At 47.5% G+C, this 72,089-nt stretch overlaps 1 protein-coding gene across 2 annotated transcripts; it reads left to right on the top strand.

Moving 5' to 3' along the window:
- The first annotated feature begins 27,575 nt into the window (after positions 1-27,575).
- On the top strand, positions 27,576-64,413 carry MCMDC2 (minichromosome maintenance domain containing 2). 2 transcript variants are annotated; one of them, XM_078881819.1, is made up of 14 exons: positions 27,576-27,699; positions 32,348-32,478; positions 33,301-33,360; positions 34,212-34,407; positions 35,679-35,801; positions 36,535-36,642; positions 43,929-44,057; positions 44,788-45,025; positions 46,263-46,468; positions 48,359-48,534; positions 49,124-49,309; positions 51,422-51,564; positions 62,041-62,150; positions 64,234-64,413. In XM_078881819.1, the coding sequence occupies exons 1-14, from the start codon at positions 27,585-27,587 to the stop codon at positions 64,398-64,400; spliced, it is 2,088 nt and encodes a 695-aa protein (XP_078737945.1). In that variant the 5' UTR covers positions 27,576-27,584; the 3' UTR covers positions 64,401-64,413. The 2 variants fall into 2 exon arrangements, with proteins under 2 accessions (XP_078737945.1, XP_078737946.1); XM_078881820.1 differs by lacking the exon at positions 36,535-36,642.
- Positions 64,414-72,089: the final 7,676 nt, after the last annotated feature.

The following is a 72,089-nucleotide window of genomic DNA, read 5'->3' as shown; positions in this document are numbered from 1 at the left end:
GATGTAGTCTCTTTGTTTACCAAAGTTCCTGTGCCTGATTCCAGTGCAATCATTGAAGACTTGGTCCAACAAGAACTGAATGCTGATGTACCGGCCCTAGTGAAACACTGCCTCACCAACACTTACTTCACCTGGAATCGAACTTTCTACAAACAAGTTTAGGTATCCCAATGGGTTCTCCCTTATCTCCAGTTTTAGGCAATGTTTTCATGGAAAATGTTGAGACAGATGCCATCCAGGCATCCACTCTATGTCCGTCCTGGTGGAAGAAGTACAGAAATGACACGTTCGTCATCTGGCCGACCAGCTCTTAACCAATTCCTCATCCACATCAATTCCATACACCCAGCCATCAAATTCACCATGGAGGTGGAAAAGGATGGAAAGCTACCATTATTGTATGTTTTAATCGAAAGGAGACCAGATGGCTCAATGGGACACAGGAAAGCCACCCATACAGATGCATATCTAAAACCTGACTCCCACCACCATCCTTCCCAGAAGAATTCCCTCATCAAAACTCTACACATAGAGCTCGATGTTTTTATGACCATCATCACCTAGCCAGTTAACTGAAACACGTACACCAAGCTCTCAAGATGAATGGATATTTAGACTACACAATCCGTAAAGCTATCACCCAACCGTTAAGAAAGAACCATCTGAGGACCCAATCAAAACCATCACCTTGCCATACATAGCATGGGTCACCAAAAAGATCTCCAAAATGATGAGCAAACCCAAGATCTAGTTTCGATATAACACAGTACGTAAAATTCGTGATCTGATCCCATCTGTGTAGGATGTGATCCCTGACATGCAATACCCCGGCGTCTACAAACTAAGCTGTGTTTGCGGCAGTAGTTACATTGGAGAAACTAAGCGACATGTCTCAAACCGTGTTCGTGAACATAAGGCAGATCTGAAACACGGTAGGACCAATACGTCGGCCGTAGCTGATCATTGTTTTAATGTGGTGGGCTCACATGAAATATATTTCTTTAAGACGAAAGTACTTTGCAAACCCACTGGCTATCAACAAAGATTCGTTCATGAAGCCATCCACATATATAGACACAGACACAACTTCAATCGAGAAGATGGGAATAAACTGAGCAATCATTGGAAGGACGTTATCAACCAGTTTAAGTCATAACTGGCTGTGATGTTCCCATCCTACCACCTTCCGATGTTAGTTGTTATTTTCGGCTCTCTGATTTTACATGAACAGGTTAAATTTCCCACACTAACACAGCCACATCGCTCGCCGAGCTAGACGTTGCTGCTCTGCGATCTTCTATTAACATGCTAATCTTTCACATTAACATAGCCACCTCCCCACCTCCTTTGTCGTGGAGACGGCTCTCTGATCTTATATTAACATGCTAATTTCTCACTTCGTTTATGACCCTTGGGCTACACTCATTTTAAACCTTTTAAACAGTCTGCCTCAGTAGCTTTCCCCCTCCTTTTTTCCTCCTGATGACGATTGCTTGTGTTGTGATCGAAACGTCGTACTTTTTTTTGTTATTTTCTTTGAACCTATCTACATGACTTTACCGAAAGACCCAAAGAAAATGAATTCCTGCAGTCACGAAAGCTTTAAGTCAAGAGCCCTGTACACTTTAAATGTGTTCCTTGTTTTAATAGAAAAATGATGTGGGACATTTTAAGCACTGACTAAAAATAGAACAAAAACTCTAGTGTAAAAAAAAAGAATAAAAGCACAAAATCTTAACCAGCATTTATAAAAGGATTTTAAATGCACCTATCATTTTCATGATCTGACCTTGAGTGGATTTATAGAGCACGATGGGAATGAGAAGCAGCAACAGCAGCAGTCAGGATGCTGGGGGCCGTTTACCACGAGTTGCAGTGCGTTTTCTACACTTTTTCTGAATTGAGTCGAAAATGGCGTCGTAACGACGTACGTCCTGGTGGACATTTTGCGTCGGGTTCCTCAAATAAAAGTCAGCAGCACAAGTGCGGAATGACGTATATATCTCGCGGCGACATTATCCCTGAAAGGTTCCAACAAAAACTTACTCCCAAGTACACTTCCCCAACATTATGGTTTTTCTCCAGGAGCTAGTTTCTTAGCAGGAAACATCCTAAAGCGATGACGCATCTCGGATCGGGACGCATCTTGATGCATCTCCTGGGTGCATCTCTAAAGATCAGAAACGAAACTTAGGCTTTCGCGAACCAATATTATCCATCATAGAGGTATTTTTGGGTTAGATAGTGTAAATATATTCTCCAACACACAACAAATTGCCATGTTTATTTCCATGGTAAATCTTACTCATTGGCTGTGTCGGGTGGTAGCGGGTTTAACGATACATTAATATTTACGCGATCTATCCCAAAAAAACCTTTATTATGGAGGGCACTGTGTGATCTCAGCAATGTAAATATATTGAGATACTGCATATTGGAATCCCACTTGCAGTTCAGGCATTTACTAACCTAGCATACCAAACACACGGTATATAAAAACAATCCTGAGCACGTGGAAATTCAATTTATACCAATATGTCCAATATGATATTGCATACTGGATATCTGTGAAAAAGAGATTCAGAGGTCATCGGATTTCCTCCAAGCTAAATAACGATTATAATTCTAATATATATGCTGCTACAGGAGAGATCTCACGCTCTATCACTGCGATGCTGCGGCGATTTAATGACATGGACACAATTTACATGTTCACCGTATCCTCAGTTTGTGTTGCACGATCGCAATCCGCACTGCAGTGCTGCACTCCTACAGGATAATAAATCATCCACGGCTCTGCGTGACAGCAGTGAGGCCAAGCGAGTGTGACAGGGAAATGGAGAGCAAACATTTTATTCATATTCCCGTGCATAATGTAATTTTTTATAATGCCGTTGTGCAACGAATTCGGTTTCAAAAATGAGAGAACGTAACTGTTGGACCATTTTGCCAGTATCACTATTGGTGAATGATAACAACAACTAAAAGGCCTTTAACCCTTTCTAGCGTAACTACAGGTTGTTAGAAATCAATTGCAGGGCGTCTGCGCGCAACCACACACTTTGTGGTAAAAAAGGCAAATGCGCTTTGATAATTATCAATAACTAGGGGTTGTTCGGGGGTGCCTGTGGCGCCCCTCACAACCATTTATGGCCTTCGGCCAGGAAAGTCACGAAAAAATATTTCACACGAACGACGCATTCACGCAAGCACCCGATGCTCCGCTTTTAAGTTTAAAAAAATGAAACATCTTTGAATTGTATTATGTTTTGAATTAGATAATTGTATTTCTTCATTAATAGCTTATATAATTTTACATCTAGAAGACTTAATTGAAAACGACATTTCGTGTGAATTTTCTCTCGTCATTAAGTAGATGGCCTTGCTGGGGGTTCGGTTCGATGCGGACTTTCACCTGTTTGGGATTGCGGGATCGAGATAAGGCGACATAGAGCTGCTGGCCGTGTGAGAAGACCGCCGTCTGCAGATCAATTCCAACGTACTCGAATGTCTGTCGCTAAGCCTCCGTCGTTCATGCAGGGGGCGCGTAGGTTTGCAGCACCCCCTGCATGTAAACGACGGAAAGTACAGAGTTCATCACAGATAGATAAAGTTGTGCGCTTATATTATCAATAATATTTATAATGTATGCACAGCCTTGAACTGATTGAATAGCCTGCACCAGAGGTAGGCTCTCTTGCGTCTTACTGTAAGACGAACAGTAACGAGGACAATGCAAACATCGAAGCAAAACATTGCTCAAGTTAAGCAGTTATGTCTATGGGACCCTTTTTGCCAGTAAATACAGTTGTTTAGATGTTCAAACACCAAATATACACCAATTGCAAGGTATCATGTCTACAGAACCGTACATGTGTAAAAAAACCCCACTAAAATATGCTTTGGTAATAAATGCTACTATCATCTTTGAAGCTGATTGGCTTGCACCATAGACAGCCTTCTACGTATGCCAGAAAGGATAAAACGTGCTTGGGCGTTTCAATTTCCCTTGTACTGCGCGCCTTTTGGGCGGCCTTTCAAGGATGACAGTGCATATACAGAAGACTCTCGATTATATCCGTGCGGTTTATCCGATTTGCAGATTAACTGCACACCTGAGATTTTGATGTAAATTAATAACTCGTGGATTTTCCCTGAAATCCAATTTAGTAATCTCGAAACAGTAAAACATTATTATTCTTGGAAGAGGTATTACAAATTACGTGCCTGAATTAAACAAATATGTGCTTCGGTTAAGCCGAGATCTGGTTAATTCGAATCCAAGTACAATAGTTACATATCTTTACAACAGAGAGTGGAGTTTGATGTTAATTGGCATGGCTCTGCTATCATCCACTTCGTGGGCCGAATATTTTGTGCGGGAGCAGGAAAGTGTTATCACTGAGCACACGCATCATCGATCGATCGTTAGTATTCGTTCAAAATCGAAAGAATTGCAATCAAAATCATCAGTTGTGCTTCGTTTTGAGTCATTTATCCAATAATTTATTTAGTGAGTTTTAATTGGCGAAACTGTGCAACGGCAGAGAAACTTAAAAATAAGTTATACCTATATGATTGTTTTTGGCATAGAAATCTGCCGGAAATGTATATTTTTGGATCATTCTCAATTTTTAATTATCCATTACCGTCCTCCCTGTCATTTGCTTGGATAATCGAGAGTCTGCTGTATTATCAAAGCCTATTTGTTGAGTTGTGCAAACAAATAGTGGTGTCTATTCGATGCTTGAATATCTCAACATCTGTATATCCGCCAGAAAGTATAAAGCATTTTCATCATTCAAAGAAAGCATCACATTTTTTTTAAAAATTCCGATTTCACGATTTAGATGCTGCAATGTATAACACTCGCTGTGAACGATTTCACAATTAGAATGCATCTCACTAGATCTATAGCTCTCGTCCACTTATCTTCTGTCCATAATAGAGGTTTTTTTTGGGTCAGATCACGTAAACATAAATGTGTCGTTAAACCTGCCACCACCCGACAGTAAGGAAGGTTTGTCAATTCGTTACTAGTTCAGCACACCAATCGAACCCCAAAAAACCTCTATTATGGATAATATTGGTCGCAAAAGCCTACGTGTTAAACGTATCTTCTGCAATCTCACTTGGGAATGTATGACATGAAAAGGAGGCTCCCAAACGTGATTCCTGCTCAGCGGCCCCACCATGGGCCAAACCCAGGGCCACATGGGATTTGTTTTAGGTAGCAGCAGAACCTATTCTCTCTCTTATAACCGAGGCGAGGTTGTTACAGGTTTACAAAGCAAAGTACTGGTTAGATACGAGGTCTATGAGTTTCTACCGTACCTTGCGAGTTTGGTGTCCAGAAGGCACGCGGATTGAACATGCACGCGCGCATTTCGTTTAGCGAGTGACAGTTGGCTAGAGGAGCTGAATTATAGCGAGCGCACACACGTATTGAGTAACGCGTCGAAACTTGACGGGCAAGTTTTAAAGACCCCTGGCCACAAAAAATACGGTGAGTCAATAGTCAATACGTGCCCACGACCAATAACGTCAGTTTATGCACTTGCCTACAAAGCAAACACACTCCACAAACAGGATCAAGGGTTGTTGCAGATGCAAGGTTCTGGGGGTGTAGGGGAAATTGCCTCCCAATCTCACCATTGAATTAGCATTGACATTTATTCTGCTTTTTTGCTGACTGATAGTGGCTACAATTTTTTTTAAAATAAAAGATATTACGATTGTATTTAACAATTGTAGTGGGTATAAACGGAGGGAGACTTCTCTGGAGGCAACACGTTTAATAAAGTTACAGCTTAACACAAAGGGGTTACGGCCCCTTCCACCCGATATCCTAGGGAGGTATGTCCTCCACACTAGCGTGCCCTACACACTGGGAGAGCTGTCCACTAAGGGTCCTCCGGCTAGGGGGACCTGAACCAGCCAAGGTCCTCGAGTCCTATGACTTACACATCATACACTGACTCACTCACACATCATACACTGACACTCATCATCCGCTTACTCACTCACACATCATACACTCACTCACACAACCACTGACCCATTCACTCATCATAACAAATTCACTCATCATACACTCACATCATACACTGACTGACTTACACATCATACACTCACTCACACTACTACTGACTCACTCACACATCATACACTGGGAGTGTCATGCTGCCAGCTATGGCTGCAAGTTTGGTCGTTCGTGTTATGTATATCGTTTATTGTAAAATTTTAATCACAGTTCCTATGATCACTGTTACATTGTTTTTTTAGCTTTAGTTTGGTGATTTCGAAAACGTTTTGGTTTAGCCAAATTTGTTTGTTGTAGTACAGAGTTAGACTGATAACTTTAATCTAAATTGTCTTATGGTTGTTATTGTTTGACTTGCATCCCACTGGGATTTTTGCACACAGCATTGCTATACGGTGCTTTTTCTGGAAGACTTTGCTGTTTATTCCTGGATTTTTTTGTTGCGTGTCGTCACTTTCAGATGTTTCTTGTTCATGTTTTTGTTTGCTGCGGTTGCACCCGAGTCAAGAGCCGCATGGCTCACAGTGCAACACCTAATAAATGAACTGAACTCAGCATGTCTGCGTGGAGTTTGTATGTTCCCTCTCCCCGTGTTCTGCGCGGGTTTCCTCCGAGTTCTTCAGTTTCCTCCCATGACTAAAACATCCAACCACATACAATGTTCCTGCTATTGGCTAAACATCCCAGTTCTGGAAGCTTATCTGGCAAATTAGTGAACTGGGATTACACAGCAGTAGCAACAAAACACCCTCTCCTAAACAACAGTCTTCAGACTCAGCGAGACTTTCCTGAGTAAACAAGTGATGACCTTGGGGTAAAAATAGGACTAAAGACAAAAGCTGTCATGGTGAATAAATAAGTTGTTAGCTTTTTGTAGCAACATCGCACCTCATTGTGTGAAAAATTCCCTGCAGCGCCGTTTGGGGATAAGTTTAACGGAACTTTCGTTTTGTTCCCGACATCATTGGGAAAGATCGCATGCGTTTCGCACAGTATACTAGACCACCTCGACAGGGACTCTCCAGGGCCTGAGCAGCTTTGGCAACGTCGCCAAAGGCACCTGGGGACAATGGAGCCAGGCCCTGTCCCCTTTGACCCATGCATGTCCGGACGCACGAAGGCCCCGCAACCGCTCGTTGGCCAGTTACCGTGACCCAGAGTTTTCCCTCGCGGCTTCCCGCGCTTCAGTCAACATCTGAATATTAAATCGCATGTGGTCTGTTATTTAGACTTCGAAGCGGCTGGTTTGATGCACAGCTGCACCTCCACGGGGGGGTTAACGTCGCTGCCATACATCAAGTAAAACGGCGAATAGCCGGTTGCTGCATGAGGTGCCATCCTGTATGCGGCCAGGACCCTGGGGATCAAGCTGCGATTCGCTCACCTGATGGCAAAGCATGGACGTGAGCATTATATGCAGGCGCTCAACCATACCGTCCGTCTTCAGGTGATATGGTGAGGTATTAATTTTCTGCATGCCCAGCATATTGTACACGTCCCGCTGCAAGGTGGATGAAACATTTTTATCCTGGTCGGTCAGCAGCCATTCGGGAGCACCCTTGTCCAGGACATAGCCCTTGAGAAAGGCCTCAGCGATGGTTGCCGCTGATTGGTTGAGGAGCGGCCAGGCCATTGGCCAGCGTGTAAAATACTGCACCCCAGCCAGCAGGTACATGTTACCCCGCGGAGTGACAGAAAAGGGCCCTAGGATGTCCAGCGTTACAAGCTCATTCATGCGGGACACTTGAATGGGCTGCAAGAGTGGGCACGACGGCCTAGCTGGCGGCTTTCGCCGTGTGCATTGGGTGCAGCCCTGCAGCAAGTCAGCCACATCCCTCACCATGCCCGACCAGAAGAAGTCTAGCTGGAGCATAGCAAGGGTTTTATGCACCCCTAAGTGTAAGAGGCACTTGTGGGCAGTCCAAACAGCCTTGCCCCACAGGGCAGTGGGCACAACAATTTTGTATCGGTGCAAGCTGCCGTCCCACATCATTAAGAGGCCGTCGTGCAGGATGAAAGACGTGAAGCCTTCGCGACTCTTAACCCCCTCGAACTGTCCGGTGCGACGGCGTAACTTAAGAAAGGAAACATCCTCCATTTGGAGGCATCCCCAATCATCGAAGTTCAGGCCAAGCACCGAGCACCACATCCCATGCGACCGTCCCGTCAGGTTCCCCTGAGGGACTCACCCCTGAGGGAACCACCTCGGCTGCTGCAGCAAGGGGCGGGGGCAAGCTATCAACCGGCTGCCTGCAGTGCCCCAAGCCAAGCAAACATGCACATTTTCCGCCTGTTGGCAGAGGCGACAAGGCATCGGCATTAGAATGTTCAGTGCCCTTACGGTAAGTAACCGTAAATGCATAGTCCTGGAGGACCTCCAAGAGATCACCGGATGGCTGGTCAACTCGTAACGCCTATTGCAGTGCCGTGTGGTTCGAGCGTATGGGGAAATGCCTGCCATACAGATAAGGCCGTTACTGTTGGTTAAAGAAGACGATGGACAACAGCTCACGGCGAGTAACGAAGTAGCGTTGCTCCGCCGGAGACAACACCCTGCTGCCATATGCAATCACGCATTCGACCCCGTTGATGACCTGTGATAACACCCCGATAATGCCATTGTTGCTGGCATCCATGTCGAGAATGAATGGCATGGAAAAGTTGGGGTAACATAGTAGAGGGGCATTCATCAAGGCGTCGCTCAGCGAGTTAAATGCAGCCTCCTCCTTTCCCCAATGGAACTTCATCCCTTTGGCCGTCAGCGCATGAAAGGGCTTGGCAATGGATGCAAAACCCTCCACAAAGCGTCAATAGTAAGACGCGAATCCGATAAAACGCCGCACTTCCCCCACTGATGTGGGGGTTGGCCACATGGTAACACAATTTGTCTTCTCCAGGTCAGTGGCAATACCCGACTGGCTGACAATGTGCCTAAGGTAACGCACCAATTCCCGTAGGAGGTGGCATTTTTGTGGTTTGAATTTAAGGTTTGCTGCTTGCATTTTAACAAAAACGGCCCTCAAGCGTTTCAAGTGTTCCTCGAAGAAAATAACGTCATCTAAATATATCAGGCATGAGTCCCACTGGAGCCCAGCAAGAACCAGTTTCATCAACCGCTGGAATGTCGATGGGGCCGAGTGGAGACCCATGGGCAGCCGGTTAAATTAAAAAAGGCCCTGCGGTGTACGGAAAGCGGTCTTTGGTATTGATGCCTCGTCGAGGGGCAACTGCCAAAAACCGGACAAAAGGTCCAGTGTCGAAAAGTAACGTGCCCCTGCTAAAACATCCAGAGACTTGTCCATACGAGGAAGTGCATATACGTCGGCCACCAAAATTGATTGAGCTTACGGAAGTCGACACAAAACCTTAAGCTGCCATCATGCTTTTTAACGAGAACAATTGGAACCCCCCAAGGGCTGGTGGATGGGGAAATGATGTCCATAGCTAACATGTCATTGACGGCCAACCTGATACGCTCTTTTTCAGCTGGGCTCAAGCGGAATGGGTTCTGCTGGATGGGAGCGGCATCACCCGTGTCAATATGATGGTTCAGCAATTGAGTACATCCAATGTCAAATTTTGTTTTACTAAAAACATCAGAAAATTCCCATAATAGCGCACGCAATTTAGCCCTCTGGAAATCAGACAGGTTGCCAGCTACCGAGCAAAGTGAGTTCAACCATCGTTCATCGAGGTCTGAGTGACCGAAGTGCTGGCATTGCGTGAACCAGCACGGTTCCTTGCGGTATGATGGTCATTCACAACCCGGCATTCAAGATTTGGATGAAGGGATCCCTGTCACCAGATACCAGAGTCTGCATGTAGTGACTCGTAGCATCACTACTGTGTGAGCCTGTACACACATGACGTCACTACGTGGGGTATATTGGAATGACGTCATGGCCGGGTCGGGGAGCCGGGAGGCTGTCGTCAGTGCCACGGGGGTTGTGTCAGTCCATGGCACTCTGTCTGAACCCGGCCGGACATGTGACCGGATAAAGGTGGAGGCCGGGGTCCCCAGGGGGACCTTGGGGGTCACGTGGCCAGGGGCTGAGCCTTCTCGAGGATTCGAGAAGGTGGGCGTGGCCTGGGCATGGCCCGGGCATGCCGAAGCAGATATGAGCGGGCTCCGCACCTGGTGCGGGGCTGCTCGGGTCCGGGATGAAGATGCCTCGTGAAGACGCCTCGTGAAGAAGAAGAGTCAAGCCTCAAGTCAGCGTGGCCAACCAGTAGCCCTCCTGGCTTGGCCACGCTAGTCGTATCAGAGCATCAGTGTTAGCGAGGATATGTCGGTGGTCACCAACCTATGCTAATAGTTACCCATTGTGTTAATAATAAATAGTGTTGCCTCCCAAGGTTCCAGTGTGCGCCTGAATTGAACCCACTACATTTGGTGTCAGAAGTTGCGGAAATTAATTGCTCGGTGTTATCCTAGTATAGTACAATGTGCGCACGAAGACAATGACTCACCTGGATGCCTTCATATGATGGGGACGGTGGGAAAATCATCTTCCAGACAGCCCCGGGGACTGCAGTCCCAGTGGAGGAGAGAGGTGGCGCTGCAGACGGGGTGGCGGGACGAACATCACGCCGTTGCTTCGCCGCTGTCGAGAGAGAGAGTGCCGGAGCTGCAGGGAGAGGACGCCGCCGCTGGTGTCCGCACGCTTTTTGTGTGCGGGGCCACCATTTTGGCGGCCGGTCAGGACGTGGTTCCCGCCAAAACACCATTCCGAAATGATGGTTGCAGATGCCCCTGTGTCGGCCAGCATTAAAAAAGCGACGCCCTCGATGGATCCAATAATGACAGAGGATCCTGCAGCTGCGGCAACAACTTTATGGGCCAACTCCGGCCACTTACCCGGTCGAAGCGCCCAGTCGGCCTTAGAACATTCTGCCCCCCCCCCACACCCTCACTCTCGCCGCTCTATCGCGGTCTCACCGTCTCACTCTCGCCGCTCTCTCGCGGTCTCACCGCCTCACTCTCGCCGCTCTCTCGCAGTCTCACCGTCTCACTCTCGCCGCTCTCTCGCGGTCTCACCACCTCACTCTCGCCGCTCTCTCGCAGTCTCACCGTCTCACTCTCGCCGCTCTCTTTCGGTCTCTCCATCTCACTCTCGTCGCTCTCTCGCGGTCTCTCTGCCTCACTCTCGCCGCTCTCTCGCGGTCTCTCTGCCTCACTCCAGCCGCTCTCTCGCGGTCTCACCGCCTCACTCTCGCCGCTCTCTTGCAGTCTCACCGTCTCACTCTCGCCGCTCTCTCGCGGTCTCACCACCTCACTCTCGCCGCTCTCTCGCAGTCTCACCGTCTCACTCTCGCCGCTCTCTTTCGGTCTCTCCATCTCACTCTCGTCGCTCTCTCGCGGTCTCTCTGCCTCACTCCAGCCGCTCTCTCGCGGTCTCACCGTCTCACTCTCGCCGCTCTTTCGCGGTCTCACCGTCTCACTCTCGCCGCTCTCTCGCGGTCTCTCTGCCTCACTCTCGCCGCTCTCTCGCAGTCTCACCATCTCACTCTCGCCGCTCTCTCGCGGTCTCACCGCCTCACTCTCGCCGCTCTCTCGCGGTCTCTCTGCCTCACTCTCGCCGCTCTCTCGCGGTCTCTCTGCCTCACTCCAGCCGCTCTCTTGGCTTCTCCGTCTCACTCCAGCTGCTCTCTCTCGCGGCTTCTCCGCCTCACTCTAGCCACTACACAATACTTCTTCCTTCACTCCACTGCTACTCTATACTTCTTCTGTTACTCCACTACTGCTCTATACTTCTTCTGTTACTCCACTGCTACTCTATACTTCTGTTATTCCACTGCTACTCTAGACTTCTTCTGTTGCTCCACTGCTACTCTAAACTTCTTCTGTTACTCCTTGTCTTCAGCTCCGACCCTCTGCATCCGCTCCCAGGCCTGACTCCACTCCAACTCCCCACAACTCCAAAACTCCCTTCTATTTATTCCCGCCCTTATGAATTCCCAATTAATTAGTTGGCTTCCCCCCGACGCCCCTCGCCCCCAGCCCCCGCTGCCACCTGTCTCCTTTCCCAGACTTGAAGGCGCCATTCCACACACAACAACAACCAGCCAATCACAGCCCCGCATCCCTAATTACCCAGCGGCCCGTCTTCGACTCACCCTTTGGCCCCTGGTAACAGCCGCGTGTCCCGATATACCCCCACTGTACCCCACACGAACGTGTGTGCAATTTCCCCCCTTGGCACGTGTTAAACCACTACACATATATTAACATATTTTACAACACCAATTTTTTTTATTGCATCATATTTCATGGACTTCATTTTTATCACAATATATGCAACAAGCTCAACGAAATGGCTTATCCTGTGGAAATTTAAAGCAGCCAAAATACTCTAAACGAGTGATGTTGATTCTAAATATAGAGTGAACAATCGGAGGACGGGGAAAAATCCACACAACCACGGGGAGAAAAAGACAAACTAACTCCAAATATACAGCAGACCTCAGGGTCGGGATCAAACTCACAACCTCCTCTATACCGGGCAAGGTAGTTAACATGACGCCACCGTGGCAACCCATTAAGCTTATGGGTGGCCAAGGAGGTGTTTAGCTACCAGTCATAGGTAGAATTCCATAGATGGTCATCGTCATTCATTTGCATTGACGATGCAATATATAATTGTATACAGTATTCATTTATCTGGCCCTAAGCCACATTGGCCAAGGTCCAACCTCGCCGATGGCAATTTATAATCGCGGAGTGTTAATCATTAGCTGGACTCGCGGCTTGCGTTCAACTCGTAATCACCAGGCTTAGTGTAGGCGTTGCATCCTCCTTTTCAGGTTGGATCTGCACATCAGTTCTTTGTAGTTAACTGACTAAGCGTGCATTCTGCATGGTGATTATAATCCAGGGCCCACAATCTCTATACGGCTTTTCTCACTATATGAATTAAAAACATATTTACCAAACCCACGTGAGGAAGAATAGCAAACAATACACTATAAACTATCCACATTGACAACGCAGTTGTAGAACAAGTCGGGCCGGCACGACCTCATCCTAAATTCACCAAAACACTGCAATATCAGTGTCGCCTTTTAAATCTGGTAAACTCGCGATTGCTATGACCCCATTGTGTTCACGCCTACTCCGCCATTTGTACCCAAGGCTCCTTGGCAATTTCGCCCCCCCCCCCCCATCGCAAACCACCACTCTACGGGGCACCTGCGAGCTGTGGATGGCCACTTCCAGCAGTCTTGCTCGCTTGTCGCTTGCGTGCTCTCTCTCTCTGCTGACTGTCGCCGGCTCTAAGAGGGCGCCAACAGAGACCGCCTGTGGTCTCTCTCCTCTTTCTTTCTCTCTCGATGTATTGGCCAGCTTCTTCAGTTGTTTGTTAACGAGCGCTTCTCATATTGCCCCTCCCTGAACTCGTCCACCCATTTAATTGATTCTCCTGGGATCCTACCTTTCCTCCTCATTGATTGGAGGTTAGTTTGGATCCTAAAATGTTCAGTATAATGGGGGAACCTCATGGCTCTTTACTGAACTTGGTCTTCAACCAGTGTTGTTTTTCTTGGAAACCTACTCTCCCGATTAGAAGGCATCCTAACCTGATTTATGTTGAACTTCTTTCGCACCGTACATAGCCAACCGTGCTAATTGGAGGTGCGGGGTAAGGACAACAAACGAAACCAAACACGTGTAGTGCTGTAAATGGGCTGTGTACACTTATCTGCAGGGGCAGACACGGTCCAGCAGGTGCAGTCGCCCATATTCCCAGCCCCAAAGCAGGAGGGGACTGCGGGGTGTCCGTCCTGGGATCCACCAAACCCCCCCCCTTGAACTTTCTGGAAGGTAGGCAGGGCCAGGGGCTGAGACACCGGGGCGATGTATAAAAGCCGGACCTCTGGAAGGGTCCGGGGCCAGTCCAAGACAGAAGCTAGAAGACCAGCTAGCTAGTACCTGGGACCCTTAGCCCCGCTGCCCTTGTAAGGGCCGGGACTGTGGGCCAGTGGTGAGACCCTGGGAACCCCCGGCCCGATGTCCTTGTAAGGGCCGGTTCCGAGTGGGTCAGTGGTCGGGACCCGTACCTTGGTTGGGTTGGGTCAGTGCAGGCTCCCCGAGGGCACTCGTAGCCGGAGGACCCAGGGCCTGTAGCCCCGTGATAGGGGACACTAGCCCGGAGGCAGTGACTCCCCAGGCGGTAGTCATAAAGGGTCGTTGCCCTTGAGAAAAACTGTGGCTGTACTGTAGCGTTTATTGGAATAAAGTGTTGCCTCCGAAGATTTGTCTCCTTCCTTCCATAAAACCCTCTACACACGTATTTTACTAGTTTAGCCCAAGTGAGCTATATCGATATTTTTCAGAAGCGACCTGGCCACACATGATAGCTCAACTTAGTGGCGTATCATGTGGAAATTGATTGCAGCCAAAATACTCTGAAAGCACGTTGATTATAAATGTGGAGGGAAACCCCGGAGAAAAATCCACGCAACCAAGGGGAGAGACATGAAAACTCCAAATATACAGCAAGCATCGGGGTCGGGATCGAACCCATGACCTCCTGCATACCAGGTGAGGTAGTTAATATCTCCCTACTGGTGTTCACCAATCCTAGCTGCTGCCTCCACAGTGCTGGACTACATGCATCATCTATCGTAGCCACCAACTGAAGCACTTCACTCTAATACTGTGCGCTGCATTACAATAAAATCGGACAGCCAACAAAATCATCGATAAGCCACATATGGAAGGAAATAGGTGTCTCTGCCCATGTATGGTCTTGCGAAACCTGTATTATATTGATTATGTTCAAAGTCCATCCGACTTCCATTTTTAAATGTCTGTTTTTAATCTTGATTTGAAGCTTTCGGGACTGCAGGAATCCATACTCTTTGGTTCTTTCGGTAATGTCTCATCTGTTTTTATCTGAACCTACCTACATCCTGTGATATCATCATGTAAACTGCCTACAATTTTATTCTATGAGATCTCTTTTACCAGTGGCAAAATATAATGGTAGGTTTTTACCCTTTTAACTGGTACAAAACTGACACCTTTATTCAAGGCATCATGTTTGCAATGACCACAACACAATTAGTCAATAAAGCAAACAAAAAGAAGCAACTCTGATAAGGATAATAATATGCACTGTCCTTGAAGTTGATTGGCCCACACCCGAGACGGCTTTCTTTAGAGCCTAGTCCCCATTGGTGTAGGGCCAGATGACACCAGAAGGCGTACAACTCAAAAACAGTGCAATATCAGAGTATTGAGAGTTCGGGGTGAACATTTACACTATGAGATCTCTTTTACCAGTGGCAAAATATAATGGTAGGTTTTTACCCTAGGGTAAAAACCTACCATTACAATTTTATTGCTTGGCTAATATTTGCATGATTCGTCATTCTGTCGCAGTCCCGCAGTTGCACAATGTTGCCCAAGGTTAGGGAAATATCCGTGTGTGGGGTGGATGTGTTGGCGACAATACCACCACCACCACCACTGTTGTCGTCAACATCATACCAACAAGATTAAACTTGATTAGGTGACGCTGCGGTGGCACAATCACGGGCGGGGGGGGGGGATGGGGGGCGCTACCTTCTGAGTCGAGCTGGCCGACCTGGCAGCCTCACACTTTACTGGACACAGAGCTTTATAGCTCATCGGATTCCTCCAGTGAGCCACTCACGTTGCTAGTGAGCGTCCCAGTCCCAACCATGGGAGTGATGTATTTTTACCACTGGGGGTACTATTGGCAGGTCATGTTATGCTCACCTGAGTATGTATGTTCAATCTTGATTTGAAGTTTTCGGGGCTGCAGGAATCCATACTCTTTGGTTCTTTCGGTAAAGTCACGTGAGACAGATAATATACCTTGTCTCACAGACAGTTGTAGATGTTGTCCTCCAGGTCGGCAATCCTCCATGTTGGGATCCATTATCACCATCAGCGCATCAGAAACATATTCAGCAGTGAACGTGCATATTTTAACAGGCCGCGTGACAGGCCACTTTATATATTTTTTCCCGATCAGATTTTCTTGACTGGCCACTTTACATTTTAATAGGCCACTGTTTTTTAGTGGCCACTTTTTTCTTAATTGGCTACTTTGTTTTCACTGGCCACGTAATTTTGATGGGTCACATTTTTTCTTGGCCACATTTTTTTGGCCACTTAATTTTGACTGGCCACGTTATCTGGCTGTAGCTTGATGAAGGTGGGCCCTCAGACTATCGTCAAAGCAGAGTAAAGGCCCTTTTTACAGGTGCTAAATGTTGGACTGGGGGCAGCTGTGGCCCAGGCCGGCACAGTTTTGGCCCATGCAACTGTTGCACGTTGCGAGGAGACCGACATAGCTGCAGCGGAGGTCATTGGCACGGTGGAAGGGGGAGGCGAGTCGGACGAGACATGAATTCACAAATTGTGCTCCAAAAATTCAAATTTGACCCAAGAACAACGGGAAGAGTTGTGTGCCCTATTGCGGGTGTTTGCGGATGTTTTTAGTCAGGAAAAATTTGACATTGGCTGCACTTCATTACTACAGCACTGCATTGACACAGGAGACGCAGCCTCGATAAGACAGTATTCGCATAGGATGAGCCCCAAGAAGGACAATGTCCGGCAGGCAATTGACGAGATGTTGGCCGTGGACATTATCTCTCCCTCTACCAGTCCGTGGGGGGCTCCCATTATATTGGTTAAAAAACGGGATGGGAGCCTGCACTTTTGCATAGATGTTCGGAAATTGAATACAATTTCCATGGAAGACGCATACAGTAAGGGAAAAAAAGTATTTGATCCCCTGCTGATTTTGTACGTTTGCCCACTGACAAAGAAATTATTAGTCTATAATTTTAATGGTAGGTTTATTTGAACAGTGAGAGACAGAATAACAACAACACAATCCAGAAAAACGCATGTAAAAAATGTTATAAATTGATTTGCATTTTAATGAGGGAAATAAGTATTTGACCCCCTCTCAATCAGAAATATTTCTGGCTCCCAGGTGTCTTTTATACAGGTAACGAGCTGAGATTAGGAGCACACTCTTAAAGGGAGTGCTCCTAATCTCAGCTTGTTACCTGTATAAAAGACACCTGTTCACAGAAGCAATCGATCAATCAGATTCCAAACTTTCCACCATGGCCAAGACCAAAGAGCTCTCCAAGGATGTCAGGGACAAGATTGTAGATCTACACAAGGCTGGAATTGGCTACAAGACCATCGCCAAGGAGCTTGATGAGAAGGTGACAACAGTTGGTGCGATTATTCGCAAATGGAAGACACACAAAAGAACTGTCAATCTCCCTCGGCCTGGGGCTCCATGCAAGATCTCACCTCGTGGAGTTGCAATGATCATGAGAACGGTGAGGAATCAGCCCAGAACTACACGGGAGGATCTTGTCAATGATCTTAAGGCAGCTGGGACCATAGTCACCAAGAAAACAGTTGGTAACACACTACGCCGTGAAGGACTGAAATCCTGCAGCGCCCGCAAGGTCCCCCTGCTCAAGAAAGCACATATACATGCCCGTCTGAAGTTTGCCAATGAACATCTGAATGATTCAGAGGATAACTGGGTGAAAGTGTTGTGGTCAGATGAGCCCAAAATGGAGCTCTTTGGCATCAACTCAACTCGCCGTGTTTGGAGGAGGAGGAATGCTGCCTATGACCCCAAGAACACCATCCCCACCGTCAAACATGGAGGTGGAAACATTATGCTTTGAGGGTGGTTTTCTGCTAAGGGGACAGGACAACTTCACCGCATCAAAGGGACGATGGACGGGGCCATGTACCGTCAAATCTTGGGTGAGAACCTCCTTCCCTCAGCCAAGGCATTGAAAATGGGTCGTAGATGGGTATTCCAGCATGACAATGACCCAAAACACACGGCCAAGGCAACAAAGGAGTGGCTCAAGAAGAAGCACATTAAGGTCCTGGAGTGGCCTAGCCAGTATCCAGACTTTCATCCCATAGAAAATCTGTGGAGGGAGCTGAAGGTTTGAGTTGCCAAACGTCAGCCTCGAAACCTTAATGACTTGGAGAAGGTCTGCAAAGAGGAGTGGGACAAAATCCCTGAGATGTGTGCAAACCTGGTGGCCAACTACAAGAAACGTCTGACCTCTGTGATTGCCAAAAAGGGTTTGCCACCAAGTACTAAGTCATATTGTGCAGAAGGGTCAAATATTTATTTCCCTCATTAAAATGCAAATCAATTTATAACATTTTTAACATGCGTTTTTCTGGATTTTGTTGTTGTTATTTTGTCTCTCACTGTTCAAATAAACCTACCATTAAAATTATAGACTGATAATTTTTTTGTCAGTGGGTAAACCTACAAAATCAGCAGGGGATCAAATACTTTTTTCCCCTCACTGTATCCACTCCCTGGATGCACTGTCTGGTGTCCAGTTCTTCTCGACCCTCGATTTCTTAGGGTTCTGGCAGCTGCCCCTGGACGAGGAATCAAAACCTAAAACTGCGTTCTGGACGTCCCAAGGGTTTTTTTCCCCAATTTAACTGTCTTCCTATGGGGCTGTGTTCAGCTCCAGTCACGTTTCAACAGGTGATGGAATTGGTCTTTGCAGGTCTGAAATGAGATTCGTGACTCATTTATCTGGACGATGGTATTATGTTCAGACTCACCTTCAAAGAGCACTTGCTGAGATTATGGTCAGCGTTTGTCAGAGTGCGGGCAGCCAATCTTAAATTCAAACCGCAAAAGTGCCTCCTCTTGCAAACATTTGTGCTGTATTTGGGCCATGTTGTTTGTGCATCCGGGATAGCCACAGACCTTGACAAAATGGCGTGTGTGCGCAAATGGCCAACCCTAAAGTCAGTGGGTGAGGTGTGCAGCTTTGTCGGGTTCGCGTCGTACTATTACCGGTTTGTCCCGAGGGTTGCCACGATCGCCAAGCCACTCCATGCGCTGACCACTAAAGGCCGGTGAGGGGAGGAGGCTGCATTTGTCGCATTGCTGGACGTCCTCGCTAATGCACCTCCTCTCAGCTACCCAGATTTCTCTCTACAGTTCATCCTGGACACGGATGCCAGCGACATAGGTATAGGAGCTGTGCTGTCCCAGGTCGTGCATGGCGTGGAAAGAGTTATTGCGAATGGTAGCCACATGTTATCCCCCGCGGAACAGCGCTACTGTGTGACACGCAGAGAACTGTTGGCCATGGTTCATTTTATCCAACTGTATAGGCCATATCTTTATGGGAGTGACTTTGTTGCCCCCACAGACCACGTGGCCCTCCAATACTCCTTGAATGTTGACCAGCCATCCGGCCAGCTTTCTCACTGGCTGGAAATACTGCAGGAGGATTCCTTTACAGTAACCTACAGGAAGGGTTTGAGGCACTGCACCGCAGATGCGCTGTCCCGCCTGCCACCGAGCGAGCTGTGTGCGTGTTCAAAGGGTGCTGGCAGGTGTAAGCCATCTGTGGCTGGATCACCACAGGTGGTGGCGGGGTCAGGCGACACAGCACCAGTCAGGTGGCTGCACATAGGGGCGGTACGTTGGGCCTCACACATGCTGAGTGGGGACGGCTGCAGACAGAGGAAGTCTTATGATTAAATTTGTGGCACCGCGTTGGGACTAGAGGCAGCAAGACTGTCCCAGCGGGCGTGTCCCTTATAGTTCTTAATGAAGGTCTTTTAATGAGGTCGGATGAGGAGCTGCAGCGCTATTGTATGGTGGTGCCCACTGCCCTACGGGGAAAAGTCATATGGGTGGTGCACGAAAAACGAATGCACCTCCGAGTCCGCAAAACGTTGTTAACATTGAAGCGGGATTTCTATTGGCTAAGTATGACGGATGATGTGTACCACTTTAATTCTAGATTTGAAGCTTTCGTGACTGCAAGGATTCATACTCTTAGGTTTTTTCGGTAAAGTCACGTAGGTAAAAATTTAAATAAATAAAATTTTGAAATAATAGAAATCAAATAATAAATCACGACGTTTCGGAGGCAACACAAGTCTCTGTCATCAGGTGGGACCGTCACAGCTAAATTTACTGTATCAAGTGAGGAAAAATCCAAGAGACAAGCTCTTAAATACAAGTTAAGGGGAAGGGGCTTATCTGAATGTGGTAGCCAGGGAATGGCACGGTGGGGGGGGGGCTAAAAGAGAACAATGGTGCACATCGACCCAGGGTTGTGGTGGGTGTTAGCTGATAACAAGCATAAAAGAAAGCAGTACTGTTAAACGCTGGGGATGTCAACACTCGGTAAAGTAGAATAGTATCTGTCAAATAAGATGGTACAAATATGTGTAGTTAAATCTTGTTAACATGGTTAATAACATCTTTGCAATGATTACTCAGTTTGTACCCATCATCACGGTTGAAGTTATGTCTGTGTTTGTATATCTGGATGGCTTCGTGTACAAACCTTTGATGTGTACCACCTCGTCAAAGGTTGTACTGACTGTGCACACCGCAAATCACCGTCGAGGAAGTCTTAGCCTGCGTTACAATCCATCACGGTGTCTCGTGTTAACGAGCTAGTCGCGCTTGACATTCTGGGGCCGTTTCAGGTCACCCAGAGGGGAAATAAATGTATCTTGGTCGGAGTGGAATATTTTTCCCAGTGGCTAATGGCATGGCCTCTACCGGACCAGTCAGCCGCATCCATTTCATATGCATTTTTGCATGGTTATGTGATGGATAAAGGGAGCTCCTGGACAACTTCTCACAGATCAGGGGCGAAATTTTTCATCTAATTTATTACGGGAGGTGTACAACTCCCGGGGCACAAAGAAAATTAGGACATCGCCCTATCATCCTCAGAAAGACGGGATGGTAGAACGCCTGCACAGGACCCTAACATCAATGCTGTGCCAGGTGGTCAACGACACGCAGTCAGACTGGGATTTACGCATCTCCGGAGTCCTGGTCGCATACAGGATAGCTCCACATGCCTCGACGGGATTCTCCCCATTTTATTTTATGTACGGGAGAGAGAACGAACACCCTGTGGAAGCTCAATTGGGTATGGCCTCAAGCAAAAGGAAGGCCAGCATGCCCACACCCATGCAGGTTACGTTTAAGCGTGGGAAGCGCCAAAAGGGAATTCAGCCAGAAGGCAGGCCGCAAATGAGAAGCTCGTGGGACAGCGAGAGTTCGGGTTTCCACTGAAAGTTTAGCAAGTTATGAGTGTCAGCCGAGTCTCCGCCACTTTTTGTTTTGAGTGTTGCATGTATAGTGACATAGCGCTGACTGTTGTACAGCATCTGCAACTGCAGGTGGACACTTAGCGCACGCGCTGTTGGGCAAATACACGGGTGTGCCGGCAGGGCGGAGGAACTGGGGCAAAGGTCATGGTAGACCTCGTGGGGAAGCCACTGGAACCCTCTGGTGGGTTCAAGAAGGGAGGCGTGGCTAGGACCGAGCCAAGCCGCACTGAGTGGAATATAAGCAGTGGAGAACGAGAGCTCCGGGCTGCCGGTTCTGGGAGTGGACTCGTCTCGTCGTTGCTGTTGTCGTCGCTGCCTTCACCCAATCATCGCGTGGTTGGACAGTAGTCTCGGTCGACGTCGTCGGTGCAACACGGACAGGGTCTCGATTTAAAGCTTTCGTGACTGGAGGGATTCATCTTCTTGGTTCTTTCGGTAAAGTCACGTAGAATGGAAATAATAAAATAATAAAAATCATAAATTATTCTCACGACGTTTTGGCCACAACGCAAGCAGCCGTCCCCAGGTGAAGAACAGGTCTGTCAGAAAGACAGCGTCTGAATGAACACCACCAGGCTTGGCAGCGTATATTTAAGCTGGGTTGGAGGGGGAAGAGCGCCTTGACAAAGGAATTTGCATATCAAGAGGAATTTAGAATATTTATGGGAAATGCAGGTATGTGATTAGTACTACTTATGCCCGTGCATTATGCAGGATTATCAGCATCAAAGGGAGGGGATATTGGAAATGCAGGTATGTGATTAGTACTACTTATGCCCGTGCATTACGCAGGATTAGCAGCATCAAAGGGAGGGGATATGGGAAATGCAGGTATGTGATTAGTACTACTTATGCCCGTGCATTATGCAAGATTAGCAGCATCAAAGGGAGGGGATAGGGGTAGCATTAATAAAGGGAAGGAGTGTTAATAGTATGTAGCTGCAGTAACTAAAACCACCACGTAAACAACTAAAGTAAAAACTACATAGTATCATCAGTATACTAAATATACTCTACAATAAGCTGAGTTACTAACAGTAAGTAATACATTACAATTCTACGTCGTAAAAAAATATTATATGCTTCCATCTAAACTTTATTCTCTAACATCACACGAGTCTACACCGTACTATATACTGCCATAGACAAACCCAACATTAAATTATATACTGTATTGCTATAAACCTCCCTAAACCTTATACATTGTAATATTACACTATGTATTATTCTACCCACCCTAATGTATATCACACTGCTGTATGTGCACTATACAATTACGATACTATATATTACTTTGTACATTGTATTAAGCATATACATTTTATACTATTTGTTATTATACACTGTACCATTGACCGTCGTGTGAAAGATACTAAGAGGAAGCAACGAAATATGTCAATGGGAGAGTAGTGATTGGAAACTTGCAGCGGAGCAAAGAATCCATTCCCTGCAAAGAATACAATGCCAGTGAGAGGAACGCGGTCTGAAAGTCACCGTAAACGTGAACACAATCAGTTAAGATCCGAAATGGTTTATTACGTCCTTCCAATGATTGCTAAGCCAGAATCCATCTTCTCGGTTGAAATTGTCTCTGTGTTTGTATATGTGGATCGCCTCATGAACGAATCACTTATGGTAGCCAGATGGCTTGCAGAGAACCTCTGTATTGGAGAAGTCAATATCATGTGAGCCCACTGAATTGTAACAGTGATCTGCCACGGCTGATGTGTTTGTCCTACCGTGTTTCAAGTCTGCTTTATGTTCACGGATGCGGTCCGAGACATGTCGTTTGGTTTCTCCAATGTAACTGCTACCACAGAGGCAACTTAGTTTGTAGACGCCAGGGTACTGTATGTCTGGAACCACATATTTTACAGACGGGACCAGATCACGGATTTTATGTACTGTGTTGAATCGGACCTGGATCTTGTGTTTTATCAGGATTTCGGAGATCTTTTTTGTGACCCCAGCAATGTAGGTTAAGGTGATGGTCTTGAAAGGCTCCTCAAAGGATCCTTCTTGACATATTTCGTTGCTTCCTCTTAGTACCTTTCACGCGACGGTCAATGGTATAGTGTATAGCATATTGTATAATAATAAATAGTATTAAAGTGTAATGTTTAATACAATGTATAAGAAAATATATAGTATCGTAATTTTATAGTGAATATATAGCAGTGTGGTATACAGTTGGTTGGGTAGAATAATACATAGTGTAATATTACAATGTATAGTCTATAAGCATATTAGTTGCTGCGGCGCCATATTATTAACATTCCTTCCCTTTATTAATTCTAACCTTACTCCCTCCCTTTGATACTGCTAATCCTGCATATCGCATGGGCATAATGACATTAAACCTCTCGCCAAACCTCCTACGCATTTCACAAGTAGTACTAATCGCATATTTGCATTTCCCATAAATATGCTAAATTCCTCGATATGCAAATTATTTTGTCAAGACGCTCTTCGCCCCTCCATCCCAGCATAAATAGTTGCTCCAAGCCTTGGGCGTGCCATTCAGACTCTACCTTCTCGACAGACCTGTTCTCCACCTGAAGACGGCTGCTTGCGTTGTGGCCGAAACGTGAGAATTATTTTATTGTTTTTTATTTTATTTTATTATTTTCCTTCTTCGTGACTTTACCGAAAGAACCAAGAAGAATATTTATACGAACAGTAATAAAGAAACATGTGCCGAAAGCAAAAGTATACCTCAATGAATTCATTGGTAAGATTATACAATTAACTAAATGTCTTGGAAAAATGGTGTGTGGCAGTGCGCCTGCTTGTCTAGCGAATGCTTATCAATTGGCTAAGGCTTTAATAAATTCGCGGGCAAGATTCTATGATCAAAGAAAGATTTCAACACAATAGTCTCCCTGTGAATGTGTATAATCGTAAAATTGATGTTTCTAAATGTTTAGTTTCATCAATGAATTTATTGGTACAGTTATGCAATTAAAAAGAATGACTAAAATACTTCTAAAGACCATATCCACGTAACTCAATGCGTAGCAATGCTTTTCACGATCAACTAAGATTTCGCGCACCACCTCAGGATGGCCCCGTTCAAAACACAAGGATAAATTTTGGAGTACTCTTATTAGTCCCGACATGTGCGTAATGTGTGTGCGGGTGGATTGTCTCCTTGCTCAACTCTTTGTGTTAAGCAGACGCTGAGGTGGTGCGTTTCTTGTACCGATTATGCCTTGGTTCCCTGCTGGGCGATGAGTTGTGGGTGTTTGAGTGTGGGCGTGTCATACACACGGCTCTCTGTTTCTCTCGCTCAGCGGCCCCTCCACTGCTGGATGAGCTGAGTCGGCACGACACGTGGTCTGGTCCGTTGTAGCTAGTTACGTTGTAATTAGTGTAGTTACCACCATAGGTGGTAACTACACTAAGGGGCAGTTACCCCGTGTGTTGGTGTTAAATAAATGTGTTGCCTCCAAGAGTACGTCTGTGAATCAGTTGAACTCACTACACATGTACACAATGCAATAAACTGACAGGGTTACCTCAGATTTAGGGAAACCCAAAAAACTGAGAGTAAATGTTGACTTACAGCTTTCATGACTGCAGGAATTCGTATTCTTTGGGTCTTTCGGTAAAGTCACGTAGATAGGTTCAAAGAAAATAACAGTAAATAACAAAAAACTATGACGTTTCCATCAAAACTCAATCGATCGTCATCTTTTCAACGGTTTTACTTAACTTGATTCATGTTTGTCGTGGTCAAATCTTGTAATCAAATTTTTGTCTACTTCCTGTTGTCCAATGAATTTCAAATTTTGCACAAGTACTCAGATCCGGTGACAATGCAGGCCTGTATCAAAATCGGCATCAATTTATCAATTAATTGGCTCTTTTAAAGCAATTAACCATTTATGGGCGGCTTATTAATTAAATATGTATTTGGGTAGGTAAAAATGCCGCATCATTGACGTACTTCTCGACAGCGAGTTAAACGACGTTGTGAAAAAAAGTTATTAAACTTCATTCCTCTGTATGTCGTGGTAAAATCTTGTAATCAAAATGTCGTCCAGTTCCCGTTGTCCAATCGACTTATTAAACTTAATTCCTCTGTTTGTATGTCGTGGTCAATTCTTGTAATCAAGATCTCGTTCACTTCCCGTTGTCCAATTGAGTTATTTACTTTCTAGTGCACTTTAAAATAAAACCGTTGTTTTAAAAAAAAAAACTTTCTTTAAGCAATTTATCTTCAACAGTTTTATTTAACTTCACTCCTGTTTGTCGTGGTCAAATATTGTAATCAAAAGTTTGTCTACTTCCTGTTGTCCAATCAATTTCAAATTTTGCAAACGTACTCAGAATTGGCATGAATTTATCAATGAATTGGCTCATTTCAAGCAATTACAATTTTAGTATGGACACCTTATTAATTCTATATTTTTGTGTAGGTCAAAAACGCCGCGGTCCCTAAACTGTCGAATCGTCTCGCACAAAAAGCAGGCGCCGCGTGTCTCAGGCATGCCTGCTCCGTGTGAACGAGTTACGGAAGTAATCAATTTATTCAAGTAGGCGTTGATGTGGGAGCAGGCGCCGGATCATTGACGTACTTCTCGAGGGTGAGTTAAACAAAGTTGTGAATAAAACCGTTGTTTTTAAAACAACTTTTTTTAAGGAGTTTATTTCCTCCCGATGACGATCGCTTGAGTTGTGATCAAAACGTTGAAGTTTTTTGTTATTGTCTTTGAACCTATCTACGTGAATTTACCGAAAGAGCCAAAGAACTGAGAGTAACTTCAGGAAATTGAAGCGGAACCCAAAAATAGAAGGAAAAAAAACAATGAGTGAATCAAAAGATTGAGAGACATGAGGTAGGGATGACAAGATGGGTGAGAATGAGAAATGATTTAAGAGTGGAATTAGTGACTGATTAAAAGAGAAATGAATAAATTATTTAATTTGGGAGAAGTTAAGCAACTGACTAGTGATATGGTGGGGCAGACATAGGAGCACATGAATGAACACAAGTTAGAGATAAGTTGACTTTATAAAGTAAATGGGCTTGAGAGAACATAATAATGCACGTGGGGGTGATCAAGCAAGTTAATACGCAAGTAAGAGAGTGTGAGGGAGCAATGAGAGGTGAGTGAATGAGTGATTGAATAAGTGTGCAAATGACTAACCTCTGAAAATGAGGCAAGAGAGCTTTAGCGTGTAAAGCTGTCGCTTTCTGATGTCATTATCGTCCATGTAAATGTCCTAAAAAGGACATTACCCGGTGGGATTTGGCCACATCCAGCTGGAGGTCGTTGCACAGCTTCAGTACAAGGATGACAACGTAGTAGCAGGACTGGTGCAGATGTAGCGGCCGTCCATAAAACACGGCTGATGCATCTCGTATGGGGCAGAAGAGGAAAACATGGACTTAGGAGAGCAGTCGGGTGCTGATTACTTGGGTCAAGAGGTCAAGTGATAATAGATAAAATATTGCCTAAAATATCAAATATTTTGCGCCACTCTTTATAATAACCTTGTGTCCTGACGTTTGGGCCACTGTATAATAACCCTCTGTCCTGACTTTTTGGCCACCCTGTATATACATGTTTCCCTTGCTTTATACGGTAGTAGATGCATTCTAAAAAAGGGCACACAAAGCGAATCATGCAGCATAGACCGCAGTCACCCAACCCATATTGCACCGCACAAGACACCGCACGAGACAGTCTAGCAGCACATAAAGTACACACAATGTTGACACACGTCCGACCACATAGCCACATGAGTGAATTCAATTCGAATTTTGCATAGAAATAGATTTGCTGAATATACGTGAAGTCGCACAATCCGAATCCACATAAAGCAAGGAAAACCTGGATATACAATTTAGAGGGCAGCTCTTCCTCCAGATGAGATAATCTTCCCCATTGGCTCAGTCCCTTTCTCTAAACTATTATCTCTTTCCTGGTTTCTCCAGCGTGGGCTCTGACCCGACTCTGTTGGCCACTCTCAACACAACCCAAATAAATTTCGATTTAAAGCTTTCGTGACTGCAGGGATTCATATTATTGTTTATTTCGGTAAAGTCACGTAGAAGGGAAATCATAAAATAAAACAATACAATTCTCACGTTTCGATTGATGGTGATTGCTTGTGTTGCAATCGAAACGTCGTGAGAATTGTATTGTTATATTTGTATTGTTTTATTACTTCCCTTCTACGTGACTTTACCGAAAAAAACAAGAATAACAACCCTTATACTCACCAATACGCGGTGACAGTCACATGTGGGCGTTTGTAAAATGCAGGAAGCCTCCCATTGGTGGAGCGCCGAGTGGTGGAAGATGCCGGCTTCCCATTGGTAGATACAGCCAGTGTTTTGAAATACGTCATCGCGCACGCCGCGGTGACGTCACCACGGCTCCCATGGCGGCAGGGGAGGCGGAGCTGCAGTGGTCCCTGCGGGAGGCGGCGCTCGGATTCCTGGACCGCGGCGGCGGCCTCGCGTCCCTCATCGCCGCTTCCCGCCGCGCTCGCCGCGGTGCTGCCGCCTCGCCCCGCACCGCACCGCGAAGCGGCATTCACAGCCATTCACAGCCATCGCGCTGTGAATACCGGCAGAGGGGAGGGGGGCAGTGCTGTGACCACTTGCATTGCTGTTGGCTCCCAGCATTCACCAAAGATCCCCCGTGTAGCCTCCACAGACTGTTGGGGCAAGTGGTGTTAGCGAGCAGCACCTGTGAAGGCCGGCACAACACACGAGGGGGGTTGGTGGGTGACCAGCACCCTATTGGCGATGTTTACACCGCACCAGGTACTTGTTTGAGGCCGAGTCGACCTAGGGGAGGTCCAGGACCGATTCAGATAATCGTCACCGGTGTAGGCCGTGAGCGGGAATCAAACTCGGGTCGCCAGGTTTGCAGGGCAGCGAGCGACTACCGCTCCCCAACATTCACCAACCCCGGACTGACCAGCGTGGTGAAGTATGGTCAAGTCACCCGCTCCACCTCGCACTGTGCAGTGGGTTGACCAAATGTGGCCATGGAGCTTGCGTGATTAACACTCTACCGGAATGGGAATTGTTCATTGGATGTTTGCATGGATCCCTCAGGAGAATTGCTGCAAGAGTGAATGTAGGAAGGCGCGTGTTGAGCAGTGGCAATGTTGCCGAGGCGATTCTAATGGATTCATGGTTTAACCCAGGGGTCGGCAACCAAAATAACAAGAAGAGCCATTTCTTTCCAATTCGGTACAAAATTCAGTATTTCAAGAGCCGCAATGCATCTGAGTACATACTGTACTCATGTACATATTGTCAAGAAGCAGCCCGTAAAGAGCCGCATGCGGCTCCGGAGCCGTAGGTTGCCGACCCCTGGTTTAACCGAAGAAATCCATGTATCAACGGTCTAGTAAATGTAGCACACCGAACATGCCTTACGATGTATATTCATCACGCTATTGATGTTTAGTACCCCAATGGCTGCAATGGATTAACGCCATTTATTAATCTGCAAAACCCTCATTGAGTCTCAAGGCTCAATGGATCCCGCAATGGAAGGTTGCTGCAATAGGTTGTTTGGCCAAATCCCATGAATGAGGGGTTATGTGTAAGCAAAGCAGCCGTACCTGGAGACAGCTCTCCACGCATGCGAGGGCTCAAGAGACCTGGATTCAGCTCATTTGCAAGAGCAACTTGGGTCATTGGTCTGGCAGAAAGGGGGCGATGACTGCTCCTGCTTTGTGTAATGCCAATTGGGCACATTTGTACCCTGAGGTAACACTCAAAGGTCCGACGGTTGCGTTCACAACCCATTTGCTGAGCAGTATTTCATCTGCTATACATAGCACAGTCCAAATGCTGTGGGAATGTCCACAGATCTCTTATAACCAAGCGCTGCTGGGCTTTGAGGCGTTCGCCACCACGCTCGGTGTTATAATCGTGGCTAGGATTAGCTTAGCCCCACAATCTTCGTTCACTAGGGTCCCTCTATGGATGGTGAAATGAGTAGCGCCTGGTGAGGCTGCACCACTTGATGCGCAGTCAAGCTGTTGTCCTTATATTAACTTTATTTTTTTACCAGGTAAGGCCCACTGTGCTATACTTGTATAGCTATTTTTCTTAAGTTACCTGGCCACAAATTAGAGCCCAATGAAGTTGGTTTATGTAGAAATTTATTGCAGCCAATTACTCTGAATGCATGTTGATTCTAAACGTGGAGGGTGTCATGGTCGGGATCGGACTCACTCGGGCGAGGAAGTTAACATTTTGCCACCGTGGCGCACGTCCCAACCATGGGAGTGTAGAATTTCTACCACTGGGGGGGGGCACTTGGCAGGTCATGTTATACTCACCTTAGTACAATGTATCTTTAACTTATTTTGCACCGCACGTAGCCAACCGTGCTAATCGGAGGTGCGGGGTACAAAATACCTTAATCTGTGAAATGTGGCTAAGCATGGATGAAGGAATGTTCCGAGTGAGTCCTCTTATCTGGGTAAGATAAGCATTTAAAATATGGGACCTTTGCCAGTACCAAAATATGAGAATAGGTTTTCCCCTTTTTTCTGGCAAAAAAACAGGTGTTAAGTTGTTAAAACTCCAAACTGAAACCTTTTACAAGGATTTATGTCTGCATTAACCACAATACCTGTGGTCAGAATGCAAACAAAAAACATACTCTTGATAATATATGCATTGTATTTGATACTGATTGGTCCACACCAGAGACAGCTTTCTTTTGAGCCTAGTATCAAAACGATGCTAGACCAGAGGACGCCAAAAGGTCCTCTGGTCTAGCGTCCTCTGGTCTAACACCGTTTTGAGACTAGGCTCAAAAGAAAGCTGGTGTAGACCAATCAGTTTCAAAGACAACGCATATATTATCAGAGTACGTTTTTTGTTTGCATTCTGACTTACAAGTATTGTGGTTAATGCAGACATGATTCCTTCTAAAAGGTTTAAGTTTGGTATTTTAACATCTTAACACCTGTTTTGTTGCCAGAAACAAGGGGAAAACATTCTCGCATTTAAAATATATTCAGCACTTTTTCCAGAACACGACTTTGTACGCAACAAACCCGCAGATAAACCCAAAGATAAACACGGACAATTAGATGTCCGATTAATTTGCAGCGTGACTCCTCTTAGTTGTTACAAAAGTGCGGGCAATTGGCGTTTTCGTTTATATATTTGGGGGTGTGCATGCTATAAACTATAGTGTGGCTCATTGTTCATGCATGGGCCAGTCGTTAATTCACCAATAGGTGGCACTGCTGGAAAGGGGTTCAGTGCGCCACTCTTATAAACGGAATGATTGTGTCCACTGAGTGCACAATACCGTCTCCAAGTCATAAGTTACGTCTCATTTCAGTTTCACTGATCTGGAAAATGTTTATATAATTTAAGGAGTGCCAATCAATAAATATGGAATTGACCAAACACCCCAACACAGGACCCTCCTAAAAGACTCCCAAGAGGCAGTGAGATTTTTGTGTTTTATAGTGCAGCATAATTTAACTCCAGAGGTGGAAGCAGCATACACACGTGTACATGGTGAAAAAGTAAATTTGCAAGGACCAAATAAGATATGATTACAAATTATTCAGCAACCTTATTAAAATTAAATGTTTACAGTTAAACGACTAAAGTTATAACAGGACCCTGCGGGGTGGGCTGGTAGGAACGAATAACCAAAGAATATAAACATAATGTATTATTACACTTGTTTAGCCAGGAAAGCCCCACTGAGTAAAAGGTTTTTGTAGGGTCCTGCCAAGTGTTTGCAGTAGGGGGCGATGTTGCTACACCTAATCGGACGATCCGAAGGGAGATTTTGAGGCCTAGTTCTAGGTTTTAGGCCTAGCTGTAGGCTTTAGGGCGCTGTGAGTTAATTTTTAATTTCAATGTTTTAATTAATGTATAATTTAAATGTTTTAATTATTAATGTAAAAGCTGTAAATGTAAATGTTTCTATTTTAAAACATCAGGGAATGTAACATTGTTAAACATTAACTCCCTTTCACACACGCGGGGGTACGATACGAAGGGAGACTTTGAGGCCTAGTTATAGGCTTTAGGCCTAGCTGTAGGCTTTAGGGCGCTGTGAGTTAATTTTTTATTTAAATGTTTTAATTATTAATGTATAATTTAAATGTTTTAATTATTAATGTAAAAGCTTTAAATGTAAATGTTTCTATTTTAAAACATCAGGGAATGTAACATTGTTAAACATTAACTCCCTTTCACACACGCGGGGGTACGATACGAAGGGAGACTTTGAGGCCTAGTTCTAGGCTTTAGGCCTAGCTGTAGGCTTTAGGGCGCTGTGAGTTTTTTTATTTTATTTCAAAGTTTTAATGAAAAGATATCTCAGGAAATTATAAGGGAATGTTACACGTGTTTAGCCAGGAAAGCGTCATTAATTTAAATGTTTTAATTAAAAGCTATCTGAGGGAATTATAAGGGAATGTTACACTTGTTTAGCCAGGAAAGCCTCAGAGTCTAAAGGTTTTTGTAGGGTCATACCAAGTGTTTTCAGTAGGGGGCGATGTTGCTACACGTAATCGGACATTGGACGGACGGACGAAATAATCTATTGTAGGCTGGTCCAATTCGTTCCTACCAGTATTAGGGACTAAATTAAATGGATAAATATATTTCACGGTGCAAAAAAGTTACATGTACATTTTCTTCAACACTAAACGTATACATTTGTAATACATGACTAGACTTCTAAATACATGACACCCGCTCAAAATAAATGCACATAGTTACAAGTTGTATGCACTTTCTTACGTACAATTTTGTTCAAATTTTAACTAATTGCATGTTTCCAATGGGAAATTCCACGTTTTGAATTCTGTGTCTTAGAAATGGCAAAGATAATACAGCTCAAACGCTGTCTTTCCAGCAACTGAGATATACCTACACTATGTGGGTCCAAAGTTTTTCAAGTATGAAGTACAATCAAGGGCAGGTGAAGACCATTTTAGCACACAAAATCATGTTCTAATATACATTCCAGAAGTGTTTCACTCTTCAATGTTGCACATATGTTATCAACGTTGTAGTCAAGGGATCATCTCTACAGTGATTGTATGAATGTTGAAAGTAGACAGCGTGTGCTCCTTGTCTCTTCTGTATCCTGTCTAAAGTAGCCGCTGCGTGTTCCATTGCATTTGCACAACAGAGACGGTGCAGTCTGCTGCAGTCTTTCGCTTCGTCTTGAAGATTAACCCGTGCCACCTGACAGAGTTTGATGCAAGGCTTGGGAATATGGTGTTGAATCGGCCAATACAAGCAATGTACCTTTTTCGGAAGGTGGGCACCATCATCATCAGCCATTATCAATCCACTGTTGGATGAAGGCCTCCCCAATCCGTCGCCATGTCTCACGTTCCACCGATGCAACATTGCATTTAGCAACTGCACACGAGTATATTTCACCGCTCCATTTCTGTGGCTGCCACAACATCATTGTTCCCGATCACCGGCCATCATTCCATTGAGCGACCTGTCCTGTTTACTCTTGTTACCAGTCAATGTGATGCCTCTAACTTGTGTAGTTCTCTAATCCGTGTGTTCCTCTTTCTGCCTCTCTCAGTGTCATTCCAAGCATGTGTCTCTCCAATGGTTTGGGCACTTTTCAGTGTTAAATATTTCATTTTATTTAATCAATATCCATGTTTCTGATTCATATATATTGCAGGTAATAACAATGATTATAATTCTAGATTTGAAGCTTTCGTGACTGCAAGGATTCATACTCTTAGGTTTTTTTCCGGTAAAGTCACGTAGGTAAATTTTTTTATAAAATTAAAATTAATAAAAGTAATAATAAAAATAACATAATAAATCACGCCGTATTATGTAATTTTTATTATAACTTTTATTAATTTTAATTGTATTATTTTTTTACCTACGTGACTTTACCGAAAAAAACCTAAGAGTATGAATGATTATAATGTTTCTGCTTTGGGAACATTTGTATTGCTTTACGTATGTTTCTTTATGGTATATTGCTTTTGTATGTTGTTTGGGTACCAGTCAAGAGAAATTCACATGGGGGACTGAAAACGACGGAAATGTTTTAGCATACTTCTGTAATGCGTGGTTTTACGTATGTTTTCCATGTGCTCACAGGTCGTCTTTTTAGCCATAAAAGCCCTCTCTTTGATGGAATCCATAGAATGTGAAAGCCAGGTTTGTAATAACATTCATTTTTTGAAGATTTATACAATTGTTATGCCTAAGACTTTTTTTCATAAAGCAATGCTTAGATCTTAATATCTTCCACGTGTTTTAGCACAAAACTCATATCTGTCACGGTTTCTCATGTTTAAAATAACTTTTGCTGCAATGTGAAATGATGCAATGCAATGTCAACATGGGATAAATAAAGAAGGCATGGTAGCATGTGACTTCTTAAAACAAAATATAATTATTTACAGCTCATTGCCCTTATGTATGCAGCTGGGAGCAGTCTTTGTGGAACCTGCACATGTGTTCTCAAGACAGCTTTCTATTTCGTAGGGATTTTATAGAATATTGTGGCCCTCCTTCACACGTGGGACTGCACCGCCAATCATTTCACCGGTCTGGCACCCATTGCATTTTCACAAAAGTTAAGAATGAACTGCGTTTCCCTCATGTGATCTTTTTAAAAGCACTTTTGAATAATTACAACCACTTGAAATACAGTTAATGCAAGGCCCATTGATGTAGAGTTATTTTTGAAATGGCTTGAGCAAACATTCCTGTCCGCCACCTACTTTATGTTATCAAGAGGCGATGAAAGGTGGCTCGGCGGGTTGGGGGTTGATACCGATGCTTTTGTCACCCCACAAAGCCAGCTGTTAAACTCCCCTACTCAGAACCAATGCTTCCACCACCGCAGCTAACACTGGGTTATCGTGTTGTATGGTAGCAGTGAGTGACATTCCTAGTCCAATCGTGTTCCACGCTTTTCTGTCAGGCTGCCGACGTTTGGCAAGCACCGAGTGGAGCCTGGGTTTGTTCAACCCTTTGTCTCGCCTCATTTTTCTTGGTGGAAGATCCTGATTGTGCAGAGGCTCAGCCACGTGCCCCAGCTGCCGGCGTACACTCTCAGCGCCGCCACTTTCCCCCGCGGTCTCCTGCCTCCGCGCTTCTTCTCCGTGGAGGGAGTGGTGGTCTCCGTCACGACCGTCACGCAGTACACTCAGAGTGCACGCTTCCTGTGCTCCGAGAGGATGTGCCCAGCAGCCTCAGGTGATGGCGTCTTGCGCTCGCATTTGCAGTCTCTCATTACTGGTGGTCTATGACCAAACAAGCCAGACTGCCCCGTCTTGCCAGATCTGAGAAGCTAAGCAGGTTTTGAGCCCGAATAGTGCTTGTAGGGCCGATGGCCATGCAGAATACAGGTGTTAAATGCTGATGTGGGGCTACATTGTTGGTAGCAAGGGTAAAATTGCGCTGTAATAACATGCAGCCATTTGCAGCTAATGTTATGATTCATAGTTGATGTTTGGGCTAGAAATTGCTAAATTTGTTTTTGAAAATAATATTTCAACTTACTGGTGAATTGGAACCAATAATAATTGGCCCGTTAAACACTTTTACTGTACACGGCAATTTTATTTATTTGGCTATGTCGGGTGGTGGAAGGTCAAACTACACACGTCTATGCTCCCCACCTTCACCAGCACACACTGGCAAGTATAGTTTCTGTATGGTCAGATGTCCCCCTATGCCCCGCATGGCGTGGTGTGGGGAACTTTATCCATCAGTGGACTGACAGAAGGGCTGTACAAGGTTGGGTGGCTCAGTGGAGATCATGGTTAATCCCAAACAGCCCGAGGCTCGTTCGCACAATGAGATTCAAGCAGGCATCCAAGATGAGGCCCTCCTGAAACAAACCTTTAGAGTTCGATAATAGTTCAAAGCCCTTTTTTCAATCTACTGCTAGATGAAGGCCTAACCATACCAGGTGAGTCATAGGGGGTGTTTAACTACAGTGGTCAGTATAAATAATAACTGATATATTTTAAAATATTGACTCTGACTGCTGTTATCAAAACTTAAATTTCTCAAATTTCCTGCCCAAGAGCAGGTTCATGGTTTAAGCTTTATCCCATCCAATCTCAGCCCGTCTTCACCTTATTACTCCACACTCAATGCTGGGTTCATGAGCCCTGAGCGGAGGATGGTTAAGGTTCCCTCCCTTTGCTTCCTCAAGTGCGTTTTATTATTATTATTCTTGAACCCAAAGAACAAGAGTCATAGAGGGGAACCTCAATTACACCATCGATGTATGCAGTTTAATGTCATTATATGTATGTATGTTGAACCTCTTTCGCACTGTACGCAGCCAAACGTGCTAATCGGATATATAATTACTTGATTCTATAAGATTATAAACTCGTACCTGTTATACTTTAGCTCTTTTTGCTGCTGGCTGCTCAGTACTGTGGTCTTAAGGCCCTCTGCTAAGCTACTGTAATTAAACGGTGTTAAAGTTATCTTGTACCCAATTGTCAAAGGCTATCGTCACATCCGCATCCACTCCCATGGCGCCAACGAAGCCTCAACCATGCGAAGCAACTTCACGTGCTCCCTGTGTGGTGCCAGCATGGACGAAGATGTCAAGTGCAGGACCATAGGAGGTCTGTGCTGTTGCTATCCTTTTATCGAGTTCCATTATTTCGGATTTTTATCACCTTGTGTTACGTCACAAGGTGAAGAAATCCGCTGAGAGCTTTTGCAAATAAGAACTGCCCAGACAGCGGGCAAAAGAGGCAATATGCCCAAAGACTTCACACAAAAGATGACCCCACAACTATCTGCTGTCTCATATGAGTAAAGAGGCCGTGGGCATCCAGAAACCTCTGGGCGGTCCTGCCCACGCAGACCCGTGTGCCCTGCAGAAACATGATTTTTACGACGCTATTTTTGAGCTCCCTTCAAATTATTTTTAGACAACGCACACCTTCTCGCTTACCTTACTTTGAGACACGTCTGTTGTGTGACAATCGCACCGAAATATTTAATTTTCAGAACTGTAATTTCGCCAAATTCAGTGTTGAGAAAAAATGATATGGAAAAAAATGTGTTTAACACGTAGGCTTTCGCGACCAATATCATCCATAATAGAGGTTTTTGGGTTAGATTGCGTAAATTTATAAATGCGTCGTTAAATCCCGCCACCACCCAACACAGACAACTCGTAAGGGTTGTCACGTAAACAGAACATGCCAATTCGTCACTAGTGTACAGCACACTGGTGTGTTGGAGAGCCAAGCCAGAACATTTATAAACTGAGTACGACGTTTCACGGTGATGTGGAGAACGGTTGGCAGCGTCCGAGTGAATCGTGGATCATGATTTGTCAACCGGCAGACAAACAGCTTGTAGAGGTGGTAGATCCCGCAGCCCTGGCGACGCTGCGCGGGGCTCCCCGAGGCGCCCGTGCTGTCCGACACCAAGCGTTCACCGTCTTCCTGCGCGGTGAGGCAGGGGTGCTCTGCAGCCGAGCCAAATCACAATCACGTGCACGCATACACACACGCCACTTCATTTCGCCCTCAGGTATAATGTAACAGAATCCAAGCTGCGCCGCGCCGAGGAAATATTCAGTTCTTGTGGACAATAGAGCCATTGTCCAGGCTTGCACAATTCATGATCGTTCAAGAGCCAAGTTGGCATTCAAGAGCATGGTTAGACAGTGGTTGCATTTATATTAATCAAACCTGCAAGTGCTGAGGAAAAAAACCCCACATTGAAACAGAATAATAGTGCAGGCCTGAAAACCCTACGTTTAAAACAACAGTAACACACACACCCACATTGTGTAAAAAGCTCAGCCTTTTGTGCATTATGCAAAAAAAAGCATCAGCAATGCAAAAAACCTTCAGCAACTATAATGATGTTTTTCACCAGCTGATCAAATAACATCTGATTAGTTGGTTTCACAAAAACATGACCCTGCAGACTTGAGAGGGCTTCTGTAATGGGCACAGGCAGAGAGAGGGAGAAAGGATGGGTGGTATGAAGTTAGTCCAGATCAGCATTATTGCTGATGGTCTTTGCATGACTTATGGTTGCTGAATATGCACAAAGGGTGTGTGCCTTTACACATGTTTGCCTGTTGTTGGAAACTTAGAATAGTGGAAACAAGAATATTTCTTTTGAGACTATACATCTCGACATGCTGAGGGCTTACAAATAACACAAACAACACTGTGCATAACGCACAAGAGTAGATCACTGTGTCATGATATCATCGCCAAAATTAGAAAATAGGCTGTAGCCACGTTTATTTATGTGGTTTCCCTAGTTTTGTCACAATGCCCCAGTGATATCGCCTATGACTCAATCACCCTGAATGCACCCGATCTTATTACATTTTAGAAGCTATGCAAAGTTGAGACTGGTTTTATGGGAGACTGCCTATGAATACTAGGTGTTGGAGGCTTGGGCCACGCCATGTTCAGGATATAGAGGTGTAATGCGAGCAAGGACAGGGTGGGCGCTGCCTCCGCACCACTCACACGGGCTGGTGTATTAGAGAGGCGGAGCCTGGTCGTCGGGGTGAGTGGGGGCGGAGACAGGGGCAGGAGGAGGAGGTGGAGTTGGGTCACGTGAGAGGGGGGGATATAAGAGAGTGATGGAGGAGGAGCTGGGGGAGAAGAGAGTGAACCACAGAGGGGAGCCACGCTGGTGGGAACAGGAGAAGTGGCGCCATTGCCACGTGGTCAGGGCCGAGGGGCCCTGGAGTCTAGCGTGCGCAGGCACGGAGCGTGCGAGGGGCACGGAAGGGAGAAGAGGGCCGGAGCGGGTGTGGGGGACCCGAAGGACGGTGTGGCAAGAGCAGGGTGAGGAGAGAGCACAAGGAGGGGCCGGAGGTGACGGCACGGCGAGGGCCACACGGAGCGTGCGCGGTGCGCACGGAGAAAGACGGAGAGGGTGCTACACGGAGCGTGCGCGGGGCGCGCGGCGAAGGTCGGAGCGAGGACCAGCGGGTGCGAGAGAGAACCCAATAACGGACAACGGAGAGCGACAAGCTGTCACAGTGTCCTTTATTACACTGGTGTCAGAAGTGAACCAAGATGTCTAAGCATCTTAAGAAGAAGAACGTACCTGCACCATCCTCGGACGACGAAGACGAGCGTCCGATTGAGGCGGCGTTCCCGACGATGGAAGGAGGGGGCGAAGTACGGACGGGCGACACGCCGGGGGTGCAAGAAATCATCGGCGTGGCGGGGTCTGTTTCAGCGGGCGCTGAGGAAGGTTGGCGGCACGTGACGGCTCAACTCGAGTTGCTGCGGGCCACGCTGACACAACTGTGCGCCCTGGTGACGACGGCGGTGAGGCCGCATCGCCCGAGCGGAGAGCAGTCTGCCATTGGGGCCCACGCGACGCTTCCCGCCCGGGGCCGAAGCGCGGGAAGCCGCCATCTTGTCACCGCGGGAAGCCGCCATCTTGTCTCCACGGGAGGCCGCCATCTTGGCTATGCGGGAAGATGCTATCGTGTCGCCACCGCGTCAAACACCGTCGGCGGATTATGGCGACTCGGGGACCCGCAGCCATCGGCTGACGACGCTCAAGGAATTTTCAATTGGCGGCGACTGGAGTGCGTTCGCCTGCCGCTTTGAGGCCGCAGTCCGCTCGGCAAAATGGACGGATGCGGAGGCTCTAGAAGTTCTTCCGACGCTTCTGGATGACGAATCGGTCAGGTTTTTCCGTTCCATTAAAGCCGCAAGAAAGAATACGCTGAAGGATGTATTTGAAGAAATGGCGGAAGCGTATGAGCCCCCGACGATGCTCATCGCAGGTTTTGTTCAACAGCAGCGGGCTCCGGAGGAATCTCCCATGGCTTACCGTGGTGCCGTCTTGGAATTGGCTATGGCCGCATACCCGGACACGGAGCCTGACTTGCTAGAGCCTTTGATTTTAGGAAAAATGTTGGAGTTGTCCAGGGATTTGGGCATTCCCATGCCTGTGTGCGGCCATGAACAACTGACCTCCCGGATTGCGGTGAAGTGCCTGGACGCGCAATTTAACCTGCGTCGGTGGAAGCAAGTCACAGCCTGGATGGGGAGCCCCAAGATCGAGGGCGGTGCCACGGGATGGGACCTGTCCAAGGCCGTGTACGTGCCGGACGAGAGGTGGCCTGCGGAGTTGACGGCAGCCACCGTTGCGAGATCGCCAGGACAAGACAGGGGGGGGCGCCGGACGACGGCCCGACCTGTTGTGCTTCCGCTGTGGTCGTCGGGGGCACTTCGCCAGAGAATGTTGGGCTCGCCCTCATCCGCCGCTCCAGCAGGAGGCCCCTGCCAAGGAGGCGCCGCGTCAAGAACAACCACGACAGGCAAGTCGGTACGCATCAGACACCCGGCAAGGCCTATCACCTCATGCATCACTTTCGCCGTGGGGTATGGATAATGTTGCTAATGGGGGAACGCTAGAAGGGCCGCGTCGCTCGTTGACACAGTGGCGTAAATTGGCACGGAGGGTGGTTGCGGCCGCTACCGGGTCATCCACTGTGCCGGGTTCCATCCAAGGTGTGGACGTGCGTATTTTGGTGGACTCGGGTGTGTCCGCGACCATTATCTCGGACGTTATATTTCACCTCCTGTCCATTCCTCCAGAGCGGGTGCGACCGGTTTACGACTCGTGCGTAGCGGCGAATGGGGGAAGTATGGGCATTGTGGGTCAGGTGGACGCCAGCATTACGGTTGGGGGTGTGTCGGTCTCTGGGACGGTGTTGATTTCTAGGTCCCTCGCTGTGCCCTGCTTGTTGGGAACGGATTTCCTGGCGAAAATGCCCATTCAGATTAGGGTTGATCAGAATTGCATCCAATTACCGGGGGGCCGCCAAATTGCCTTCTTGCCATCACCTTGGGGCCAGTCCGTTCCTGACCGCTAGGTGCAGGCGCTCTCCGACGTATCGGTTGATGTTCCACCTGGATCGCAAATGCTTATTCCGCTGCGTTATCGGAAACCGGTGCTGGGAATCAAGGGGGCGGAAGGTGTGTTGTTGTCGCCGTCCAATGCTATATGGGGGGGTTTGACGCTGGTCGGGGCGCAGACGATTGTTCGGCCGGGTCAACCCCCGATTTTACAAGTGTTGAATGGGACCGCAGATAATGTTTGTGTGCCGGCCGGAACGGTTTTAGCTCATGCTACGACTGCCTTCACGGCCCATGTCGAGGGGGGCCCCCGGGGCCTCGTAGGGGGGGTCTCGACCTCCACGGCACAGGACGACCGCTGGATTGCGGAATTGTGCCGGGAAAATGCGTCCTTAACTGGCGACCAACGGTCCGCGCTTCGCGCACTGTTGGGAAAGTATTCCGACGTTTTTAGTTCGGACGATTTCGATTTGGGACGCACTTCTCTGCTCTCCCACCATATTGATACGGGGGATGCCGCTCCGATTCGGATGAACCCGCATCGGTTGAGTCCATCGGAGCGGGATCATATACGGGGCGCGGTGGAGGATATGCTGGCCGCCGATATTATTTCCCCATCCAACAGTCCGTGGGGCGCGCCGGTGGTACTAGTGACGAAAAAGGATGGGAAATTGCGGTTTTGTGTCGATTTTCGAAGGTTGAATAAAGTCTCGGTTGCGGATGCGTACCCCCTGCCGCGTATGGAAGATTCCCTCTATGCCTTGTCCGGGGCAAATTTTTTTCTACTCTCGATCTTTCATCGGGATTTTGGCAACTTCCCCTGGATGAGTCCTCGAGGGAAAAGACGGCTTTCCGTACGCCGCAGGGCTTGTTTCAATTTAATTATCTCCCCATGGGCTTGAACGCCGCCCCGGCGACGTTCCAGCGATTGATGGAACTCGTGTTGACCGGTCTGCAGTGGGAAACGTGTCTGATATATTTGGACGATGTTATCGTCTTCAACCGCACGTTTGACGAACATCTTGCGGAGATTGGACGCGGTGTTCGCGAGGATGCGTTCTGCTAATTTAAAATTTAAGCCTAAAAAGTGTCACCTGCTGCAGCGATCCGTATGCTATTTGGGCCACATAGTCAGCTCGGACGGGGTGGCCACTGACCCGGAGAAGACGGCGTGCGTCCGGAACTGGCCGACTCCGGCCTCAGTGGGGGACGTGCGTCGGTTCGTTGGGTTCGCTTTTTATTACCGCAGGTTCGTGCCGGACTTTGCCACGATCGCGAGGCCCTTACACCTCCTTACGACGAAGGGCCGGAGGTTCAGTTGGGGACCGGAGGAGGAGGCGGCATTTCAGAGCCTGCGCGATCGGTTGGCATCGGCACTGACGCTGGACTATCTGGATTTTACTCGGCCATTTATCCTGGATACCGACGCGAGTTACACGGGGATTGGGGCCGTCCTGTCCCAATCTAGGGACGGTGTCGAACGCGTAGTGGCTTATGGAAGCCGCGTGCTGTCTTCGGCGGAGACCCGCTATTGCGTTATTCGTCGGGAACTCTTGGCCATAGTACATTTTCTTCGTCAATACTGGCCGTATCTATACGGCCGTACGTTTATTGTGCGCACGGATCATGCTGGTCTGCAATATGCCCTGAGGGTTGATCAACCGTCTGGCCAATTGGCACGATGGTTGGAAACCCTGCAGGAGTTTTCATTCAAAATTCAGTACCGGAAGGGATCGCATCACGCGAACGCGTACGCGCTTTCTAGATTGCCGCAGGGGCCCCCATGCGCTTGTACTTCGGGCACGAATAGGTGCACGCGGGTTCCGCGGGAACCTCGGGCGGTTATGTCCGCGGTGGAGGTGCCTGAGGCTCCCGCGTGTCCAGAGCTGGCTGATGGGGTTTTTAATTTGTCACGTTCTGTATGGGTTCGCGAACAATTGCTTGACGACTCGCTGGAGGCTTTGCAGAGTCGGGCCGCGAAGGTAAGGGGTGGCCCGCTGTCCGATGGGGCGCCGGGAGCTGCTCTCCGGGATGGCTTGCTCATGTGGAGGGAAGGCTTGCACGATCGCTGGCGGCTTGTTGTGCCAGTGTCGCTGCGACATGAATTGATTCGGATTCTGCATTCCGAGAAGTTGTTACATCTCGGAGTGCAGAAAACATTGTTGACATTACAGCGGGATTACTTTTGGCACGGCATGACGACTGATGTCATCGGGCACATTCGGGCGTGTTCCGACTGTGCCCGGCGGAAGCCGCCTAAACACCCATATGTTCCGCCAGTGCAGTCCATACAGGTGTCACGGATTAATGAATTAGTGGCGTTGGATATTTTGGGGCCCTTTCCACCATCCGCTCGGGGTAACAAATTTTTATTGGTCAGAGTGGAATATCTTTTCCACTGGCCGATGGCCTGGCCCTTACCCGATCAGTCAGCGGCGTCTATCACGGAGGCATTCCTGTTTGGATATGTGATGGACAAAGGGGCACCGGAAAGTTTGCTTACGGACCAAGGTCGAAATTTTTCTTTTTAATTATTGGCTGAGGTGTGTGCTGCACTGGGGACCAAGAAGGTACGGACGTCTCCCTACCATCCGCAGACGGATGGGATGGTTGAACGTCTTAATCGGACCCTGTCGGCGATGCTCTGTCATATGGTTAGCGAAAAGCAGGCTGATTGGGATTTGCATATCCCTGGGGTTCTCTCCACGTACCGGATGATGCCGCATGTGTCGACGGGGTACTCGCCTTTCTTTTTGATGTACGGCCGCGAGAACGTGTCGCCGGTGTACGTGCAGCTGGGCTCGGGGGTGAAGGGTCCTGTTAGGCCTCTTCCCGATTATATTCGAGACACCGTCCGTCGCGTGACGGAGGCGCGGGAGGGGGCCCGATTGGCTACTGCCAAGACCCAGGCCCGGAACGAACGTTGTGCACCACGGTCGCATGGTGAGTCCCCCTGGCGGGTGGGGGACATGGCCTGGCTGCACTGCCCGCAGGTTCCGGTGGGGACCTCCCCTAAGTTGCATAGGAGCGTGCGAGGGGCACGGAAGGGAGAAGAGGGCCGGAGCGGGTGTGGGGGACCCGAAGGACGGTGTGGCAAGAGCAGGGTGAGGAGAGAGCACAAGGAGGGGCCGGAGGTGACGGCACGGCGAGGGCCACACGGAGCGTGCGCGGGGCGCACGGAGAAGGACGGAGAGGGTGCCACACGGAGCGTGCGTGGGGCGCGCGGCGAAGGTCGGAGCGAGGCCCAGCGGGTGTGAGAGAGAACCCAATAAAGGACAACGGAGAGTGACAACCTGTCACAGTGTCCTTTATTACAGAGGTACAGAAATTCATTAAAAGTATCTTCGCAGAGCTTAGAGTGTGATGTTTATTCCACTTGTATGTGTGGATTTTCTCTGGGCACTGTGGTTTGCTCCTACAATCCAAACACTAATTTATGGAATTTGGCCAAACATTCCAGTGCAGGATACTTTTAGAAATAGTATTGAGACTCAATCAGGCTTCCGGCGGTAAGGGACATTGTTGTTTGTTACATGCATTTATATGAGAGCAAGCTTTAATAACAATATGGTAATAATGTACAGCCCTTTTCCAACCACTGCTGGATGAAGGCCTCTAAACGCTATGTCAGTCATAGGGTGGTTTGATCATACTTCACCACACTGGTCAGTGCAGGTTGGTGAAAGGTGGGGGCCAGGACTGGTTCACATATCATTCACCACTGATGATAGCCCTGCTCACAGGTCTCCGAGTGCATGGCACAGTGCGCTAACCAATTTGCCACTGCTCCGTAAGCTTTGACCCTCCAGCATTGGAGATGCGACAGGCTGGTCTCTGGTTTGTGTGGCACATGGCGACAACTTTGTGTTTCTGTTTCAACAGATGAACTGACCAACAAAGCAGAAATGGGTGGCAGGTACATCATATGCGGCATTCCAGCGAATGTCGGCACGGGAACAGATACGATGTTCTGCATGGAAGCGAGTAATGTGGAAATGCACGTCACGGCAGGTAAGTGTAGTGGGCTGACCGTGGCTACACGCTCCAGTTTGAGATGGCCGGACCCCCCCTACAGTGTCACATAAGAGACACTGTATGAAAATGCAACCAGCGCTGGGCCTACTCGGGAATGCAACGATGCATCGATTCGCCTAACAAAATATATTATTATGCTCGCGACACTTGCATTGAATCATGCACGTGAAATGTAATGCACAGTAAATTATAATTTTGTGGTTTAGATTGTTGAAGTTAACAGAAATTCACAAACAGAACATGTTACAACACAAAGAGGCAGTAATAATGAGGCCAGTAAAGAATTCACTACCCCGAACTGTGACAATTCACTAACAAAGTGAATATTTTCATGGCATAGCCACATGACTCATCATCACTCACCAGAGTAAGATGCCAAATTGGAGATTTTTTTTGCAACTGGAACAAATTAAAAGCCAGTGACATCTCTCCTGAGCAATATAGTTTTGGCAGAATATAAAATGCACATTTTTTCAGGAGATAAGTATAGAGCATATATATGCACAACCAATAGTGGTTGGTGTGGGCACTAAATCCATCCTATAGCTAATGGGTGTTTCGCAGGCAATTCATCCTATTTTCCACGATATCCATGAGTTATTTTCATGGATAATAGGATCTGCCAAGAGCGCCCCCCCACCCACCTCTCCCCCCATGTGAGTTCATGGTGCGGGAGAGTTTCACTGTGTACACCTCTGTGTGCTAGGACCACGCGACTTGCCAGCAGAGATGAAGAACCTGCATGCCAGGATGTGCGTATCACCCTGGGCGTTTGCCGCGTGCCTCGCTCACGCTTTCGCCGCCGAAGCGACGCCACCCGGCACCTACAGCGCCCTGAAGCTGGTGCTACTGCTCAGCCTCCTGCACACAAGCGCGGACGGAAGCACAAGCAAGGACTTCCTGGACCTGCTGGTTATTGGCAGAGAAACCCTGGTGATCGGCAGGTAAGGCCACTTTTATATCCGTGTGTATGTTGAAACTTATTTCGCTCCATACGTAGCCAACCGTGATAATTGGAGGTGCGGAGTGAAGGACAAGAAACTAAACACAAAAAGCCAGTTCTAAAGAAAATAGATTTCAATCTGGATGATTTAAAAGTGCACAGCTCTAATGGTTTCCTAATATCGGAAGGAGGAGTAATCTAGAAGTTCACAGAAGCGCATCTCAAGGCACTTGATGCGGTAACCATCTATAATACTTGCGCACTAATTATGAGCGCGAGTGAGAAGGGATAGCAACAGTGCGGTGGTCAGTGGGGATTAGTGGGCATGCAAGGATACATTGATTCTAATCTGTCATTATGCTCACATACATGCCCAGGAGATTCAGCTACTCTCCTATTGGAATGTAATTGGTTTGCATGACCCCCCCCCCCCGCAGCCACTAGAGATGCTTCAAATATGTAAATGACGGGAAAACCCATCACAACTTGAAAATTAGTGCAGGCCTGTGTATATATATTTTTGATCCGCCCCTACTGGACATCTGTGAAAAAATTTATTCATAGCCAATTGGATTTCTCCAGGAAAAATAAAGATGATTCTGAAGATGTGCATTGCATATACTATTATGCTAAACCACCAGTTCAGAAGAACTGCATTGTGGCCATTTTGTCTTAAACCACTATAAATAAATTGAGAAAATGTGGAGACAAAGACACAACTGTGGACCTGTTTTTGCATTATTAGGACTCATCAGTGCAGTATAGTCATCGTTGTTCACTGCTGCCATCTGCCTCTGAGAACCTCATATATTAAGAGGGCTAGCCTTTACACTATGGTGACCCATTAACATTGATTACTGTACTTATGAGGGTGACACAATTATGCATTTGTCTCACTGCTACCTTTATTGTACAGCTATTGATAATTGTGCTGTGGCCATCAATTAGCATGGTTGGTTGTGTACAGTGCGTAATAAGTAAAAAATACACACATAAACTTGCTACCCTCATGAACTAAAGATTAACCACAAGTGGGTTTAACCCAGATTCAAACCCTAGATCCCAGCAGTGCCGAGTTATAACTGTGTTCTGGTATTAGCCCTCTGCGCCACCTGGCCACCTCTGCCAACGGTTGTATCATAATAACTCATGTAACGTATTTACCCATGAGATTCGCATTGGTCTTTGGCAGTGGTGGCTCACCACCACGATCGGAGCGGACGCTTTTTTTGTTGCAGGCTCCTGAGCTATGCGGCTGGGCTGGTGGAGAGAGGCGTCCAATGCCCGCCCAGCGGGGAGCTCCTGGCCTCTGTGTCGAGGGATGAGCATGGCACGGCCACGGCAAGCATCCATGCCGGACATGTTCTCCTGGCCAAGGGCGGCATCTGCTGCATCGGCGAGACATCCTCTTACAAGAAGGAGAAGCTGCAGGCGCTTCAGAATGGTCAGCAGTCGTAGCTCGCCATTCCTCTGCACCCGCTATTCCACTGCACTCGCTGTTCGACTGCACTTGCAGTTACAGGCCACGATGAATTTCCACCATTCAGGGTGCTGACCTGGTTCAATAATATATTTCTTAGTGTCCCGTTTGGGTCGTCTGTCTCATTTGATCTATTTGTCTACTTTTTAACATGTGAAATTAATTTGTGCAAATATGAAATACTCCATTTTCATGCGCACAATTAGATGTGTATTTTGAGAGCGTTAGAGCCATTTTCATTCAAGGAACCATTACGAGCATGTTGCCTGCTTAATGAGGCAGGTCAGGGTGGTTTTATTTACATTGTTCACTTTCCAAGGGAGATCTGCAAAACTGCTCAAGGAGGAACATTTGATCGGTTTTCTTTTGTTATTTAGTTGCAATAAATTTTCAGTTTAGAAGAGTGTCACTGATGAAGAATAACCTACTTTTTCAAAACTGCTCAAATGTGTGATGTTACTGGGTGAATGTATTCATGGAATGTTGTTTAAAATACAATTCATCCTCAGGTAATAACTTATTTTGGAAGCAGAAAAAATATCTGGATAATGTGATGTTCAATCTGTGAACTGAATTTAACTAAGATAATTTTTATAGATTACACACGGACAGAATTTCATGCTAGAACTGAATCGTAGTTATCATCCAGCAAGGGACAGAGAATAGTTGATATTAAAGATGATGCTCACTCTCATAGTTATGACAAATACATCATATATGACTTAGATTACAATCTGGCATGAGATGTAACATTTTAACACAGCTCCTGTGTTATTTCCGGAAGGGGTAATAAAGCCTTTTCTTATTCCCCCCCCCCACCCTCATTTTAATACTAGCAAAAGAAAAGGTCTCATAGGTAGACGGACAGTCCTTGACTTATGGACACAATTACACTGGTACCTCGGAGATCGAAACCGTGTTCGAACACCGATTTGTTCGAACACCGAATCAATTTTCCCCGTAAGAACGAATGGAAATAGCATGAATTGGTTCCCCACCCAAGGATGCTCCTATTATGGGCCATTTTTACACGAAGTTTACAATATTAAAATACAGTACAGTACATAAAAGCATACAAAAAACAAGAAACACAGTTATAATTAAAATAATAAATGAACATTGAACTTCACTTTACCTGTAGTAAGGAGAGTGGATCGCTTGAGTGGAAGGTTCTCGAAACCTTCCTTTTTGGCTTATCGCTGCTACTAACCTTTTTAGGAGCCATTGTGTATGGATAAACACAAAAAATAACACTAAAATAAATGAAATAAACGAAAAAGTTAACGGAACGATGTTTTGCGGGTCTGCACTGGGCGAGTGCTACGCGTAAACTGGGTCATTCGCCTTTGTCTCGGTCGCCCTGGCTACGTGTGTCGGCCCAAACAGGTTCTTTCCAGTTGTTCGACCTCCGAATTTTTATTCGATGTCCGGGGCAAAAAATGGTCGAAAATTTTGTTCGATCACCGAATTGTTCGAGTTCTGGGGCGTTGATCTCCGAGGTTCTACTGTAGTTCCCGAGACCTGTTCATAAGTCGAACGGTTTCCTAAGTCGGAACACAGAAATCTACTGTATTCAAATGTCAAGACACGCAAATACTCACTCCCAGCACAAAGCTGACTCATGACATCTCACAGAGGATCGCTCAGCTGAACAAAATAGTGCCCCTGTTCCATTCGCAAGTGAGAGTTTTAAGTCAATGTAAAAAAAAAATCATGGAAGCTGGTTCGTAAGTGTGGGTGTTCGTAAGTGTGGGTGTTCATAAGTCAAACTGCCTGTAATGGCCCTGCTTGTTTGGCGCCATGGTGCGGGATGTGTCTTATGTGACGTGACTGCGCCTCCTTGCCACCACTCAGCGCTGGAGAGCCGCCTGGTGTCCGTTCCCATTCCCAAGAAGAAGTTTGGTGAAGAAGTGGCCCAGGAGGTTCAGCTGCCCATGAGCTGCAGCGTGTGGGCCCTGGGGGGAGATTCTGCAGCGCTGCTGAAGAAGACGGTGGGGGGTCTGTGGGAAGATGCCCCTCTGGGCACCAGGGTATTGCCACTCCCACCCTCTTGTAATGTGATTAATCATCACGATTCAGTTTACGTTGATTTTATACTTTTTTTACATTGTAGCGGCCACTAGTGGCTGCATCGTTCATAGGAACCCATTGCATATATGACATGCATACATTTAATATGTAGGTGTTCACAGCCGATATAATGATTCGTAATTGTTTTTTTGGGTGACGCCACATGATGATTTGACCGGATTTGTGTCAATAGGAACAAAACATTTACTTTTGTTTGGCTGTGTCGGGTAGTGGAGGGTTCTTAATGATATAGGTTTGGTCATTGATTACATTGCCTAACTTAAGTATGAATCAACATGTATATATTCATATACAGCCCTCTGGTCGATTGCTGCATGAGGGCCTCCCCGCGCCACATAGGTTACTTACTTATCTGGTCATACTTCACCACGCTGGTTAGTGCAGATTGCAAGGTGTGCATATTTTGTAGCATAGTAAGCAATGGATTTTGCTTTGAGGCACAATTGTTGCCATTGCGGCACTTATGCAACCGAGTTGATGGCCCGTCCTTGACTGGTTTTGCCTCCTTTCGTTTTCTCATCGAACTAGGAGCTGGGTCTCATCCCGCTGCCGCTTGCTGACTCCTTTGGCCTCATCGTCTTCTGCGAGGGCAATGAGTCGAGCGGCAACGGAGCTTGCAGGCTGTTGGCCGAGCACGTGCTGAATAAGGCGATGCTTGCCAACGAGCCCATTTATACCATCCCGGAGCAGATCATGACTCGGCATTTTGAAGAGGTGCGTGCTGCACGTACGCGAGAGTGACGCGGTGTGTGTGTGTGCGTGTACGCGCCCGTGTGACACGTAAATTGAAAACTAATTTCCTGAATTTAAAACTAATTTCTTTGGAACTGCTTTTTGATGTTTAGTTTGTTGTCCTTGGCTATGTACGGTGCGAAAGAAGTTCAATATACATACATACACCGCACTTCTGATTAGCATGGTTGGCTATGTACGGTGCGAAAGAAGTTCAACATACATACATTATAGAGAGATGGGTCTCAACGCATGCGGAAGGCTGTGGATGTGTAACATGTGTGTGCTCGTATTAAAACGTTTCTGCATGCTTATAGATATGTATGTGTGTGCGTATGTATAAAGTAGCGGTAGTGTAGTGGTTAGCATGTTGCGCTACGAACCCGGTGACCCAAGTTCGATTCCCATTCATGGCCAACACCAGTGATGATTATCTGAACCAGTCCTGGACCTGCCCTAGGTCGACTTAGCCTGAAATTAGTACCTGGTCTGGTGTGTGTAAACATTGCCATTAGGGAGACAAAGGTGGCCAGGCGTGGTGGTGGGCACCCATTCCCTCATGTGCCATACTGGTTTTCATAAGTGCTCGCTAATAGCACTTGCCCCAACAGTCTGTTTAGGTAATTCGGGGGATCTTTGTCTTTGTTTGTCAATGTATATATGTAAGTTAATGCTTGCTCGTTCATATCAGTATCAACCCATTCATGTACATTAGCCGTTAGAGCGCAACGCTTCATTCCCACGACCCGAGTTCAAATTTTGGCACGGCACAGCGGTAACAATTGAGTTTTGAATCTGGCTCTGGCTTTTTCCAATTTAACACAGCATAAAAATAATACCTCCGTACATTGCGGTCAAAAACACCAGCCCTGCAGCGGCAAAGGCATCTTGGGTACACGCTGGTCACACCACTGCTGTTGAACTATTGCAGCCATTAATAGGTACTCACAACAGTACAGTTTGGATTTAAATGGTCTATAATTGTGACGGCATCTCAAGACATTGTGTAGTCCATGAGCCCAGAGCAGATATTTCTCTTGTCGGTACCACCTGACGTGGCATAACAGTAACGGTTAAAAAAAATTTGTGTGGCCATAAACGGTGAATTACGTGATAACCTCAGCAAGTGAGTGGAGTTATCAAATAATACGCTTGTATTGGCTGGCTGGACTTGAACAGAGGCGGGGCGTCAACAGCACAGATGGCTGGAGGAATGGCGTTCTAAGGGTGAATAAGCGATCTCCCACTCATTGAGTGAAGGCTGTGATGGGAACCTTTCATAGTTGAAACAGAGAATGCATGGAGAGGAGTTCATTGAGAGCAGAGGGAATAGGTAGAAGAGTGTGCAGAGGGGAGCATAGTGAGATAAGTGTGGAGACGTAGGAGCGTGCGTGGACGGGAGCAGTGGGAGATAAGTGTGGAGATGTAGGAGCATGTGTGGAGGGGAGCAGAGAAAGATGCGGTAGTGTAGTGGTTAGCACGCTGGACTACGAACTTGTCAATCCAAGTTCCATTCCTGCTCACGGCCAACACCAGTGACGATTATCTGAACCGGTCCCGAGCCTCCTCTAGATCGACTCAGTCTCAAATGAGTATCTGGTGTGGTGTGTAAACATCACCACTCTGGGGAGACAAAGGCGGCCGGACGTGGTGTTGGCCACCCACCCCCTCGTGTGCCCTGCCGGCTTTCATAGGTGCTCACTAACAGCACTTGCTCCAAAAGTATGTTAAGCCTATACGGAGGATCTTTATCTTTGTTTTTAGGGAGATGAGAGGGGAGAGGAAGGCAGGGGTGAGTTCAATGAGGGTCTTGAAGACTGTTCATGTGATCTTGAAATTTATTTGGGATTGTATTGTGAGTTAGTGGAAGTATTGGAGTATTGGGGTGATGTGTTCTAGTTTACACATACAGGTGAGAAGTCTGAGAGCACTGTTTTGGATAATATGGCATTTGAAGACGAGAGAGTTGCAATCGTCAAATCAGAATGTGATGAATGGCAGATGCAGGAGATGTGCATGAGTTCCTGCAGAGTTGATATGCATTAAATGTGGGTCAAGGTCCGTGTGTGTCCGTGTATACTATCTCTGTTGCAGCTGGTGGAGTTTGCCAGAGCACAGCCGTGTGAGCTGTGCCCCAGCGCCGAGCAGCTCATTCAAGGATACTACCTGTCCAGCCGGAGGCTGCGCGCCTCCTCCACGCATGGCTCCAACTTCCCCTCCACCGCACTCCGCACCCTGTGAGACAAGAAGGCATTCTCTTTGGTGGTGTTGTTTTTTGTGTCCCCCGCTGTCTCAGACATAGACGCTCAGGCTCCCGGGTATCACCGGGAAAAGTGCAAATACCCGTTTCGCATAGGGGTTTCTGTAAAGGGCTAAGACCATCAGTCACAATAGCTTTGGTTACCCAAATTGGTACCTGTGAAGTATTGGAAATGACGGCAGGAAACTCCTTGACGGGTAACACACTTCTTTTATTAAATCTTCGCTTATCTCGATAGAACGTGTGGTCTCTATTCTTCCGAGTACGGTCACCAGACACCGGTACAACTCGTAACCTCTATTCTTCTTATAACACACTGTACTGGACTCGTGTAGACTCCAGGCCTCTGGCTACACACACCTCACTCGTCTCGTGTAGACTCGCCTCGTGTAGACCCTATGCCTCTGGCTACACACACATCACTCGTCTCGTGTGGACTCTTCTCGTGTAGACTCGTCTCGTGTAGACCCTATGCCTCTGGCTACACACACATCACTCGTCTCGTGTAGACTCTTCTCGTGTAGACCCTATGCCTCTGGCTATACACACATCACTCGTCTCGTGTGGACTCTTCTCGTGTAGACTCGTCTCGTGTAGACCCTACGCCTCTGGCTACACCCACATCACTCGTCTCGTGTAGACTCTAGGCCCCGGCTACACACTCTGCATGCTGACACTGCATGCTCACCCTACACTCCGCCTCTGGGTTACACAGAGTCCCGGTCCTCACAGGACAGCGGGACTAGGTACCGCAGGGCCCTATCTCTTCCTCCCGTCTTCAGTCTTCGCTGGTTACACTCTCCCTGTGCGCCTGTGCGCATCACCTTATATAGTCCCTCCTCCCGGGAGACGGAGCGGATGCGGACCTCGATGCGAGCATCGCTTGTTAGTGAACCAATCACAACGCGCTATCTCTACGATCCTCTTTTCCCCAACGCGTGTTTCCACTCACCAACCAATCACGCCGCGCTGCCACCCGATCACTCCCACACCAGCACGTCACCGGCACCCAGCCAATCAGCACCACACAACCCACGATCCCGCGCTGACCCCTGATCCCTCACCGTCAGCGCGCGTCACCACACACACATCCAATCACAACGCGCTGGCACCTGATCGCTACCCCAGCGCGTATCACCACTACATCACCCCCCCCCCACATAGCTCGCAGCCGTCCCGGCTGCTAACCAACAACCTCCCACATCGTTAACACAACAAACCCCCCCCCCAGTGTGCCCCGTAACACAACAACAACAACACAACAGCAACCTATGTACAATTTGACAATTAACACAAGAAAAGTTAACAATACCACACACAACACCTTATAAAAAAACTATATACAGCCCGACGAACAACATAATAAAAGCGATTTCTAGAAAATGAACGCGCCCCGCGTCTCTGCAACTAAACGAAGTGACGAGGCGCTCCCACTGCCTCGACTCCTCACGTGGCAGGTCAAACAAAGTAGCGCGACCTGGCGCGAGTCCGTCTGGCCGGTCCGTCATATGGGACGGGACATTGACGACCGTCCGGCGGCTCCGGCTGCTCTAGACGGCGTGGAACGGGCCTGAAAGGGCCGGCCCCGCCGCGAAGATCCGGCCGCCGGTGGTCGGCAGCTGTCAGTTCCGAGACACCTGGGAGCAGATCAGGCGGAGACATGTGAGGATCAGGCAGAGACATTACCCCCTTAGGGTCGTCGGTCACGTCACATGCTCGGCCCTCACGACACAATGGGAGGCCATATGGAGGCGAGAACGGTTTCAGTCGGGAGGGGTGGACGTACCACCGTCGTTTTCCCCATTTTATCTGAACGCACTGGGGCCGTGCAACGCGCACGATCTCCACGGGCCCCCGCCATGGCCTCAACAATTTAGGCGACGTAGCCAAGGGCGCCTGAGGGCAATGCAGCCAGGCCCTGTCACCAGGTTTCCATTCGTGCACGGACACCTTCCGTGCCCGCAACCGTTCATTAGCAATTTGGCGAGCCCGCGAATTAAGCCGTGCGGCCTCCCTTGCTTCTGTTAGCTTGTGAATATTGAATTTAATGTGTTCCGCCAATTTAGAATTGGTTCGTGGAGCGGACATGGCCAAGCTGCGTTTCCATGGGCGGGTCGGCTTCCAGACCGTACATCAAATATAATGGTGAAAACCCCGTCGCTGCATGGGGGGCCATTCTGTACGCGGCAAGGACCCCCGGGACCTGCAGGTCCCAATCTACATGTGCCTCACACACCTGCTGGCACAGCATAGAAGTCAAAGTCCTGTGAAGTCTTTCCACCATCCCGTCTGTCTGCGGGTGGTACGGGGAGGTACGCACCTTTTTAGTACCCAACAGATCGCACACCTCTTGCAACAATTTACTCGAAAAATGTTTACCTTGGTCGGTCAGCAAGCGTTCGGGAGCCCCCTTGTCCAGGACATAGCCCTGGACAAAGGCGTCCGTCACAGCCGCTGCCGACTGGTTGGCGAGAGGCCACGCCATAGGCCACCGGGTGAAATATTCGACCCCCACCAACAGGTATTTATTCCCTCTAGGCGTGACTGGAAAAGGCCCCGGAATATCGAGAGCAACGAGCTCGTTAGTGCGCGAGACCTGAATAGATTGCAGCGGTGGATTAGCTGGCACGGGCGGTGGTTTCCGTCTGGCGCACTCAACGCACCCCTTCAAAATATTTACCACGTCAGTCCCCATTCCTGGCCAATAATAGTCCCGCTGAAGCAGGGCAAGCGTTTTGTTTACTCCCAAATGCAAGAGGCGTTCGTGTGCGGCCAAAACAACTTCCCCCCTTACAGCAGAAGGCACCACCAGCGCATGCCGCCGGGACAAACTGTCCCATCTCATCAACATGCCCTGTTTAAGTACATAGGAGCCAGTTCGCTCCTGGTCCTCTTTAGGACCACCAACCCTGCGGCGCAATGCTAGCAAGGAGCTGTCCGCCATTTGGAGGCGGCCCCACTCCCCCAGCGACAGTGAGAGCAGCGAGTCCCGATCCTGAGAGGTAGCGGGGACATCCCCGATTGGCGCGCCCGCAGTCGCAGCCAATGCCCCCTTATCTTCCACAACCGGCGGTTTACAGCGCGCCGATCCCGATAGACACGCACATTTCTGACACGGCAACAATCGCGACAGGGCATCGGCATTTGTGTGTCGCAACCCCTTACGGTATGTGGTCGTGAACTGATAGTCTTGGAGGACTTCCAACCACCGTGACAATTGGCCCGAGGGTTGGGCGACCCTCAATGAATACTGTAGCGCCGCGTGGTCCGTCCGGACCGTAAAGTGACGCCCATAGAGATACGGTCTGAACTGTTGTACAAAAAAAACAATGGCGAGCAGTTCACGACGGGTGACGCAGTAGCGCTGCTCCGCCGGAGACAACACCCTGCTACCATAAGCGACCACCCTTTCGACTCCCCCAACAACCTGGGACAGTACCCCCCCAATGCCCGTGTTGCTAGCATCCGTGTCTAGCAAGAAGGGACTCGCAAAATCCGGATAACGCAAGGGTGGGGCACCCACCAAGGCGTCCCGGAGGGCGCAGAACGCGGCCTCCTCTTCCGGTCCCCATTTGAACTTCACACCCTTCGCCGTAAGAGCGTGCAAGGGTTTTGCAATAGTGGCGAAGTGCTCAACGAATCGGCGATAATACGAAGCAAACCCGATGAAACTGCGCACGTCTGCAACTGACGTGGGTGTCGGCCATGAACTGACACAGTCCGTCTTTGCGGGATCGGTAGAGATCCCCGAAGAGTCGACAATGTGACCCAAGTATCTAACGGACTTACGAAAAAGGTGGCATTTGGCCGGTTTAAATTTCAATTTAGCCGATCGCATTCGCAAGAACACCCCTCTCAATCGCTGGAGGTGTTCCTCAAATGTTTTACTGAAAACAATGACATCGTCAAGGTAAATCAAGCACGTCTCCCATTGCAAGCCCGACAAAACCAACTCCATAAGGCGCTGAAACGTCGCTGGAGAGGAGTGAAGTCCCATGGGTAACCGGTTAAACTGGAACAGGCCCCCTGGAGTCCGGAATGCTGTCTTAGGTTTAGACTCTTCGTCGAGTGGCAACTGCCAGAATCCCGATAACAAATCAAGAGTCGAAAAATATCGCGCACCAGACAATGCATCGAGGGACTCGTCCATCCTGGGGAGCGGATACGCGTCAGCCACAGAGATCTTATTCAGGCGACGGAAATCTACGCAAAATCGCAAGGACCCGTCTTGCTTCTTAACCAGCACAATAGGTGCTCCCCACGGACTGGAGGAAGGCGAAATAATGTCGGCTTCAAGCATATCGTTAACGGCCGACTGAACATGTTCCTTTTCAGCAGGACTCAGCCGGAAGGGATTTAACCTGACCGGTGCCGCATCGCCCGTGTCAATGTGGTGGCGTACCAAATCCGTACACCCAATGTCATATTTATGTTTACTGAACACATCAGAAAATTCCATTAGTAACTCGCGCAGCGCACCCAACTGCACCCCTGACAAATCGTCCGAGCCCGCGCACAGCGAATGGACCCATTCAAGGTCCTCCCTCGGTTCAATGTTCTGCGTGGGGCTCGGATCAACGTGCGCAACCAGCCGCTCCTCCGCAGGAACCCGCGCCGCGTGAGCCAGCACGGTACCCTGCTGAATGACGGCTGGCCGCGATCCAGCGTTTAAAACCATCACAAACGGATCCTTGTCCGCCCGAACCAAAGTGTGAGCCACCGACAAATCGACCCCTCCGACAGCCCTGTTAGAAGGACCCAAAAGCATGCCTTGTTCCGAAGTCCCCTCCACCCATGGTTTCCGCAACCGGAGGGGAATTAACATCTGTGAACCCGGGGGCACGTGCACGGTCTGCGTCGCCAATGCTTGTATCGTGGCGCACGCCGTCCGAATCTCAGTAGGGCTCGTCAAAAATGAAATACGGCGACCCGAAGGTAGTTCAATGCAACGCTGATCGATTAGAATTTTAATGGGCATCTTAGCCAAAAAATCAGTGCCCAATAGACAAGGAACCGCCAAAGAAGACGAAACGAAAACGGGTCCCGACAATTTGATATCTCCAATGCAAATGGTCGCCCTAATCTGACCGATAATGCCCAACGATCCCCCAATTGCGGCGAAAAACGGCACATCCACTGGGAGCAGCGGACGGCACTGGACGGGGAGAATGTTATAAATGAGGTCAGATATAATAGTCGCCGACGCCCCCGTGTCCACCAATACCCTGACCTCTACCCCATCAATAGAACCCGCAACGACGGATGAACCCGCTGAAGCAGCCACAATTCTATGCCCCAACTCCGACCACTCAATGTCTCTCCAGTCCCGGCCGAAACCCCCTCGCCGAACCGAATCCCCAAACCCTAACCGGCCCTCTTCCGTCGCTCCGCGACGGCCCATGCGTGTCGAGTGTGTGGGCCGAGCATGTGAGGTGCCGCGACTTGCCGGGGTTTGTAGGGATGCCTTGGGGCCTTGGTCGTCGTCCAGCCGAGATCCCATGGCGCGCTGACGGGGAGCGCGGCAACCGGACGCCACGTGGCCCCGGAGGCCGCAGTTGTAGCACGTGATGAGGGTCGTCGGTGATCTCGGTTGCTCCAGCTTGCGGGCCGATCGCAGAGGCGACCGACCCCCCGACCTCCAGTCCCCCGGTCGTCCCGCGGTGAACGCCTCCTCTCGCGGACTGACGACTTGGGGTTCGGTGATCACCGGACCCGGAGCTGAGGCCACAGCAGCGTTGCAGACGACCCCCTGTTTGCGTTGTAGGGCCTCGTGCGCTTGTATACTCGTAGCGACCCGTAAGGAAGAAATGTCGATCTCGTCGGCCGTGTTGATGGGGACCCCCAGGTCCTGCGCCAACTTAAGCAGCTGCTCCAAAACCATCGCATCCTGGCCCTCCTCGTCCATCCGAGGGAATGCAGCATCGGCGAGAGCCAGCAATGCCGTGCGATAGGCGAGCGCGGTCTCCGTGTCCGCCTTCCGCCTCGCATAAAAATGATGGCGGCACGCCGAGGGAGGTCCGTAGACCCTGGCCATGAGACCCAGCGCTGCCTTAAGCGTGGATCGTCCGACCTCCGAGCTGACATGAAGGCCGCGAGCGCGTTGTCGTCCAACATGGCAGGCAGTGCCCGCAGCGCCGTAGCATCGGACCAGGCAGACATCTCCTGATGCGCCAAAAACCTGCGCTGAAACTGGCCCCAGTCCCCGCCTTCCGCCTTGAAGGCTGACAATGCGGGGAGGCGCTGTTGAAAAATGAAGTCGTCCTCCGCGTCGTGGTTCCTTCCCGCCGCCCCGTCGGTGTGTAAGATGGCGGCCCCAATGGCGGACGACTGATGGCGGTCCGCAGCGCGCGTCGATGACGTAAGATGGCGCGCTTGGAGAACTGCCGCCACGTGGCGGTCGCCGTTCCCGCCAAAAGTCGACGCCGATGAAATGGCGGGAATCGCCAAGTCATTTTGGCGGGAATCTGCGGGGCGACCCTGTAGAATGTCCGCTGCCGTCTCCGCTCCAGCCGACGAGCTGATCTCCGCCAGGATGGACGCGGCGGCGAGCAGCAGCTCCGCCAGATGAGAGTGCGCCTCCCGGAGCACGGCCTCGGTCCCCCGCCGCTCCTCCGGCGCCGCCGGCGGATCCTGCAGCGTGGGCCATTCTTCGTCCTCACCCCCCGACGGCAGCTGGCCCGGGTCGTCAAGGTTGTCCTCGCGGTCACTCCCGTGGGTCCGAATGGTCTTCCTCGTATCCATGCTTGGAAGACAGTTTCACTTCTGACGCCAGTTGAAGTATTGGAAATGACGGCAGGAAACTCCTTGATGGGTAACACACTTCTTTTATTAAATCTTCGCTTATCTCGATACAACGTGTGGTCTCTATTCTTCCGAGTACGGTCACCAGACACCGGTACAACTCGTAACCTCTATTCTTCTTATAACACACTGTACTGGACTTGTGTAGACTCCAGGCCTCTGGCTACACACACCTCACTCGTCTCGTGTAGACTCGCCTCGTGTAGACCCTATGCCTCTGGCTACACACACATCACTCGTCTCGTGTGGACTCTTCTTGTGTAGACTCGTCTCGTGTAGACCCTATGCCTCTGGCTACACACACATCACTCGTCTCGTGTAGACTCTTCTCGTGTAGACCCTATGCCTCTGGCTACACACACATCACTCGTCTCGTGTGGACTCTTCTCGTGTAGACTCGTCTCGTGTAGACCCTACGCCTCTGGCTACACCCACATCACTCGTCTCGTGTAGACTCTAGGCCCCGGCTACACACTCTGCATGCTGACACTGCATGCTCACCCTACACTCCGCCTCTGGGTTACACAGAGTCCCGGTCCTCACAGGACAGCGGGACTAGGTACCGCAGGGCCCTATCTCTTCCTCCCGTCTTCAGTCTTCGCTGGTTACACTCTCCCTGTGCGCCTGTGCGCATCACCTTATATAGTCCCTCCTCCCGGGAGACGGAGCGGATGCGGACCTCGATGCGAGCATCGCTTGTTAGTGAACCAATCACAACGCGCTATCTCTACGATCCTCTTTTCCTCAACGCGTGTTTCCACTCACCAACCAATCACGCCGCGCTGCCACCCGATCACTCCCACACCAGCACGTCACCGGCACCCAGCCAATCAGCACCACACAACCCACGATCCCGCGCTGACCCCTGATCCCTCACCGTCAGCGCGCGTCACCACACACACATCCAATCACAACGCGCTGGCACCTGATCGCTACCCCAGCACGTATCACCACTACACCTGCAGTCCGCAAAGCTCCAACCACAACAGCAAGGATCAACAAGTATGTCAGCATTAAAATCACTGTCATCACTTGTAGCCATCCCATAGGGAGTCACTATATGGAGTGACTATCCTCTGCCATAGGAATGTGGAATTTAGGGCAATTGCTAAAGGCCGTTCAAACAGGGATGATCGTTGGCCAGCGTACATTTTTTCAGAGAAAATGTTCTCACTGTAATGTTACGTGATTTTTTTAAATATTAATTTAAATTGTTATATCTCAACTTAAAGCTTTTGTGACTGCAGTAATTTATACTCTTTGGGTCTTTCGGTAAAGCCATCGTCATCAGGTGAAACAATACAGCAGGAGAACTGCTGAGGTGGGAAAAATATAGCATGAGAGCTGCTGAAGCAAGCAGTTATATAGGTTTGAGATGGGTGCAACCCAAGAGTAAGTGGGCGGGGCTAGAGATTGAATTTGCATGTAAATGTGAGATCGGAGAGCTGATATACCCCTCGACTACGAAGCTGCGGAGTTGGCCATTGTATTGCGAGAGATTAGCATGTCAATCTGTTATTGTGAGATTAGCAGCCAATGTAAGAAGGCAACTGCAGCGGCGGCTGTGTTAATGAGAAGATTAGCATGTCAATGTAAGAAAACCAACAGTAACGGTGGCTGTGTTACTGATAAATTTAGTCTGTTAAAACAAACGAGAGCTACCGCCACATCGAGGAAAAGGAGCAGCGGTGACTATGTTATTGAGACATTTAGCCTGTTAATGTAAAGACATTTAACATGGTAATGTAACTCAGAGGGTCGGAAACATCTGCTAACATCGGCAGGTAGGATGGAAACATCACAGCCAGTTATGACTGAAACTGATTAATAACGTCCTTCCAATGATTGCTCAGTTTGTACCCATCTTCTCGATTGAAATTGTGTCAGTGTTTATATATCTGGATGGCTTCATGAACGAATCTTTGTTGATAGTAGGTTTGCAGAGTACCTTCATCTTGGAAAAATCTATTTCGTGTGTGCCCACAGCGTTTAAACAATGATCAGCCATGGCCGAGGTATTGGTCCTACCATGTTTCAGATCTGCCTTCTGTTCACGAACATGGTCAGAGACACGGTGCTTGGTTTCCACAATGTAACTACTGCCGCAGCCACAGCTTAGTTTGTAGACACCGGGGTATTGCATGTCAGGGATCACATCCTTCACAGATGGGATCAGACGTTACTAAACAGTTTCAGTCATAACTGGCTGTGATGTTTCCATCCTACCTGCCGATGTTAGCAGATATTTCCGACTCTCTGAGTTACATTACCATGCTAAATGTCTTCACATTAACAGGCTAAATGTCTCACTAACATAGTCACCGCTGCTCCTTTTCCTCGATGTGGCGGTAGCTCTCATTTCTTTTTTTAACAGACTAAATGTCTCAGTAACACAGCCACCGTTACGGTGGTTTTCTTACATTGACATGCTTGTCTTCTCATTAACACAGCCGCCACTGCGGTGGCCTTCTTACATTAGCATGATAATCTCTCACAATACAATGGACACCCCCACAGCTTCGGTGGCGCCAAGTTTTCTTACATTGACATGCTAATCTCACATTAACAGATTGTCATGCTAATCTCTCGCAATACAATGGCTGCCTCCGCAGCTTCATAGTCGCGGGGTATATCAGCTCTCCGATCTTATATTTACATGCAAATTCAATCTCTAGCCCCGCCCACTTACCCTTGGGTTGCACCCATCTCAAACCTATATAACTGCTTGCTTCAGCAGCTCTCCTGCTATGTTTTTCTTGCCTCAGCAGTTCTGCTGTATTTTTTCACCTGATGACGATTGCTTGTGTTGCAATCGAAACGTCGTGATATTTTTTATTTGTATTTTTTTTTATTTTTTTTATTTTTCTATCTACGTGGCTTTACCGAAAGACCCATAGAGTATGTTATATCTCAGTTGCACTTAATTAAAGAAGGGTGTAAAATCAATAATAAAAATACACGGTGCAGGTTACCATTGCAAGGTGTAATGGAATACATTTTAAACGGTGACAAGTTTAGTGGCACGTGCATTATTTATTTATAAATTAGAAATGAAAGCAATTTTAAACCAATACTGCGCTCTTACTGGAAAATGTTCTCGGCTTACTGAGCGGTGCTTAAATGATTACTTTCCTTGAGAACTCTGCATTTCGTTTTTATGGTTAGAATTGCGTAAACGGCACCCTCTGCAAATGGAAAAAGTGTAACAATGAGCATATGTTGTGTATACAGTGTGCACAAGTAAACAGATCCCACACTGACATTTACAAGTTGTGCGCAGGCATAGATGAATGAATTGAAAGTGGCTTTTTCCTGCCAGAGATGTAGACAGGGCAGGCAGGTTGTGTTATTCCCGACTAGACACTAACGGTGCTATTTAGCGCAACTAATTGGACGATTGCTCGTTTTCCACACAGTGGTGAGTGGGTTGCGATGCCCTGCACCCAGCCCGAGTGGAGGTGTGTGCTTTGGCCCTCACATTTTGTTCAGGAGAGTGAGGCTTAATTTGTTCCTCGTGGGTCCAGCGGGTTTTTCTCATTTAGCGCGCGAGCGCACGTTTGTTTATTTTTTGTTCTTTTCACACATTACCGTAGATATCAGGCGCCGTAAAATATTCGTTTCGCGATGCCCCCCACCACCTCTCTCTTTCCAGCATGTCGGTGGCGCGGGCGCACGCCAGGCTGAGTCTGCGGAGTGTGGCTTTGGAGGCGGACGCGGTGATCGCCATCGCGCTCTACGAAATCTCCATCACCTCGCGGCACGGTAAATGGGGCTCTCCCGCGTTTTGCGCTCACGTCTTTGGTAATGCGCCCCGTCGGTAACGTGAGCCAGCCCTTTTGCTACCGTCAGTCGGCGTGGATTTGCCGAACTTTTCCAAACAAATGGGTGACGCGGGGGTGAGATGTTAACTTCCTCGCCTGGTATACACGAAGTTGTGGATTCGATCCCAACCCTGGCGCCTGCTGTATATTTGGAGTTTGCGTGTCTCTCTCCACATGGTTGTGTGGATTTTTCTCCGGTTCCTCCGGTTTTTCCCTCCACATTTAAAATAAACATTCGTTTAGAGTTCTTGGCTGCTATAAATTTCCACGTGATAAGCCACTTTGTTCGGCTATAATTTGTGATAGCCAGGTCACTCTGAAAAAGAGCTATATTGCAGCTCAGTGGGCTATACCTGCTAAAATAAAAATAGTTAATCATTTAGTTTAAAGGTGAAACTGTCTCGTGGCGGGTTCACACTGTCGTCTCCAATCCAAATTCGACACTCACAGCGTAAAGTGACCAGGTGCTGCTGCTGCGTTTGGCCTTGCTGAACAAAAAAAACAAGACGCAGGCAGATTTGACGTTCAGGTTCTGCAGAAAATAAAATATTGCACGTCCATATCATAATCATAATACAGTGGAACCTCGGTATACGTTGTTTATTTGATCCAAAAGGTAGGACTTATACCGAAAATGACATATACCAAACGAATTTTTCCCATAAGAAATAAAGGGAGAGGAAATAATCCGTTCCAGAGGAAAGTAAATGATATTTTATGTGGCATATTATACATTAATGGGGTTGTATAAAATAATTTAGACACTAATTATTAAAATTCATACAGAAGCCACGTGACCACGCTGCTGCCAGCTGCTGCCAGCTGCGCTAGTCACGTGGCGTGCCTCGACCCGAGGCTCCACCCTCCATGGGGGCAGCCCCCCACGTCCCCCGCCCCTCTCCCCCACGCCCTCCACCCCTCTCTCCCACGCCACCCCGCCCCTCTCGCTTTGTCTCAGTCGTGAACTGGGTATACGCGGGTACTGTACGCGGTGACTCATCCCGACCCATACAAGTTCTAGCAAACGCGTCGTATCCCAAGACATTTTTTCTCTCGAAAAAACACGACGTATACCAAATTCGACGTATTCCAAAGCGGTTGTATACCGAGGTTCCACTGTAAGAGCAAGCATTCATGATCATTACCTATGTATTGATAGTTTAAATATTAATGTGGCATGTTATTGAGGGACTACTGCTGTGTGGTGTTATCTTGGTGTGGTCTGGGAATGTTTTGTTGTTTTTGCTGCCTTGCCCAAGATTGATAAATCGGACCTATTTAATCTATTTATTATTAATTCCTATTTGGTGGCTTTTTTTGTCTATTTTGCACTCCTATTCTGTTTTTTGTATTGTTTGTTGTTGTAACTTGCAGACCCGCCCATACTGGACACCTGTGAAAAAGAGCTTTTATAGCTCATTGGATTCTTCCAGTCTTATTAAAGAAATATTATTATGATTTTCACTCGTGCGTGCAAGGAGCACTTTGCCACCGGCCCTCTCGGCGGCTCCTTGAGCAAACCCGCCACTATGGACGTTCCCCCAAACAACCGCCACCGCAGCCTTTCTTCCAGCGGGAACCCCCATTCTCGCTTTAACTCTGCTGGCAATCATGCCAATTTGCTGCCATATATTTTTTTTACTTTAATGACAGGAGAGAGCACTCTCACCCACGCAACAGCAACACTAATTAAATAATAAATATAACATTATAACTGGCTGCTTTGGGTTGTACGTGCCGTACTCAGAAAATATTGTAGAATTTTTTTTTTATTTCTCTAACCTAACAAGTTGTACACCGACGATTACCATGCGCCGCAACTCTCGTGTGTGAAAGCACGCCAAGTGTATGTTACGCCATAGAAAGATTATTTTTAAGGGTCCGATTTCAAACACACTGGAAACTTTTTTCTCAATGCGGCGAGTGTTTGCGAGTCGTGCCCTGCGCACCACTGCGAACGCAAAGTCTCCGTTACTGGGTCCGTGTCCCAGTCGTGTTAAGAGACGCCCTTTGTGTTGTTGCAGGGACTTCCGCCCTACAGATAGTGCCTCCCACGGTGTTCCCTTCGGACCTTTCCTTGCATGCGGGCTACGAGCAGCGCGACATACACCTCAGCAATTGCCACCAGGACATCCTGCACTTCTGCACTTCCTTCGTGCCGGAGATGATTTACAGGACAATTGAGGAGTGATCTCCTCCTTTAACACTCCTCACTATTCACTATTCAATTCGTATCATATTCTCAAGCTCACGAGAATCATTGCGGTCGGTTTAAAACCGTTGTCAATCCACCACTGGAAAAAGGCTCTCCCACCCACCCACCCCACATGCCATGTCAGTCATGGCCATTGTTCACCACGCTGGTCAGTGCAGCTAGGAACCCAGGACTGGTACACGTTAGCGCACGATGCTGACATTATCCATGGCCGGGAGTGAGACCCAGGTCGCTGGACTAATGGAGAAGCGTGTGAAACACGCCGCTCCACCTCAAAATAAAACTTTTTTTTATTTTACCAGGTGAGGCCCACTGAGGTATATAGTTCTTTTTATGGAAGCGACCTGGCCACAAATGATAGCCCAATGAAGTGGGATAATTATATGTAAATGTATCATAGCCAAATATTCTAAATATATGTTTTTAAATGTGGAGGGGAAAAAACGCAGGACTTGGAGAAAAATCCACACAACCACGGGGAGAGAGACACAAAAACTTCCAATATACAGCAGGCGTCAGGGTCGGAATCAGAACTCATGACCTCCTGCATACCAGACAAGACAAGGTAGTTAACATATCATCACCGCAGCGCCCCCAAACTCGCGACACCATGCGCCAAATCAGGCGCCTGTGTCGTGCTATATGTAATGGCATCACGTGACGCATCCAGCCACTTGATAGCGTGTTTGCCGCTTGTTGCAGAGGTTTGCAGTTCGATTTCCAGGGCCGCCCTGGTTAATACTGTAGGTGTATTAACATTCAAATTTGCAAGCCATCTTCTTCACGGTCGACTTTAAATATATCCTGCAGAGTGTGTCGCCAGAGTAGGCTATCGTGTGCGGGCATCGTAGTTCAAATAAAAAAAATATTCTATTGCATGGTACCCGGTTGGAATGGTACGTAGCAACCATCACAATGAAAAATTGGCAGGACCCTGCTAAAAAAGTGTCGCGAGACTCGTTGAATTTTATTTCTGGGTAAAACAAGCGCAGTAGTAATGAAGCACACTGTCGGTAAATATAAACGTATCGGACCGTGCAACCCAATGGGAATAAAATAAAAGATTAATGGCTCGTCACAACCAGACGATTCACTCCAGTTGAGCAGTATTAGAATACCTGGCTGAGAGGATCTCTTCCTTACTACATCGTAGAGCCGGGCCCCTCAACCTCCACTCTGATTCACTGGTCCCAGACTAAGGGCAGAGTGTAGGTTATAATGCGTTCTTCAGTGTACACTTCTACTCGTTGAACTCTTTGAGATGTGGTCCATCTGTTACGGTCGTCACAACTCAATTGTTATTTGGAGACTGCCATCGTTTTTTTTACTTTAAAAATTACATATTTAACCACATGTTTGTTGTTGTCATAATGTTTAAGTGTTTATTGTTGTACATTTTAATGTTTAATACATAAACACACATTGGTAATTATCCGTCGTTGTTTATTTGGGCGAGGGAGTCTCACTAGATTCTGGAATATTTTCAGTTGCATCACAGCTTGACTTAAACTAAACTATTTAAAACTATAAGCTATTTTTTTTTCTATAGTAAGGCCCCACTGAGCTACATAGCTCTTTGTCAGAAGCGATCTGACCACAAATGATAGCTCAACGAAGTGGGCAATATCACGTGGAAATGTATAGCAGCCAAATACTCTAAACGCGTGTTTCTAAATGTGGATGGAAAAACCGAAGGAGCTGGAGAGAAATCCACAAGAACACGGGGAGAGAGAGACACGCAAACTAGAAATATACAGCATTTGGGATTGAACCCACAACCTCCTGTATACCAGGCGAGGTAGTTAACATCTCGTCACCGTGGCGCAAACCAATTGACTTACGAAACGAATGCAGACTGGCAGCTCTGCTTTACTTAGTATAGTCGAATGGTGGGGTCGTCGCTATGCATGTCTGTAATTATGTTGGAGGCGAGGGTTAGTGGATCACACGCATGTATTGGATCTCCCTGCAAGGTGCCATACCCTGGCTTGCTTAGAGAAAGTGGTATAGCAACTGTGGACTCCACCTGTTCCATCTGTATGGGATAAAGTTTCGACTCCTTTCGCACGTGGGATTTTTCCAGGTGCTCTGGTTTCTTCCCACATGTAAATAATGATTGGCCGATAGCACCTTAATGTGTATTGGGGTGCCATGGTGAGATGTTATCTACAGTGAGGGAAAAAAGTATTTGATCCCCTGCTGATTTTGTACGTTTGCCCACTGACAAAGAAATTATCAGTTTATAATTTTAATGGTAGGTATATTTGAACAGTGAGAGGCAGAATAACAACAACAAAATCCAGAAAAACGCATGTCAAAAATGTTATAAATTTATTTGCATTTTAATGAGGGAAATAAGTATTTGACCCCCTCTCAATCAGAAATATTTCTGGCTCCCAAGGTGTCTTTTATACAGGTAACGAGCTGAGATTAGGAGCACACTCTTAAAGGGAGTGCTCCTAATCTCAGTTTGTTACTTGTATAAAAGACACCTGTTCACAGAATCAATCAATCAATCAGATTCCAAACTCTTCAACCATGGCCAAGACCAAAGAGATCTCCAAGGATGTCAGGGACAAGATTTTAGACCTACCCAAGGCTGGAATGGGCTACAAGACCATCGCCAAGCAGCTTGGTGAGAAGGTGACAAGAGTTGGTGCGATTATTCGCAAATGGAAGAAACACAAAAGAACTGTCATTCTCCCTCGGCCTGGGGCTCCATGCAAGATCTCACCTTGTGGAGTTGCAATGATCATGAGAACGGTGAGGAATCAGCCCAAAACTACACGGGAGGATCTTGTCAATAATCTCAAGGCAGCTGGGACCATAGTCACCAAGAAAACAGTTGGTAACATACTAAGCCGTGAAGGATTGAAATCCTGCAGCACCCGCAAGGTCCTCCTGCTCAAGAAAGCACATATACATGCCCGTCTGAAGTTTGCCAATGAACATCTGAATGATTCAGAGGAAAACTGGGTGAAAGTGTTGTGGTCAGATGAGAGCAAAATGGAGCTCTTTGGCATCAACTCAACTCGCCGTGTTTGGCGGGGAGGAATGCTGCCTATGACCCCAAGAACACCATCCCCACCGTCAAACATGGAGGTGGAAACATGCTTTGGGGGTGTTTTTCTGCTAAGGGGACAGGACAAGTTCACCGCATCAAAGGGACGATGGACGGGGCCATGTACCGTCAAATCTTGGGTGAGAACCTCCTTCTCTCAGCCAGGGCATTAAAAATGGGTCGTGGATGGGTATCCCAGCATGACAATGACCCAAAACACACGGCCAAGGCAACAAAGGAGTGGCTCAAGAAGAAGCATATTAAGGTCCTGGAGTGGCCTAGCCAGTCTCCAGACCTTAATCCCATAGAAAATCTGTGGAGGGAGCTGAAGGTTCGATTTGCCAAACGTCAGCCTCGAAACCTTAATGACTTGGAGAAGATCTGCAAAGAGGAGTGGGACAAAATCCCTCCTGAGATGTGTGCAAACCTGGTGGCCAACTACAAGAAACGTCTGACCTCTGTGATTGCCAACAAGAGTTTTGCCACCAGTACTAAGTCATGTTTTGCAGAGAGGTCAAATACTTATTTCCCTCATTAAAATGCAAATCAATTTATAAAAATTTTGACATGCGTTTTTCTGGATTTTTTTGTTGTTATTCTGTCTCTCACTGTTCAAATAAACCTACCATTAAAATTATAGACTGATCATTTCTTTACTATGGGAACCTCATTTGCCAGTAAGAATATGGTAATTGTTTTTTATCCTTCTATCTGGCAACAAAACTGACACCTTTTTACAGATAGAAGGGAAAAAAAACAATCATCATATTTTTACTGGCAACAAAACTGACACCTTTTTACAAGGACTCCTTGTAAAAAGGTGTCAGTTTTGTTGCCAGATAGAAGGGTAAAAAACCAATTATCATATTTTTACTGGCAAATGAGGTTCCCATAGTGTAGATGCTTGCCCCGAGCTCTCATACTCTGATGGTACATTGTCTTTGAGTTGTGCGCCTTTTGGCGTCATCTGGTCCAACCCATGTGAGACTAGGCTCTAAGGAAAGCTGTCTCGGGTGTGGACCAATCAACTTCAAGGACAGTGCACATTATCAGAGTTATGTCTTTTGTTTGTATTATGACTGCAGGTATTGCGGTCTATGCAAACATGACTCCTTGTAAAAAGGTGTCAGTTTTGTTGCCAGATAGAAGGGTAAAAAACCAATTATCATATTTTTACTGGCAACAAAACTGACACCTTTTTACAAGGACTCCTTGTAAAAAGGTGTCAGTTTTGTTGCTAGATAGAAGGGTAAAAAAACAATTATCATATTTTTACTGGCAAATGAGGTTCCCATAGTGTAGATGCTTGCCCCGAGCTCTCATACTCTGATGGTGCATTTTCTTTGAGTTGTGCGCCTTTTGGTGTCATCTGGTCCAACCCATGTGAGACTAGGCTCTAAGGAAAGCTGTCTCGGGTGTGGACCAATCAACTTCAAGGACAGTGCACATTATCAGAGTTATGTCTTTTGTTTGTATTATGACTGCAGGTATTGCGGTCTATGCAAACATGACTCCTTGTAAAAAGGTGTCAGTTTTGTTGCCAGATAGAAGGGTAAAAAACCAATGATCATTTCTTTGTCAGTGGGCAAACGTACAAAATAAGCAGGGGATCAAATACTTTTTTCCCTCACTGTTCCTCGCCTGGGTTCGATCCCGACCCTGAGGCCTGCTGTATATTTGGAGTTTGCATGTTCTCGTGGGTTTTTATCTGGGTTTACCGGTTTTTCCCTCCACATTCAGAATACACATGCATTTGGAGTTTTGTCTTTGGCTGCTATAAATTTCCATATGATAGGCCACTTCATTGTGATATCATTTGTGGCCAGGTCGCTTATGAAAAATACCTCTAAATCTCAGTGGTCCTTACCTGGTAAAAATGTAAAATAGTTTTGTTGAGTATGTAATTAGTTCACGTGATCCTTGTAGCCACAATGCACGACATAAAATAAGGAGCTTCATTTCTTCAACTGGAATGCAACCTTAAATCGTGACAATCCAAGAAATCACGAGGTTAGGAGAATCGTTACTGGACTATTCAGTTCTGTTCCGTACATACCCTCCGGGCGTCACTCATGGATGCTGGCTACTGTGCCAGTGATGACTCGGCTCAAGATATCCCTGGCTGAAGGTTATCCACAGCGAAACATTAAACGTAAAAAACATTGCTACGTGGAATATTGACGGATAATCCCGTGAAAAAAGACTGTGTAATAAAAAAAATACCTGCGGGTTTACCATGGACCAAGCCCGATGATCGCATCTGGCTATCGTATCAATAGAGCACCAGTCAGTTGAGCTATCCACCCTACTTTGAGAAAATCCCAGACCGGTGGGGCCGTCATGAAAGCAAGACGCACGATAACTTAATTGCGAGTCGTATTGTATCTTTCAATATTTTTTTGTATTAATACTGTCACTGTGAGACTGTCTTCCTCTAAACTCAATACACGGTTACAACTAAAATAATATAGAGTTATAGCCTACAGGGGTTAAAACACATCCGTATCTATTTCAGTCAAAGTGAGTCGAGAGAACGGAGGGGGGCCCACAGTCATATCTTGTATAGCCCCCCCCCCTGCATCCCTGTTGAAATAGGGAGCTGCAGCCCCTGGTTACAATGAGCAAGCAGCCTTCAGTCGATTAGCCAGATAAACTTTGTCCTTCATTGCTGGGCGGCCGTGAACACACCCGCGCAGGGCTATTTGGAGCGACATTTAGCCACCGTGACCTCACTGCCAAAGTGACCCCTTTTCCTGAGACAGGCCGCCCCTGGGCATAATTTCGACGCTGACCCCCTCCCCCACCCCCTTGACACCCGCAGCCCGAAATTCAATCCGCGAGCAAGAGGTTTGTGCTCCATACATTAAGAAAAGGGTGGGCATCGCGTGAAGGTTGGTCCACGCCACGATCCCCGGCAGAGTTCGATTCCCGTTCACGGCCACCAACACCAGTGACGATTATCTGAACCGGTCCTGGGCCTCCACTAATTCGACTCAAAGACTGTTGGGCGTGGTGCTGGCCACGCACACCCCATCGTTTGCCGTGCCAGCCTTCATAGGTGCTTGCTAACAACACTTTCCCCAACAGCCTGTTAAGACTATACCACGGGTGAATCATTGTCTTTTGTCTTGTTGGCAAGTTATGATAGTGAAATGGTTATGGAACATGTGGTGGTGGTAGCGTGTTTCGTGTTGTACATACGTTGAACTTCTGTCGCACAGTACATAGCCAACCCCGCTAATCGGAGGTGCCAGTGGTGGATGCGTTAGGATGGTGATGCAGCGATTTGAAGCTTGGAGGGCCCACGCAAGAGCTATCAAGAAGCCCCTCCAAGAGGGCATGGCATATCTCTTACCATCCCCGCCTGCCCAAGAGTTGGAAGGGGGCACTCCCTCCAACCCCCACGTTTTCTCTCACCACAAGAGGAAGTGTGTGTGGTCTGCTTTTCGTCGTTTCACAAGCGATCGCAAAGGCAGCGTAGAAAGCCAGCGTTGCGAGTCGCATGAACCAAAAATCCATATGGAAAGGTTCGTGCAAACGCGCGCTCGAGTGGAGCCGTGAGCGCTGGCAAACGGTGTCACCGCATCATTGCGCGGCGCTCTCAGATTGCGCTGCTGCGGCCGTCTGGAACAGCTCTTTCCTGCCGACATTTAGGAAGCCCATTGGAGCTATAAACTTTGAAATCATCTCGATTGACAAATTCGTTTCCTTAGAACTACTTGTGTTTAGTTTGTAGTCCTTCCCCTCGCGCCTCTGATGAGTACGGTTGACTACGTACGGTACGAAAGAAGTTCAACATACACACATACATAAACAGATTGTAGGGGCAAGGACTGGTAGCAAGTAGCAGCACCTATGATGGCTGGCATGATACATGTCCGGCAGCCTTTGTCTCCCCAGTGTTGATGTTTACACACCGTGCCAGGCAATTAGCTATGGATGAGTCGACCTAGGGGAGGCTCATATTTTTTTAATAATCCAGATTGAAAATATATTTTTTAGAACTGCTTGTTGTGTTTATATTCTTTGGGTCTTTTGGTAAAGCCACGTAGATAGAAAAGTAATAAAATATCACGACGTTTTGATCGCAACTCAAGCATTCGTCCTCATTGCGGTGGTGGCTTTGCGATCTTACATTGACATGCTAATCTCTCACAATACAATGGCCACCTTCGCAGCCTCGTCGTCCTGGAGGTAGCTCTCTCCGAACTTACATTTACATGCAAATTGCATCACTAGCCCCACCCACCTCGCTTATGACCGTTGGGCTACACCCATCTCAAAGCTTTATAACATCCTGCCTCAGCAGCTCGCCTGCTATTTTTTCACCTGATGACGATTGCTTGTGTTGCGATCGAAACGTCGTGATATTTTAATATTTTTCTATCTACGTGGCTTTACCGAAAGACCCAAATAATATGAATTCCTGCAGTCACGAAAGCTTTAAGTCAAGATTGTTGTGTTGAGTTATCCTTACCCCCGCACCTCCGAATAGCACGGGTTGACTACGTACGATGCGAAAGAAGTTCAACACACGGTGCAGACATACAGCAATAATATGAAATACAATTTTCGCGAATTAACGCAATACCCAAACGTATCGT

Source organism: Lampetra fluviatilis, chromosome 62 (assembly GCF_964198595.1).
Source record: "Lampetra fluviatilis chromosome 62, kcLamFluv1.1, whole genome shotgun sequence".
NCBI classification, from domain to species: domain Eukaryota; kingdom Metazoa; phylum Chordata; class Hyperoartia; order Petromyzontiformes; family Petromyzontidae; genus Lampetra; species Lampetra fluviatilis.
Note: the sequence above shows the minus strand (reverse complement) of the source record. Positions and strands in the feature narration are given on the sequence as shown.

Bases quoted from the DNA above. Each gene is read 5' to 3' on its own strand.
- MCMDC2 (XM_078881819.1), top strand. From the start codon at position 27,585: ATGGCGGCAGGGGAGGCGGAGCTGCAGTGGTCCCTGCGGGAGGCGGCG. The intron at 27,700-32,347 runs GTGCTGCCGCCT...TTTGCACAACAG, and splicing joins TTCCCGCCGCGCTCGCCGCG to AGACGGTGCAGTCTGCTGCA. The intron at 45,026-46,262 runs GTAAGGCCACTT...TTTTTGTTGCAG, and splicing joins GAAACCCTGGTGATCGGCAG to GCTCCTGAGCTATGCGGCTG.